Source organism: Myxocyprinus asiaticus, chromosome 28 (genome assembly GCF_019703515.2).
Source record: "Myxocyprinus asiaticus isolate MX2 ecotype Aquarium Trade chromosome 28, UBuf_Myxa_2, whole genome shotgun sequence".
Lineage (NCBI taxonomy): Eukaryota > Metazoa > Chordata > Actinopteri > Cypriniformes > Catostomidae > Myxocyprinus > Myxocyprinus asiaticus.
In genome coordinates, this window is record NC_059371.1 from 21558145 (window position 1) to 21630233 (window position 72089).

Genomic DNA, 72089 nt, shown 5'->3' on the forward strand with positions numbered 1-72089 from the left:
TTTTCTGCGCGTTTGGAAGATGGCACGCTACACAGGTGAGGAAGCTCTACAGATGGTCCTGGATAGTGATGAAGAGTTCGTATTTTCCTCAGAAGAAGAGCGGGAATCCGACGAGGAACGTTTGCATTTTGAAGAGCGACTTGATCCAGCCGAGGATACAATTTCGGATGAGTAAGTCATTTAGTTTTACTTACATTAGTTGACATGCTATTTTATATAAACATGTACATATTTTACTAGTTGGACTATTTCCAGGCTTGCCAGCCAGGATTCAGAGTATTGACATTTGAAATATGTCCTAATAGGCAAGTTTTAGTTACATTTAAATGTTGTTTCGGCTAAAGCAGGTATTTAAATTGTATGCTGTATGATATAAATATGATATGTAATATGATATAAAAATAATATGAATGTTTAGATTATATTTTAACTAGTGTTTGTGCTGCCTCATTATCATCAACGAAGCTTGTGCTTGCAAATATCTGTTCGTGTGTAAATGTGTAAAATGTGCTGTAAATATGCCCATATTAGAAAATCAGCATATTAGAATGATTTCTGAAGGATCATGTGACACTGAAGACTGCAGTAATGATGCTGAAAATTCAGCTTTGATCACAGGAATAAATTGCATTTTACAATATATTCAAACAGAAAACAGTTATTTTAAATTGTACAAATATTTCACAATATCACTGTTTTTGCTGTATTTTGGATCAAATAAATGCAGACTTGATGAGCAGAAGAGACGTCTTTTAAAAACATAAAAATTTTAAATGGTAGTGTAGGTCTAAAGTTTTTAAGTAAAGTCTTTATGTAAAGAAAATGTATAGTCAGATTACTTCTTTTAACTTAAACTACAAACAATACATTCAATCATTACATCTCCTCACATTCATTCTCTCTCAGGGGAGGGGTCTTTGTCTCCTCAGGTGTGAATCACATCAATATTCATGATCATTCACGCCTCCTCGCATATGGCCTTTCTAACACTAAAAGTGTCTTACAAAAGTTAAATGACTATATTGTTTTGTATGAATGAGTGATCAGGATTGTTTTCACATAATTTTTGTAGCAAAAACTCTAGGCTACAAAATCCAGTTCTCAAAAGTCTTGTGAACAAATATTTAGTATGTTATATGGCCTTACTTCAGTGTAAAATTTTTGTTTTTTCAAATACCACACATAAATGTTATTTTCTCAAAAATACAAACGTACATATATGTTGTTCACATATTATTGTAGCCCAGTTTGTGTTGAATACAGTGTTATCAGACTTTAGCCATTAATATGTTTTTAAGCAACTGAAAAAAGCACAAATATCAAGGCATGTCAAAACTTCTCCAGGGCCCAAAACACCCTCAGACCCCAGAGGGTTAAGAAATTAATTGTAATTTTAAAATATATGTATAAAATCATGAGCACTCACATAAGATGAAGACTCCAGTCATATAAGTACCCTATACAAACTGTCTAAATCTACATGGAGAGTGTCCCCCTTAAGGGGGATGCCATGTTGAAATCACATGACCAGCCGAATACTACTCACTTAATCTCAGTAACCGCCCTATTTTGTACACTTTTACATGATAAAAGTAATCATGGCTGACTGTGAATAGTTTATACAATGACATCGGCTCTTGCGTTTGAATGATGCTGCATCCACGCTATTAGGTGTCAGTGTAAGTCCAAGACAACATGCATAAAAATGAGTGAGTGCGACTTTAAATGATTGGGCCAATATATGCCCTTACCCTAATGTACGGATCCCTCTTGACATTGGCAAATATGCATTTAGAGTGGGGCAAAGCTGTAGCTGTGCCTCGGTAAACATTTGATAATTCATACAGTATAAGAGACTCAAGTCTATACCAGTTTAACCACAGTCAGGATACAAGAGTGACTTCTCCATTATCTCAGCATGATACCAGGTTTGCTTTCAATTTGTAAGAAGAGGAACCATTCAGAAAATAGCTGAGAAAAGGGCACAAACACATTGTTTTTCAGTGTGTTGACTGGTTATGTGAGCTGAGAGAAGAGGATGTAGCAATGTTGTTTATATATTCTTATTGTATCACTGACCCTGAGGCAGTATCAGTTGACAAGCCGGTCTTATGACCTGCTCATAACAGCAACTTATTGAGAGGGAAACATGGATCCTCAGTCAGTTTTGAAGCATGTACGTTCTGACGAATGTGTATTCTGGCATGAATACAAATGCAATTTAATGTTACACTGGCAGACTGGAACAGAACAATCTCTTGGTCAGCTGTAGTAATTATAAGGGCTTGTCAAACTGACAGGTGTTTGATGCCTTTTAGAAAACATATTTCTCCAAAGTGATTTGCAGAACACTAATTGCATTCACAGTTAGGCATGGGGCCCATTTAGAAAGGGCATACATGTAGTTCTGTAATTCATATGAAGCCATTATTTGGCAATATACAGTACTGTAGAGTTCAATATTGGCCACCTTTCTCTACAGCATTAAAAAGCCCATAACTGATCAACCAGCAAATATTTAATTGTATATGATCACTTGTGTAAAATCACACTACATGGAACCTGCAGATCTGAACTGATTTAATTTCAAGGGTGATCTTTCTTATCACTAATATTTTCTTCTCTTCCTCTTTGTTGCCTCATGCTATTTTCCATATTCATCTGCTGACCTTTAGATTTTCTAGTTTAAAGCTGCTTTTTGTGTAAGCCGAATAATAATTGCCAACCTTTACTCTAATGATCATCACTTGGATATGTTAGACTCCTGTACTGGTGTCTGCAATTACTGCATACTGTATCACTATAGAGGACAAGCACCTAAAAACAGCTCTGTAAACCATTACAGTCCTGACTGTGCGGTCTCATACTTCACCACAAACCACACTGGAGCATTCAGCCCTCATCCTGCTCAAATAAACAACTGAGGATCTCTGTTTAAGTTGATGAGGTACAATCAATTTGATTAATGAGTTGCTGAAGGAGAAATGGGAATGAGAGAATCTGCAGCACTGCACTGCAGAAGGGAACGGATACTAGTTGGACAGAGACCCCTACTGTCCATGCAGTCAGTCCACATAACTGCATGGTGTCCCAAGCAGATGTTGCATTGCATTGTATTGTATTGTATTTATTGTTATTTCCTATTCTGTGATTTATGCCTTCTATAAAACCTCACATTTTACTTAATACAAAACTATTCAATCCAGTCATCTTTTCCAGATGTATAATTAGTTTAGAGTTAATAGTTTATACTCAATGCAAGGGTAAGCTTATCACGGACCCTGCGCTTTTTAAAAATTCAAACATATCTGACAGTGATAGTGATTTGTCAAAACACCACAAGAATAAAACAGCCATGTTTAGGATGTTTTCTTTTTTATTTAAACGTGTATGTAAAGTGTAATGTAAATGGTAACACTTTGCAATAAGTTTCAACATATACCGTACTTTAATGCATTAGGTATCATGAACTAAAAAAGAACTACTTTTTTTACTGCATCCATTAATATTGGCTTAATGCTTATTTATAAATATACTATTGTTCATTGTTAGTTGATAATGCATTAACTAATGTTAACTTATACAACTTTTAAATTGTTAAAATATTTAAATATGTATTAGTATATGTAGCAATTATTAACCAAGATTAATAAATGCTGTAAATGTATTGTCTGTTGTTATTTCATGTTAACTATTGTGTTTACTAATGTAAATGAATATATATTTATTGAAAATTAAAATTATGATATAAAGGTTCTCATTCAATGGGTAAACATTTTCATCATGATTTTAAGGACAGTGTTATACATATGCAGTCAATGCAATGACAAATGAAGCTTCTGAAATTCATGTTGACATTTAGTGCAGAAGAACAGTGAAGGTTAATCTGTTTGTTGTTGGTGGTGGTGTTGTTTGTTTCTTTGTTTTTTATTTATTTATTATTTTTGAGAACCTATGCTTATAAAAAAAAAAAATTACCACAATCTTTTAGCACACTGAATTCGGTATATAGAAATTTTTGGTGTTTCTTCAGATTTATTTAATCAACTAGTTGCAGAGCTGAGAACAAACAATAACAGTATATTTGAAAATTGCTGTTTAGAGTTTGAGGATGACTATATAGGATATTCAGAGTATTACTGAAAGAATTTTTCCTTGACTACATTTTTTTTTTCTTTCCTTTATTACATGACATTGAGTAATTATTCAATTTACTCCAGAATTTGATCTGTATGGGCATTGATAAGTCAAGGGATTCTTATATTCTTATTATTTTTAGCACAGTGTAGCTAAGATGATTACAATTAATTTCATAACTCGAACCAGCAATAAAAAGGGTCCTAATTAAAAAATATGCAAATTTGCAGGTTGTGGATGAAGTCCTCAATGGAGTATGAAGGTATCCTAGAGGACAACGATTGGTTGGTAGTCTGAAATCAGAGCTGAAAACATCTATTTATTTGGCATAATTTAAAACTAATTAACTAAAAAAAAAAATGTCAATCTCATCTGACTTAGGATCTTTCATATCAGTTTGTAATTTACTTGTTTTATTTACATTGTAATAAGTGAGTTGCATATTTCAAATAAAGACAGCAGTTTCCTAATATAATAACCACTAGAACAAATACTTTTCACCTATAAGGGGCGCAAACGTTCTGCAAATTAACGTCCAAATCAAAGTCATAGTTCTCAACCATGGGGGTGGGGCCTAAGCAAAGGTTGCAAACCATTATTCACAGGAGAGGACAATTCATGCATCCTAAAGAAAACTGCCATTATGTAATCCTAGTATCTCCTCGTTTACTACTTATAAAATAAAAAGTTTATTTTCCATTTCAAAACAGATCAGTACTTTTTTAATACATCTTCCTGAATTCTAAAGAAGGCACACCTGCAATATCTTATCATAATGATCAAATAATACATATGTACTATTGCCTCATGCAATGTAACTGCAGTCTGCAATGTTTCTCTGCCAGCATTTCCTCCAAACTGGAGTATTTTTTTTTTATATCCATGAAAGAACCAGAGTACACATGATGAGCAGAACCTTCATCTGAGAAGATGTGTATTACTGTGTACTTTCTCCCTTGCTGCATGTTTGCACACACATACAGTACAGTATATACTGAGATATAGATCTTAGAACAATAGACACACAGGGCTTAGTAAATAAGAGATCTAGAATAAACAGCAAATGGCACTGAGAGTCAGGTATTGGTTGTATTTCCTCTTTTGAATAAACATTTTGTTTGATTTGAATATCACAAGCAAAGTCAAATAAGGCATTTACAAACAAAAACAAGGAAAAAGATACACCTAGGTATACTTAGGTCCATACAGGTAAATTCACTCTGCAAAATTCAATGGAAATACAAGTATCATTTTAGAATGTTTAGTTACCAGTATGTCCAGTCCTAACTAACATGATACATGTATATGCCCATAGTTCTCTTTGATTATTATAATGTAGCTTTAACTTTTTGTTAATAACAGATTGTGGCTTTGTACCAAACAAACTGTAACCTTGGTTGTCAGGGTTGGCTCCAATGTCCAAAGTGCAATATAAAGAATAGACAGCTGGTCCTTTCCACTGAAGTTGTTTCTAACCAAGTATTACTGAGGATTTAACAGTAAGGAGGTAGAAATGAAAATGGAAAAATGTGAGAGGAAGGGGGTGAGTACTTTCTGAGTATTTTCTGATACTAAATAGAGCATTTGTTTGTTTGTTTTTTTACCTAACTTAATCAACAAACAGTATTTTTCACCTTTGGCCACTTTCAATATATTGTAGTTGCCTCCATATATATGACCACACATAACATTATCCTTTGTCTGTGAACAATTTAATAAGCATTTACATATTTTCAAATGTTATTCAATCATGTTAATTTGCAGAGGTTGACGCTGGTCCTGGCATTAGCTTCTTTGATCTCTGCATTTGGTTCGTCTTTTCAGTATGGCTACAATGTGGCTGTGATCAACTCACCTGGCACTGTACTGACGCTATTCTATTCTTACAAATGTTAAGTGTTGTCATGAAACCTTCTTTGTACAATTTTAAACATTCACTTCTGATAAAATTTACTCTGATATTTTGGTAACAGGCTATGCAAAAGTTCTACATTCAAAAATATGAGGATCGTTATGTTTCAATGACAGACAATGTCCTGGTCCTCTTGAGGTCCATAACGGTGTCCATGTACCCACTGGCTGGGTTTTTTGGCTCTCTCATGGTGTCCCCATTGGTGAACAAATTAGGAAGGTAATTTCTCCAGAAATTAGTGTTCTACTGTGTGCACAAATCACACCAATCTTCTATTACATCCAAATCATCATGCACCCTTTTTCCTCATATAGTTCTTTACCTGAGATCTTTTGCCAACAGAAAAGGCACACTACTCTTCAACAACATCTTCTCTGTTGTCCCTGCTATAATGATGGGTATGAGTGAAGTCGTGAAGTCATTCGATATCATCATTGTTGCATGCTTTTTGGTGGGCATCTGTGCAGGTTGATACAAATTTTTCACCCATCAGTATGGATCAGTTAATTAAACCCTCTAAGACCACATACACACTACAAAGTTCTGTATGCCGGTTTCTTTCCATAAAGAAATTCTAAGTGGTGTCATTTTTGTTATAGAAGTGTAAAGCATGACAGTATGCTTTTATAAAAACAGACCAACTGTATTTGGCAGATTCTCTTCTAGGCCTGTCCTCTAATGTGGTGCCTATGTATCTGGGAGAGCTCTCACCCAAGAATTTTAGGGGGGCCATTGGAAAAGTGCCCCAGCTCTTCATTACCATTGGCATTCTAACCGCCCAGGTTTTCGGCATTTGCAATATCCTGGGCAACAAAGAAGGTACCACACAACATAGATGAATCTTTAAAGAATCAATCCAGAGTATGTGAGTGGAGTGGAGCAGCAACAATTTCCCCTCTGCGCTCAAATCATTCTTTAATCACTCCGCTCCAGCTCCACTCCGGGTTGTCCATTTCCTGCTCCTCGCTTGCTCCGTGCTCCTGGATTAGAGACACCCTGCTCCATGTTCGCTCCATGGCAAAATAAGTGCCTAACTATCTCTCCACTGTAAAGTTATTTCAGTATGCTTTTAAATATCACAACCCTCCATGCAGAAGATGTATTAAATGAAAATAAATACACAATACTAGAAGGAGCTTCAGTTAATGTTCACATCAACCATCAGAATGGGGAAAAAATGTGATCTCAGTGATTTGGACCGTGGCATGATTGTTGGTGCCAGATGGGCTGGTTTGACACGTCTTATAGGATTTCACAACAAACCTTTGATCATGGCAATCACCTCCCTATTCATGTTCTCCTTCGCCGTCCCATTAATTTTCAATATATGCCAACTGATGTAGGAATAAAGAGACATGACACGAGCATGTAGTTAACTCAAGCTTATCGCAAGCTTACCTCAATAATAGGGAGCGTGAACAGAATAACCTTCGCACAGGAGGTTGAATATTAACAAGTGATGCTAGATTTTAAATTTGTATTTTTTTTTTATCACATTCTTTATGGTTATATCAGAAATTACATCTTTCCTTCATGCCAATAGTGTTTAACACTGCTTAACATGTGGTGAATTACTGCATTAAGGGCCGTTAACAGGTGTTGTGCTCGTGATGGAGCATTAGTGGAGCGCTTTCGAAACTAGAGAATACAATGGCGCTCCGATTTTTAAAAAACCCGCTCCTTGCTCCAGGCAAAATCATGCTGCTCCACTCCTCGCTCCACTTCCACTCTGCTCCGCTCACATACTCTGAATCAATCGTGCAGACTGTCTGTTTTTAAAGGTGCACTCAGTAATTTTTTGTTTATGTTGCAGCAAATTTTCAGTAATCGATGCCATTGTAGATATACCAATTTCACAGTCAGCCATTATTAATTGATATTTTGAGTGTGAAAGTGTCAGATAATAGGGAATTACTGAGATAAAATCAGTTTTATTCAGTTGTTCATGTGATCTAAACATGGCGGCACCATGACAAATTAATTCAGTACTCACTTTGATGGTCTAGAGCAGTGCTACTCAACACGCTCTTTTGCAGCCCGCATTATGATATCATCATCAGAAATATATTTATCAGTAGCCTATCAAATCTGTATGAATTATGAGGGGTCCATTTTCATGAGGATTTACGCTAGTCCTCTACATTGCTGAATCATGTTAAGCGTAATAATAATGACTGATGTTATGAGAGCGGCGGTCGGTCTGCGCACGTTTATACACAGTACAAGTAAAATTTAATGTAAACTTAAACAAAAAGACACAAAACACAAACGCACACACGGCAGCTGCGTGTGGCTCTCTCTCTCCCCAACGCTGCCCTTATCCCTCTCCTCAGTTTGATTAGCCCGATTGGGGGCCAGGCGTGCATAGACATGGCCCAGCCCTGCCCTCCTCCCTGTCACAGTGATTTTTAACACTCATGGTGTTTGTTAATTGACAATCACAGTGACAACAGAACTGATCTATATCAGAAAATCAAACTGTTACACCCCTTATGTTTCAGATAATTACTAAAAGGGAGTGTTGACCCAAAAAGGAAAATTCTCTCATCATTGCCTCACCCTCACACCATCTCAGATGTGTATGACTTTCTTTCTTCTGCAGAACACAAATAAAGAGTTTTAGAAGAATATCTCAGCTCTTTTGGTCCATACAATGTAAGTGAATGGTTGCCAGAAATTTGAGGCAACAAAAAGCACATAAAGAAATCATAAAAATAATCCATAAGACTCCAGTGGTTAAATCTGTCTTCAGAAGTGATATAATAGGTGTGGATGAGAAACAGATCAATATTTAAGTCCTTTTTTTACAACCCCAATTCCGAAAAAGTTGGGACAGTATGAAAAATGCTAATAAAAAAAGGAGTGATTTGTAAATTATATTCACTCTTTGCTATATTGAAACCACTACAACTACACATTATATGATGTTTTACCTTGTGAATTTCATTGTTTGTTTTTTATTGTACAGTGATTTCAAATCAGATGATTGCAACACACTCCAAAAAAGTTGGGACAGTTGAATGTTTACCACTGTGAAACATCACCATTCTTCTAATAACACTTATTAAGCATTTGGGCACTGAAGACACAAGTTTGTTAAGTTTAAAAAATGGAATTGTCTTAGAACTTCCTAAACTGTCGGATGAGCAAAAAAATTCTCTTGATTCTGAGATAACCTTGGAGGAGCTTGGCGAGGTAATTAAGGCCTTGCCTACAGGCAAGGCTCCAGGGCCAGATGGCTTTGCCGCTGAATTTGTAGAACTTATGCTACAGAATTGGCTCCACTCTTGCTAGAAGTTTGTACAGAATCATTCAAGAATGAAAAACTTCTACCAACCATGACATAAGCCCGGATCAGCCTGATTCTTAAGAAGGACAAAGATCTTTTAGTTATCATCCAATTTCCCTTATCCAAGCTAGATGTTAAAATATTGTCAAAAATTTTGGCTAACCGATTAAGTAAAGTTATGACATCTCTTATACATATAGATCAGGTGGGGTTTATTCGGGGCCGAAGCTCTTCTGATAACATTAGGCATTTCATCAATATCATGTGGTTAGTGTCAAATGATCAGACTCCGGTCGCTGCCATCTCACCTGATGCTGAAAAGGACTTTGATATGGTAGAATGGGATTATCTTTTTACGATTTTGGAAATGTACGGGTTCGGGAATACTTGTATTGGATGGATTAAGTTATTTTATAGACACCTGGTGTAATGTTTAATGTGTGTGTTCATGTCACACCCCATGCCTCAAGACCCCCCCCCCCCAGCTCCCTACAGAACTTTGGAACTATGTTATGTTATGTGTTTGTTCATGTTTTGAGTACTAGTGGGGGGGGATATGTAATGTTTAGTGTGTGTGTTCATGTATATCATGTCTTTTATTTTGTATTCTAGTTCCTGTTTCATGTCATGTGTTCCCTAGTCATGTGATTGTAACTTTGCTGGATAGTTCATGCCATGTCAAGTCTAGTTTATGTCAAGTCAAGTCAAGTTTATGTTTTGTTCACGTGTGGATTTATGGGTTTTTGGATTTCACTACTGTAAATAAACTGCACCTGGATTCCTATGTCATCGTCTCTTCGTCTTCATCAGCGCCAGCAGCACGTTATACCTGGTAGCGGCGGTACAAACAAATGGATTAATTTCAGATTATTTTACTCTGGATACAGGCACTCGGCAGGGTTGCCCTCTTTCCCCATTATTGTTCTGTCTTGCCCCGGAACCATTAGCAGCCACGATAAGAAAGGAGGATGATTCTCCAGGGGTGATGGCGGGAGGTGTGGCGCATAGGCTTTTGCTTTACGCATCAGATGATATTTCATTATTCGTCTCCGACCCCACTAGATCTATGCCTTGCCTCCACAAAATTATGTATTATATAAGTTCTCAGGATACAGAGTTAGTTGGTCTAAATCCGAAGCTTTAATGACTGCGTACTGCCTGGTAACAGCTTTTTAGCCAGGCACCTTCCAGTGGCCCAAACAGGGCATTAAGTATTTGGGTATTTTATTCCCAGCTAATTTGTGTGATTTAGTTAGAGTTAATTTTGGCCCTTTAATAAAAAGGTTTAAGCAATGTGGGCAGGTGGGTTCATTACATTTATCTATGATTGGGAAGGTTAATATTGATCATAATTTGTCTTCAGAAAAAAGAAAGTCATACACATCTGGGATGGCATGAAGGTGAGTAAATGATAAAATAATTTTCATTTTTAGGTGAACTATCCTGTTAATTAACATATATATACACAGTGCATCCGGAAAGTATTCACAACGCTTCACTTTTTCTACATTTTGTTATGTTACAGCCTTATTCCAAAATGGATTAAATTCATTATTTTCCTCAATTCTACAAACAATACCCCATAATGACAATGTGAAAGAAGTTTGTTTGAAATCGTTGCAAATTTATTAAAAAAAAAAACACACACATGTACATAAGTATTCACAGCCTTTGCTCAATACTTTGTTGAAGCACCTTTGGCACCAATTACAGCCTCAAGTCTTTTTGAGTATGATGCTACAAGCTTGACACACCTATTTTGGGGCAGTTTCTCCCATTCATCTTTGCAGGACCTCTCAAGCTCCATCAGGTTGGATGGGGAGCGTCGGTGCACAGCCATTTTCAGATCTCTCCAGAGATGTTCAATCGGGTTCAGGTCTGGGCTCTGGCTGGGCCACTCAAGGACATTCACAGAGTTGTCCCGTAGCCACTCCTTTGTTATCTTGGCTGTGTGCTTAGAGTCGTTGTCCTGTTGGAAGATGAACCTTCACCCCAGTCTGAGGTCCTGAGCTCTGTACATTGCTGCATTCATCTTTCCCTCGATCCTGACTAGTCTCCCAGTTCCTGCCGCTGAAAAACATCCTCACAGCATGATGCTGCCACCACCATGCTTCACTGTAGGGATGGTATTGGCCAGGTGATGAGTGGTGCCTGGTTTCCTCCAGACATTATGCTTGCCATTCAGGCCAAAGAGTTCAATCTTTGTTTCTCATGGTCTGAGAGTCCTTCAGGTGCCTTTTGGCAAACTCCAGGCGGGCTGTCATGTGCCTTTTACTGAGGAGTGGCTTCCGTCTGGCCACTCTACCATACAGGCCTGATTGGTGGAGTGCTGCAGAGATGGTTGTTCTTCTGGAAGGTTCTCCTCTCTCCACAGAGAAATGCTGGAGCTCTGTCAGAGTGACCATCGGGTTCTTGGTCACCTCCCTGACTAAGGCCCTTCTCCCCGATAGCTCAGTTTGGCCAGGTGGCCAGCTCTAGGAAGAGTCCTGGTGGTTCCCAACTTATTCCATTTATGGATGATGGAGGCCACTGTGCTCATTGAGACCTTCAATGCTGCAGAAATTTTTCTGTACCCTTCCCTAGATCTGTGCCTTGATACAATCCTGTCTCGGAGGTCTACAGACAATTCCATGGACTTCATGGCTTGGTTTGTGCTCTGACATGCATTGTTAACTGTGGGACCTTATATAGACAGGTGTGTGCCTTTCCAAATCATGTCCAGTCAACTGAATTTACCACAGGTGGACTCCAATCAAGTTGTAGAAACATCTCAAGGATGATCAGTGGAAACAGGATGCACCTGAGCTCAATTTTGAGTGTCATGGCAAAGACTGTGAATACTTATGTACATGTGATTTTTTTCGTTTTTTATTTTTAATAAATTTGCAAAGATTTCAAACAAACTTCTTTCATGTTGTCATTATGGGGTATTGTTTGTAGAATTTTGAGGAAAATAGTGAATTTAATCCATTTTGGAATAAGGCTGTAACATAACAAAATGTGGAAAAAGTGAAGCGCTGTGAATACTTTCCGGATGCACTGTATAATTATAAAAATTAAGAGTGTGGCCCTTAAGGGTACAGGGATCCAGCTTTGTGACCCTGGACCTTTCCGAAGTTGAGTAGCTCTGGTCTAGAGACTAGACTATATTGAAAATACTTTTTAAAGAAATGCTGTACTATTGCTATACTATTCCCATCTGTATACAGTTTTCTAATAAAGGGGAGTTTCTGATAGCTGATGGAGAATAGTGCTTCTGCAGCTCGTGGTGATGTGTATTATTGTTCTCTCTTCAGGCTGGGCCATCATGCTGGGTCTCACAGGGATCCCTGCTGTCATCGAACTGCTGCTTCTACCCTTCTTCCCAGAGAGCCCATGCTACATGCTCATACAGAAAGGGGATGAAAAATCTGCCAGGAAAGGTACAGATAGAGTTATTTTGGTGTTCCATGTCAGAGAACTCAGAAAAATTGAGGTACACAGTAGATGCGCACCAGCTAACAATTTTGAACTTTTTTCCTAATGTTCCCATTAGGTATTGAAAATGTTATTTGAAAGTTCTGGGAATTTTTTTTCTTGGTTTTAGGAACTTTGTGGAAAACATTTGAAAACTGTAGAATTTTTTTACAATGTAGTAATGTTTAAAGAACTTTATGTCATGCTAATGTTTTGAGAACGTTTATCAGTGACAGAAAAATGGAAAGAATGTTCTATTAAAGTTACTGCAAGAACATTTGCTCATAACTTTGAGAGAACGTTTTTTACAATACAAGTGTCTTCTCTTTTAACAGCTGAGTTGTTATAAAATTTGAATTTGAAACATTTGGATTTGCTTTGCCAAAATGATTGTTGGTGCCAGATGGGCTGGTTTGAGTATTTCTGTAACTGCTGATCTCCTGGGATTTTCACACACAACAGTCTCTAGAATTTACTCAGAATGGTGCCAAAAACAAAAAACATCCAGTGAGGGGTAGTTATGTGGAAGGAAATGTCTTGTTGTTAAGAGAGGTCAACAGAGAATGGCCAGACTGGTTCGAACTGACAAAATCTACAGTAACTCGTATAACTGCTCTGTACAATTGTGATGAGAAGAATATCACCTCAGAATGCTATTCTGAGATGCGGGATGGTGCTGTTTTGGTGGCATGAGGGGGACCTACACAATATTAGGAAGGTGGTTTTAATGTTGTGGCTGATCAGTGTGTATATATATATACACTATATTGCCAAAAGTATTCGCTCACCCATCCAAATAATTGAATTCAGGTGTTCCAATCACTTCCATGGCCACAGGTGTATAAAATGAAGCACCTAGGCATGCAGACTGCTTCTACAAACATTTGTGAAAGAATGGGCCGCTCTCAGGAGCTCAGTGAATTCCAGCGTGGTACTGTGATAGGATGCCACCTGTGCAACAAGTCCAGTCATGAAATTTTCTCGCTACTAAATATTCCACAGTCAACTGTCAGTGGTATTATAACAAAGTGGAAGCGATTGGGAATGACAGGCCACGTAAAATGACAGCGCGGGGTCAGCGGATGCTGAGGCGCATAGTGCGCAGAGGTCGCCAACTTTCTGCAGAGTCAATCGCTACAGACCTCCAAAGTTCATGTGGCCTTCAGATTAGCTCAAGAACAGTGCATAGAGAGCTTCATGGAATGGGTTTCCATGGCCGAGCAGCTGCATCCAAGCCATACATCACCAAGTGCAATGCAAAGCGTCGGATGCAGTGGTGTAAAGCACGCCGCCACTGGACTCTAGAGCAGTGGAGACACGTTCTCTGGAGTGACGAATCACGCTTCTCCATCTGGCAATCTGATGGACGAGTCTGGGTTTGGCGGTTGCCAGGAGAACGGTACTTGTCTGACTGCATTGTGCCAACTGTGAAATTTGGTGGAGGGGGGATTATGGTGTGGGGTTGTTTTCCAGGAGCTGGGCTTGGCCCCTTAGTTCCAGTGAAAGGAACACTGAATGCTTCAGCATACCAAGAGATTTTGGACAATTCCATGCTCCCAACTTTGTGGGAACAGTTTGGGGATGGCCCCTTCCTGTTCCAACATGACTGCGCACCAGTGCACAAAGCAAGGTCCATAAAGACATGGATGAGCGAGTTTGGTGTGGAAGAATTTGACTGGCCTGCACAGAGTCCTGACCTCAACCCGATAGAGCACCTTTGGGATGAATTAGAGCGAAGACTGCGAGCCAGGCCTTCTCGTCCAACATCAGTGTCTGACCTCACAAATGCGCTTCTGGAAGAATGGTCAAAAATTCCCATAAACACACTCCAAAACCTTGTGGAAAGCCTTCCCAGAAGAGTTGAAGCTGTTATAGCTGCAAAGGGTGGCCCGACGTCATATTAAACCCTATGGATTAAGAATGGGATGTCACTTAAGTTCATATGCGTCTAAAGGGAGATGAGCGAATACTTTTGGCAATATAGTGTATATATATATATATATATATATATATATATATATATATATATATATATATATATATACACACTACCGGTCAAAAGTTTTGAAACACTTACTCATTTTTTATTATAATTTTATTTTCTTTTTTTTTTTTTTCTTCATATTTTAGAATAATAGTAAAGTCATCAAAACTATGGAATAACAAATGGAACTATGGGAATTATGTTGTGACTAAACAAAATCCAAAATAAATCAAAACTGTGTTATATTTTAGCATCTTCAAAGGAGTCACTTTGCCTAGAATTTGCAGACATGCAGATTTTCTCAACCAACTTCTTGATGTATCAACCTGGGATGCTTTTTAAACAGTATTGAAGGAGTTCCCATCTATGTTGGGCACTTATTGGCTGCTTTTCTTTATTATTTGGTCCAAGTCATCAATTTCAAAAACTTTTTTTTTATTACATTTTAGTTTTATAATGAAATAAATTAATATGGTGGCACAATTATATATTTGTCTACAAAACTAATTTCAAACATTTAAGCATATGCCTGAGAAACATGAGAATCATGAGAAACATTTCAGTGTTTCAAAAGTTTTGACCAGTATATAGTGTATATATATATATAATTATTATTATTATTTAGTGTACATGCTAACATTACACTTTGTGTTATATTACCTTTGCATTAATTTTAAAACCACTGGTAAGATGAGGCTTCAAATACCGTTGCTGATGGAGTGACAGTAAATTTGGCATATTTCTCTCTTCTGACTGGCTTTAATCCACTGGGATGGGAATTCTGACTAACCACTAGGCTCCACCATGATGATTCTGAGGGCCGTTTTCTGGCCCATTTAGCCCCTTAATCACTTGACTGTCTGGACTCCCAGCTGAGTTAATGCCTTGAAACACTGAAAATACCCATCTGGCTTGCTTGAAATTATCACTGGCTATGGGTGGGGCGGGAACACAATGAATGCGTGTAACCAGAAATAATAAAACAGAAACTGCAGCCGCTGCCACGAAACACTGCTTGCTGTTCATGTTTGCCTGTGTGTTCATGTTTCATAAGGAGGCGGAGTTCTTGCTCTTATTTCCACAAGCTTCAGGTTGATTGGTTGTGAAAATGGGGCGTGGCAGTGAAGCGTTGAGAAAAGTCAAAGGCAGTCGTTAAGTGTGACACCTTCCCTCCCAATTCAAGTTGTTCTGAGTCTGCTAGTGTAGAGCCAGCTTAATGAGTTTTTAAATCCAGAAATATGACTAGGATCCATAATAAATAAAGATAAATATTCAGAATAACATCTTATAACATTCATCATACCAACGCATCCACAATTTATATTGTAAATACATTAATGGTAGCCTACTACAGGCCTATGTATATTATTAAAGGCCAGGCTTTGCAGCTCTCTATGCTAATGTAACTCTTATATCAAACAATATGTAACATGTGGTTTCTGCTCCATCTTTCTATCCATGTCATTTGATGGTTCTACCTAGAATCCTTTGCAAAAGGGTTCTTTGTTTCAGACAGTTCAATTCACATATGAACGCACTGAGGGGTTTTTCGTGATGCTTTCTCGCTCTGTTGTGCTGTGTTTCAGCACTTCAGCAGCTACGCAGCACGAAGGATGTGGAAGAGGAGCTGTTTGAAATGCATGTTGAGGACCAATCGAGCTGAGGGTTGTCTCTCCGTGCTCAACCTCCTCACCTTCCACTCATTGCGCTGGCAGCTGCTGTCTGTAATCATCATGAACATGGGCCAGCAACTGTCAGGCGTCAATGCTGTATGTACCACCACACAATTTTCACAACTGATTATTATTTTGTAAGTGTGGTGTCACGTTAGGTTTCAGTTATGTTTTGTTTGACAAAATCTAACCTTTAACCCCATCTTCAGATTTATTACTATGCAGACAGCATCTACAGCTCAGCAGGAGTGAGGAAAGATCACATTCATTATGTGACAGTCGGAACAAGAGCTGTGAATGTCTTCATGACAGTAGCAGCTGTAAGGAACTAACTTTCTAATTCCAACTTTTTGTTTTCTTTTTTGTATTAGATATGCTCCTCATTGTTTGACATTCCCTTTCCCTGCTGAAAAGACTAGCTAGACCAGCATGAATTTCCAGCAATTCAAAACTTAGCGAAGCTGGTCTTTCCAATGATCCAGCTTCCACCATCTTGGAAGTCTGATGTGGACACCGGCACACCAGCATCCCTTGTTGGGGCCTAGCAACCAAAACACAACATGTGCTGGTCTTTTTCGCAGGGTTGAGTAACTGAATTAACATTATAATTGTGATGAACCTCAGATCCTTCACTAAGAAACCTGATTGCTATGTATATGTTTCTGTAGGTGTTCATAGTGGAGAAATCTGGCAGAAAGTTGCTGCTTTTGATTGGCTTTGGGATCTGCTGTGTTGCCTGAAACTGGATTGGATGCCTTACATCAGCATTGTTTGTGTCATTGTTTACGTCATTGGATATGCTATTGGCCCAAGTGAGTTCACTGCAATCCCATTTAGACCTAACCAACAGGGATACAGGCAGCTTGCTGCATTTCAATGAATTCACTCCTTCCTTCTTATACAGTTTTATTCCTCTGTGGGGAGTGGCAACAGATTTATACTGCTGTTCAGGGACTTTACATTAACACCCTAGAGTGAACACAAGAAAAGTGGTTGTGTTTTAAAGTGAATATAAAGCAGATTGTAAAAAGCACCAGAGTGCTTCAAGCAATCTTGTATGCTGTAAAAATGTTTCTCATGATTATGTTATAAAAACATCTTTGTTTTTATCCATTTAAATTGTAACAATAATTTCTGACATTTCTTCTCAATTTTTATGACTTTTTAGAGCTTCATCTCATTTAGTAGTTTAATTCAAAATGGTCGAAAAAGTATAGTAAACTTATCACTGCAGGTTGTTAGTTTGTCACAACTTTTAAAAATGTAAGGCCATAATTAATTTTAGTGAATTGAAATGTTTTCTGTATATCTCGCTGTATAAAAGGTAAAGGTGTCTGATGGTAGGATTCTTGGTTTGACAGCGTTTGTTGCCTCTCTTCGCAGGTTCTATTCCTTATGTTATTACAACAGAGATGTTCCGGCAGTCTTCTCGACCACCAGCCTTCATGGTGGCCGGCTCGGTTCACTGGCTTTCAAACTTCACAGCTGGCCTGGTCAGAGTTTAAATGAAGTATTGGTTGAAATGGTTGAAATTTCAGATGATTTCAAAGATCTTCCCATGAATGCAACTCCTACAATTGGTAGTTTGGTTCTAAGCTATTACGGATGAATTTTTGTGAACTAAAATTCAATAAAATAGAAATAAAAATAGAAAATAATTGTCAAACATACAGTATAGTATCTAAGCACATATCTGAACACAGTCTGGGACATTGTTTAGATCAGTTTTGTAATTTCTCTAAAAAACATGTAAAATAACTTCAGTTTTTTTCTCAGGAGAATTTAATCTCCATTTAATCTCATTGCTGTCTAGGAGAAACAGTAGAGCTATTGAAGAGATCTCAATTGTAATTTGTCTTTCCTATGGGATCAAAGTGGGCTTGAAGGAGTAAATAAGAAAAAAAAATGTGCCTTCATGGTTTTCGTTTGTGTGTCTGTATGCAGAGAGGCCTGGGTGAATACAGCTTCATAATTTTCACTTGCATCTGTCTTGCCACACTTATCTACATCTGGGTGGTCATACCAGAAACTAAAAACAAGACCTTTCTGGAAATCAGCAAGCTTTTTGCTCAGAGAAACAAGGTGGAGATTGTAGTGGAGGCCGGGGACTCTGAGATCAAAAACAATGGAGTGGAAAGCAGTGGACAGGAAATTAAGAGCACATTTCTCTGATGGCTGACTGGGTAACAACAAATGAACTTAAGTTGTAGCATTTGTTTAAGAATATATTGTTTTCATGACATTATGTATTTTGTATGTACATAAATACAGATAATTACAAATTATAAATATGTAAATACAGAATGTTTTATGTATTATGTTTTAATAAAACACAATATTAAGAATAAAAATATAATTGAAGTTTATTGAAATGTTTCAGATATGACTTACATTATTCAACCAGGTAAAATACATTGAAATGCTTATATTCAAGATCCAAAATAAACTTTTTGCAACACCTGCTACCACCCAAAAAATATCTCTTATCAACCATGAGATTTTTACATTATATTTTAAATTATATACATATGAAAATGGATATATTGTCCTTATATTCCTTATGTTATTAAAAAAAAAACATTGAGCTCATTGTATCATTTTCATCATCATATACGAAGTGAACTTAATGCAAGACACAATTTTTACTTGTATTTGATGCTTGCCAAGTGTTCATTTTGGACTTTTCTTCTATCTAAAATACAGAGTGAATTAAAAAAAATCGCATTTAATCCCCTGGGACAGTATACAGTACAAGTTTTCAAAGCTAATATTGCTGATTTTGACATATGTTAAAATATTTCCGAGCCTGACTGCAGGCAGTGGTGCTCTCTCTCAGTGGCAAACCTGTTCAGCCAGAAGCTGAACTCCTCCATACAGTCTAAGCTGTGTGATGCCCCAGCTCAAGACATTTCCTTTTGCTTTTCCATTACCACACGACATTTGGTCCCCAATCTCCTCCGCAGTCAGCACGTAATCCCACACATTCACATCTGTCATTTGGCCCACAAATGCATCTGTAGCCGAGATTCCTAAAAAGCCATCCTGGTCCTTCCCTAGAATAAAGGTTCCTCCAGATGCAATGGTATACCCTGCACGAATATTCCGTTCTTCGCCGACCAGTCCATTCACCCACAGCTCAGCCCCTCCAGTATGAGAGGACCAGGTAAAGCAGTAGTTTGTCCAGTCTTGGGATTGACGGTCAAAAGGCAAATTCACAAACTCATTGCCGACCCAGACACCCACTTCAAAGCCCAAAGTGATCATGAGCTCTTTGTCATTGTGTGAGGTGGAGTAGGACAGCACGGTGAGGTCATGCATTGGCGGTGTATGGACATTCATGCAGGCTGTGAAGGACTGCAGGTTCATTGGATGAGTTAAGCTCACCAAGGCGTAACTCTCCAGATTCTTTTCAGTGAAGTACAGGACCAGTGGCGACAGAGATTGTGGACCTCGGGAAGGAAAAGTAACCATGCAAAATTTAAATCCTACATATTTACACTTGTTTTCCAACAACTGAACTATATTTGATGAATGTCTACTTCAACTCATTCTAAAATTATACTTTTCAAAAATACTCACCCATACTTGTAGATGGTGGTCCTTGAAAAAAATACACCAAATACATGTCAAAGCTTTTTATTTTAGAGACAGTTTAAGAATGTATATTGAGAATGTGTTACTTAAAGGTGATATGTGTAATAGTTTCTGTTAAAATACTTCTCCAATTCCATCTTAATATGGATAGAAAACTATAAATAGTTTTAATGTTGATTTCCTTGAAAAGTGTAAACCTTTCATGGCACTATCAACATTGCTCTTTTAGTTTGAGAATCCCAACCAGATCAACACAGCAACATTGGCTCATCCAATGCTGCAGGGACGTGCACAGACATTTTGAGGGGCAGGGGCTCTAAACCTTTTTGAGGGGCAGTCGCTATAAAATTGGATACAATCTCCATCTGACAATTTATTTTTTTAAACCACGTGTTGCATTTAAATGCTTAACTAAATCAATGACACTTTTATCAATGGAGTAGGTAGGCCTGTTAATGTATGAAATATTATGCATAATAATTAGATTATGTTGTATTCAAATTGTTTTTCCAAAATATGCCAAAGACAAAAAATATAAATGGTTGGAAAATGTACACGTTAGGAAAATTGACCCCCCAAAAACACACCTGAGTTTGCATATCATCATGGGAACATTTACTGAAATAGTAATTGAAACAAATCAAATCTGTCATCTATACAGGCAGATAAATCTGATCTTTAAACAAGCAGGCCCACAGAATTACACATTTCAAGTTGTGTTTTTGTTAAGAATAAATAATGATAGTAAAAAAAGTCGCAGTACACAATCGCCTACCTTTCCGAGTGTATTCTCCCAATATTCCACAATATGCATAATATATAGCAATTGGGGAAGAAAAGAACAACAATTAACTTATTCTCCTTACATAGTCGAGCACAATTGTGAGCAATGCAGCAGATATCCAAACTAAACTTTCTTAATTTAAAATGCACATTTGTTTCCTCAGTCATGTGTCCCGCGTCTGTTGAGAGAGTGAATGTGTAATCTGAGGTGGCCTCTGTAACACATTGGGTATTATTATAGTCATTTTAATTTATTATTAAATTCCATAATCAATGCATCAAAGTTTCAGTATAATATGCTGATGCATTTTTACACCCCTAAATACTATTATTAAGCATTAAAAAGTAATTTCATTTGGGTGTGCCATCTTTCATTTTTGGTGGCATTTGAGGGGCACCTCAGCAAAATGGCAGGGGCTCGAGCCCTAGAGCCATCCCCTCTGCACGTGCCTGCAATGCTGTAAGTTTGGGTTAAGACTATCAGTTTTTCCAACCAATGGCTGACGTGGAGAGTGTTCAACAAAACTTTGTTATTTTTGCAATTCTGTTTGCTAACGCTTGTGCCTCAGAAATTACACACTTCACCTTTAAGGATACTCAGAGGGCATTTCTAATGGAAATTATACCTGAAAGCACTTTTTTGTCCAGCGACATAATAAGGCTCTCAATCTTTTTAAGCTTAGACTCAATCTCCTCTTGGCGGCACATTCCTGCAAACCATCGAAAAGAGAGGGAGAAAATTCTCAGGTACTGCAGACCTGTCAATTAGCGCTTTTTGTCACTGCTGGAAATGAAAAGCACTGGCCTAACCTCCTTTGCCCAGACGTGGGAGGAAAGAAGACTCCACCACTCTGTCATTCAGAGGCTGGGCCATGCGGTAGTCATTCCACAGGGTCTTATTTTCATGGTCCATTAATGTGCTCTCCAATTTCCTGATCTGAAGGTCATCGCATTAAAAGTTAAAGGAACAGCAAAAAAGATTGAAAACAATTTCTTGTGAACTTTCTGAGGTGGCAAAAGGGGCACACCTGATTGTGAGAGAGGGTGATGGGGGTATCAAACACTGTCCACAGAATGCTCTCGTGGCATGGCGGTGTGGTGAGAGAGCCTTGATATCTGAAAAAGTGGTTGAGGTTCTCTGGTAGCATGGAGCGTACATTCAAGTTAGAGATATTCATGGACTGACCTGTGAAGCGTGATAGAGAAAAATATGGAAAACATAGACAAGACCCAGCCATGAGTCTTATAGTATAAAACAGTGTTTCTTAACTGGTTTTACTTCAAGACCCAGATTTTACATTGGCCATCAAGTGGCAAACCAACATTGTGGTCGGCACAAACCATATTTATTCTTGTTATCAGTGAATCTGCACCAAATTTAAAGAAATATTCTGAGTTCAATACAAGTTTAGCTCAATCAACAGCATTTGTATCATAATGCTGATGACCACAAAAAAAAAAAGAAGCAAAAATAGCGGTTACATTAAGGTGCTTTACAATGGAAGTGAAAGGGGGTCAGTCTATTAACATTACAATACACATTGTTTTGAAAGTATAGCCACAATATGTAAACATTATACACTTTAACATGATTTTAGTGTAATAAAATCATTTACTAAACATATCTGTGTAAAGTTTTATCCAATATAACTTTTTTTTTACCATGACAACGTAAATCCTATATGCCATTTTATCACACTAAAATCCTATTGAACCGATTTTATCACACAAGTCAAATTAACATGTACAGTATAATGTTTACATCTTGTGGCTATTGTCATTGTCCTGCCTCTTTGGTCTTGTTTTATTCTTGTTTTGGCAGGATTGTGAAAGTTCCCTCCACCCATCTCTCAGGTTGTCTCATGTGCTGTTGCTTTTCTCTCTTCCTCGTGTTTCTCTCAGGTGCTGCTCAGCGCAATAATTCTGATATAATATATTTGAAAAGTTCATCCCAGATGTTTTGCATTACCTGCATACTTGACCTTTGCCAGGTTTGCAATGAAATCACTGTAGTACGTGTTCTCAAAATGCCCATCCTAAAGAAAGGATCCATACAAATCCATACATTACTACAGGCAATGTCTATACACATTATTTTCAGTATATTCTCTGTACAATTCTATTGAGTTGAAAATGGTAGATGTATTTACTTGATTTAGTTCATAAACTTCCATGTTATTAGTAGCTATTAAACCACAATGATGTATAGTCAATTGAGCCATTGACATGAATACATTGTTGGAAATAAAACCTCACACAGCGGTTTCATGAACACATTTTTGATCACTATTAAAAGCCCAGCTATTACCCAAGCAATTGCAGAGCCAGAGATTTGCTACTGTACTACATATTGCAGCAGAGCAGAATGCCTGTGGGTGTGTTGCCAAAGCAATGACCTCCCCCAGTACAATGGCAATGGGAGCTTATGACCTGCGCACTATCTTGTCGGAACAGAATGTCAGCTAGTAACCCATTTAGTTCAGAGAATGCAGATGTCTAACTTCATTCATGCTACAGCTGTGCTCAAAAATTTGCATATCCTGGCAGATATTTTGAAATTTTTGCATTGATTTTGAAAATATGACTGATCATGCAAGAAAAAAACTATTTTATTTAAGGATAGTGATCATATGAAACCATTTATTATCACATAGTTGTTTGGCTCCTTTTTAAATCATAATGATAACAGAAATCACCCAAATGGCCCTGATCAAAAGTTTACATACCCTTGAATGTTTGGCCTTGTTACAGACACACAAGGTGACACACACTGGTTTAAATGGCAATTAAAGGTTAATTTCCCACACCTGTGGCTTTTTAAATTGCAATTAATGTGTGTATAAATAGTCAATGAGTTTGTTAGCTCTCACGTGGATGCACTGAGCAGGCTAGATACTGAGCCATGGGGAGCACAAAAGAACTGTCAAAAGACCTGCGTAACAAGGTAATGGAACTTAATAAAGATGGAAAAGGATATAAAAAGATATCCAAAGCCTTGAAAATGCCAGTCAGTACTGTTCAGTCACTTATTAAGAAGTGGAAAATTAGGGGATCTCTTGATACCAAGCTAAGGTCAGGTAGACCAAGAAAGATTTCAGCCACAACTGCCAGAAGAACTGTTCGGGATACAAAGAAAAACCCACAGGTAACCTCAGGAGAAATACAGGCTGCTCTGGAAAAAGACAGTGTGGTTGTTTCAAGGAGCACAATACGACGATACTTGAACAAAAATGAGCTGCATGGTCGAGTTGCCAGAAAGAAGCCTTTATTGCGCCAATGCCACAAAAAAGCCCGGTTACAATATGCCCGACAACACCTTGACACGCCTCACAGCTTCTGGCACACTGTAATTTGGAGTGACGAGACCAAAATAGAGCTTTATGGTTACAACCATAAGCGCTATGTTTGGAGAGGGTTCAACAAGGCCTATAGTAAAAAGAATACCATCCCCACTGTGAAGCATGGTGGTGGCTCACTGATGTTTTGGGGGTGTGTGAGCTCTAAAGGCATGGGGAATCTTCTGAAATTTGATGGCAAGATGAATGCAGCATGTTATCAGAAAATACTGGCAGACAATTTGCATTCTTCTGCACGAAAGCTGAACATGGGACGCTCTTGGACTTTCCAGCACAACAATGACCCTAAGCACAAGGCCAAGTTGACCTTCCAGTGGTTACAGCAGAAAAAGGTGAAGGTTCTGGAGTGGCCATCACAGCCTCCTGACCTTAATATCATCGAGCCACTCTGGGGAGATCTCAAACGTGCGGTTCATGCAAGACGACCAAAGACTTTGCATGACCTGGAGGCATTTTGCCAAGATGAATGGGCAGCTATACCACCTGCAAGAATTTGGGTTCTCATAGACAACTATTACAAAAGACTGCATGCTGTCATTGATGCTAAAGGGGGCAATACACAGTATTAAGAACTAAGGGTATGCAGACATTTGAACAGGGGTCATTTCTTTTTTTTTCTTTGTTGCCATGTTTTGTTTTATGATTGAGCCATTCTGTTATAACCTACAGCTGAATATGAATCCCATAAGAAATAAAAGAAATGTGTTTTGCCTGCTTTGTTTTCTTTAAAAATGGTACTTATACTCTATTACCAATTCTCTAAGGGTATACAAACTTTTGAGCACAACTGTATGTGCTTCAGGCAATGTGGGGTCATTTGATACCTTGCCCAGCTCCTAAAGAGCTGATAGTGATAAAAAAAATTTTTTTAAAAGCCCCAGCATTGACAGACAATTTATGTTTTGTATTTTATGTTTTTTCTTACCTGTATTTCAATAGTTATTCATCTACCTATATTCATTTCACTTAATCCCATAAAATGGCAGCATTGCACCAAAAAAAGCTTGAAAATAATTTTTAAAACAAAATCTGTCACCCTCATGTTGTACCAAACCTATACTTTCTTTCTTCTTTGGAACACAAAAGATGTTACACCCTGTCTACACTGTATGCAAGCGGCATGCCAAAAGCAATAGAACCCATTACAATCAATGATGCTGTCTTCACTGGAAGCCTCCATTATGGCACTCTGCATCGCGCCAACAGGAAATGGGTGTCACGTTCCATTGTGTTCTGCACACACTGGCGCTACTCCTGCCAACAACACAAATAAATGGTTTTGAACGTTCGTGTCGACATGTCCAGTGTAGACAGCCTCAAGCCGTTGTAGATAGGGTGTTAGGCATAATTTTAGCCTCAGTCACCATTCACTTTGATTGCATCTTTTTTTCACACAGTGAAAGTGAATGGTGAGTGGAGGTAACATTCTTCCTAACATCTCTTTTTGTGTTCCACAGAAGCAAAAACAAACAAACAAAAAAAACAGCATGAGGGTGAGTGAATGATGACAAATTTTCATTTTGGGGCAAACTACCCATTTAAAAGATTTTTTATTAATTTTTCTCAAAAGAAACACAAAATCAAAATGTTATTCCACTTTCAAACCGGACCAGAAATGTAACTACAGACTTCAACTTGATGTTTACAGCAAATTCAAAAATATTCCATCTTACCTCATAAAAAAAGGCTAAAACTGCTAGGCCATCTGGTTTATCTTTGGCCTCTTTGAAGCTGCTGTACTTATCAGAGTTGTAGTGAACGATATGGAGCTATGACACAGAAGTCAAACAGGAAAGTGTTAAATACATCGCACTGCAAATTTTGAAATGTAAGGTTTTAAACATACCTTAGATCTAACATCCTCTGCATTGTTTAATTGAAGCTTTCTCAACACTCTTGAGTGCAACTCATCTTTCTGCAACCTCAAATGCTGGAATTCTATTTATAATACAGTTAGAAGTGCATTTTTGTCTAAAATAGAATGTGACATATGAAGATTTCAGGCATGTGTCCAGCAGCACTCGAATGGATAAGCCGTCAGCCCTACAGCCACTGAAGAATATAATGCTTTAAAAAATACACTTATGCATTTAAAACTAGGATGTCTCTCTGTGTTTATTATGCATTAATCAGATGATTTATATCTGTGGTGGGGTCACAATGAATTATGTAATAGTAATCTACTTCAGCCATGTAGCGGATGCCATCCACTGTGTGCTCTGATCCACTGGCCTCAAGGTCCCAGCCTCCCCAGTGCAGATGCATTTGGACAGCAGTATAGTGATCTGGAAATCCCTTGGTAATCATCATAGTGTGAGGCAACTGAATTTCCACTGTCAAAAACAAGATTGTGGATCATATTTATGGAAGGAAAACTAATCTAACCTGTAAAGATCACATAGATTGAATTAAATAGTGGGAGGAAATCATGCATTATAAATTAAAAAAAAACAGACACTATAAGGATACTCTATTTAAACAAAAATAGAAATCGATATGGTTACAACTATAACCCAGGTTCTTTGAAAGAAGAATGACACACTGTAATAGCTGCTTATGTTATGGGAAGCTCTGCCCAGGAGTGACGATCTCTGAAGCCCTTTAGAATCCCACCAATTTATTGGCAGATGGTGCTTGACGCTCCACCCTCGATGCATTTGTCACCGCAAGCACATAAGGTGGAACACAGTGCCATTTCATCAGGATTTTCGACTTAAGGGAATAGAGGGCACCTCTGAACTTAACAGTGAGAAAGTAGTGTGCCAGCATATGCAACGTCTTGTTCCCTTCTTTCAGGGAACCAGGGTTACAGTCATAAACATACCATTCCCTTTCAGGTCAGTCAGTTTGATGCTGCATCAGTTGATGACGCTATGGGAATCATATACCATCACGCTGTGCTATTGATCCACACGTACTGGCAATGCCTACTGGCCAGTAGGGTATTAAAATGGCATTGACAGATTCTCCCCTTCATATTAAAAGGTAGGAAGGAAAAAATAATAAAATCCAACCATTTAAGAGAGAATGGCAGTGACACTAGCCAATCCAGGTAGTGAAGCACCACTAAATTATAGTCATAGACACCTTCATTTGAACCAGAGCGACAAGATCAGGAATGCTTGTTTTGCCACTGAGGAGTCTGTCCACTGAGACAACAGCGGCAAAGCGCCACAGAACCCAGCAAGATGTTCTTGTATGCTTCCAACTGCTCTTTAGCTGCATGGAACCGCTCTTTGAAAGCATTCATAGCTTCTCAGAAAAGGCCATGTTGTGACACCGGGGCATCAAGCAATGCAGCTTTGTCTTTGTCGCATATCTCTGTCAGATTGAGCCAGAGATGATGCTCCAAGGACACCAGGCTACCCACTGACTTGCCAATTACTTGGGCAGTGATTTTGGTAGTCCAGAACACCAGATCAATGATGGGACGCAGCTCCTTGAATAACTCGATGTCTGGGCTGTTCTCATCCAAATCCTTGAGCAGGTCAGTCTGGTCCTGCAAGACTACCATGGTGTGCTCAACGGGCGAATCGCTCAATGGAGACAGAGATGCACTCAAGGCTTGCGCCGGATACAAATCCTCCTCAAGCTCTTCACGCTCTATATCCCTACCTCACACACCTCCCTCGTGTGATCCCTCGGGAGCCACAGAAGGAGTATGGTGGGATGGATGGGGATCGGCATCGTCCTTCAGTAAGAAAGAGAGCCGAGAACAAAGAATTTAAGGGTCCAAACATACTTCATGCAAGTACGCAAACGTAGACGTGAGCGCTTCGCCAACGCATGGCCAGTGCATGGTTCCATTGTACATACATTACATGCGCTCTTGCATTGCTCTGGCAGTTACAAATCTCGGACCACAAGGGGACGAAATAGTTTTTTAGGCACCACGAAACCGGATGTGGTGGAGTCAACATGTCAACAGTTGAGGAGTGTGTGCTTTTTTATTTGCTGAGAAGACAACAGAAAAATATGTTTGTATAATCTAACTTGTTCGGCAAGACTCTCCTAAAATTGCTGCTCCGCCATGACAGTTGTTAATTGAATAAAGAAAATCCGGGTTCACGTGACACCATGCGAGGATCGGACGTGTGAACGGCAAGCTCTGCGCACTTTGCTAATTTTAATACTTTTTATGACATAAACCGGTGAGATTCGATACACACTGTTCCATAACTGTTCTAAGAGGACAACATGTCAAAGAATTCCAAATCCTCGGGCTCTGGAGACATTAAAAGACACTTACGTGCTCAAGCTGACACCCCTGAGCAGGCCGCGGGCCCGGGAGTCGATTTGGACAGAGAGATTCGGGAAATGCGGCGAGAGATGTTGAACATGTCGGCAATGCTTACAAAGGTCGTTGCTGACTTGGAGGATCTTGCTGTGATACGTTGATCGATCACTGCCATGGAGGCGAAATTCACTGATATGGTTACAAGGACCAACAGATCGATTATCTGGAGTCATCAGAGAGGGAATTTTCTGCTAATCCACTAGAAACCAAGGTGGACTTGGAGCGTGTCTGGGAGCAGTTGGAGGACATGGAAAACCGTAGCTGGCGGAATAACGTCCGTATCGTCGGAATTCCTGAGGGCGAAGAAGGACAGGATATGCTGAAATTCCTAGATGGGCTTCGGCGATCCGTGGAAGGAGACAGGCCCCGATCAATTCTGGCCAAATTTCTGAGATCATCCGATAAAGATCTTGTGTTACGTGAGGCGAGGAGTAAAGGAAGGCTTTCTTGGAAGAACCACAGCATTTTCTTGTTCCCAGACTTTGCGAACTCAACAAGAGAGAAACGTGATCGATTCAAGGAATGTAAGAAACTTGCATCAATGGAAGGTCGCTTTTGCACTGATATTCCCAGCCAAATTGAGAAAAGGTGCTAAGGATGGCCGTAAAACATTCACATGCCCACAACAAGCGATGTCCTTCATAAAGTCAATGGAGTGAGTGAGTCACCTTGTGGTACTCACGTTGCAGCCGAGTGGACCGTCTCACTGAACATTTGCTTGACTGTTTGAAGATTGTGTCCGCTCTTTTTGTGCTTAGTCCGCCTATCGGCTGGAGTTTATTTTGTGGAGTATGTCTGGTTAAGTCATTGGAGTAAGTCATTTGCTTGCACTCATGTTGCAGCTGAGTGGACCGGCTCACTGAACATTCGTTTGACTGCCTGAAGAATCTGCACGCTCTTTTTGTGCTGATTTCGCCTAGTGGCTGGAATTTATTTTGTAGAATAATACACCTTCAGGACAGTTTTATGGATGAAGTTACACACTCTTTGTGTTTATTCTGCCTATTGGCTGGAGTTTGTTTTATAGATTATCTTTTGCTGTGTAATTCTGTCTCACAAGATTTGTATAGAGACACTGGACTTGAGCAAAGTTGTCACAGGGGCTCTCGTAGGCGTGCATGGACTGTTTGAGTTTGGAGGGAGGGACGGCAGTTGGCGCTGTTGTGCACGGGATTAATGCGCACGTTTTTCTTTTTTCTGTTTTTTCTGTTCTAGGGGATATTTGGGGTTTGACTATTGCACTAATGTTGGAATGTTGTCTTTATAATCCTGTTTTTGACACACAATCTATTTTTTATTACATGTTAAAATGTCAGATGTTAATATGAATGGATTGTCTCTCTCCACGTGGAATGTGAATGGGTTGGGGCACCCCATGAATAAAGAAAGGTTATTTCTTTTCTTAAGTGTAAGAAATATGATATAGTGTTTCTTCAAGAAATGCTCCTTTCCCTGCAGGAAGCTGAAAAATTTGGAAAGGTATGGGGTGGGCTTTTTTTTTTTTATAGTGCTGGCTAGAGTAAGAGCAGGGGAGTCATTACACTGATAAGTAAACTTCTACAGTTCAAATGTCTCAAACAGAGTAAAGATAAATTAGGAAGAGTCATTATTGTTTTAGCTGAAATTCAGGGACAAAGTCTTATTTTGGCGAACATTTATGCACCTAACGTAGATGATCAGGACTTTTTTATAGATCATGAAGGGATGTTGCAAGCCACTGGCACCCCTCATGATATAATACTGGGAGGAGACTTTAATCTTTTGATGGACTCAATCCTTGATCATAGTGAAGCAAAAGTGTGCAAGCCTCTTAGAGCAACAGTGACGCTTCACAGGATGTGTAAAAATCTTGGTCTTACAGATATTTGGAGACTTTTGAACCCATCTGGTAAGGACTATATATGTTTTTCTTCAGTCCATAAGATTTACTCTAGAATAGATTTTTTTATATATATATAGAAGTCCCTCATTTCATCTGTTGTTGATTGCTCAGCTGGAAACATTTTAGTCTCAGATCACGCCCTGTTGTGTTTAGAGGTGTTGCAACATACGGAGAAAAATAAATCATATAGTTGGTGCTTTAATGTATCCCTTTTGCAAAATCCTGAATTCCAACAAATGCTAAAGGCTGAAATCAATGTCTATATGGAGACCAACTGATCCTCAGTATCCTCTGTGGGCGTGGCTTGGGAGGCACTTAAGGCGGTTCTTAGGGGCCGGATCATATAGTATGCCTCATTTACCAAAACATTGCTATTCAGGGCAAGACAGTCATACTTTGAGTCAGGGGACAAAGCAGGGAAGCTTCTGGCTAGATATATAAAACTGAGAGAGTCTTTTTCTACCATTCCCTCAGTGAAATCTGCTGGTGGTGAAATATTTACCTTGGCAATTGATATTAATAATGCTTTTAAAGAATTCTAGTCTAACTAGTCTATAGTTCCACGTCTTCGTCTACTGATGAAGATATTAGAAACTTTGTGAAACCATTAGAACTTCCTAAACTGACGACTGAGCAAAAACATTATCTTGATTCTGAGATAACCTTGGAGGAACTTGATGAGGTAATTAAGGCCTTGCCAACAGAGAAGGCTCCGGGGCCAGACGGCTTTGCCGCTGAATTTTTTAGATCGTATGCTACAGAACTGGCTCCACTTTTGCTAGAAGTTTATATGGAATCATTAAAGAATGGAAAGCTTCCGCCAACCATGACACAAGCCCGGATCAGTCTGATTCTTAAAAAGGACAAAGATCCAAGCAAGTATAAGAGTTACCGTCCAATTTCCCTGATCCAGCAGGATGTTAAAATATTGTCAAAAATTTTGGCTAAACGATTAAGTAAAGTTATGACATCTCTTATACATATAGATCAGGTGGGGTTTATTTGGGGCCATAGCTCTTCTGAATATTAGGCATCTCATCAATATCATGTGGTCAGTGGCGAATGATAAGACTCCGGTCGCTGCCATCTCACTTGACGCTGAAAAGACGTTTGATATGGTAGAATGGGATTATCTTTTTAAGATTTTGGAAATGTACGGGTTTGGGAATACTTTCATTGGTTGGATTAAGTTACTTTATAGACACCCGGTAGTGGCGGTACAAACAAATGGATTAATTTCAGATTATTTTACTCTGGATACATTATTGTTCTGTCTTGCCCTGGAACCATTAGCAGCCTTGATAAGAAAGGAGGATGACTTTCAAGTGGGCTTCATTACATTTATCTATAATTGGGAAGGTTAATGTTATTAAAATGAATTGTATTTCAAAATCCAACTACCTGTTACAATCTCTCACTATAGATGTCCCCCTCTCTTATTTCAAGGAATTTGATAGCATAGCGAAGTTCTTCATTTGGAATGGTAAATGTCCCAGATTACATTTCAGTAAATTGCACAGGCCGATTGACAAAGGTGGGCTAGGCCTACCCAAGATTTTGTTTTATTATTATGCATTCGGTCTCAGATATTTGGCTCATTGGTCACTTCCACCTGAGAGAGCCCCTCCCTGGTTTTGTATTGAACAGGAAGTTCTAGCCCCTATTTTGCCATTGCAAAGCCTTTCTATTAAACTAACCGGAGAAGTTAAGTTATACCCCGTTATCTTGCATTTGCACGTGGTATTGACAAAAGCATCCAGAGTGTTTAATTTGGACATTTATTTAAATGTTGCTTCGAGCAAATGGCTAAAACCAAAGTTATGTATTAATAAGTCCCCTTTTTACTGGACAGAGTGGATTGTGAGGGAGGTTAATACACTCGGTGACCTATATGAGAGTGGAGTGTTGAGATCCTTTGAAAATTTGGTCCAACATTTTGGGATTCCCAGGTCTCAATTCTTTAGGTATTTACAGCTGCGCCATCTGCTTTGTAATATTTTTGGGAGTAGTATACATCCCCCTAAAGCGGCAGATACTCCGGATGTGGTGATCACTGTGTGGCATGGGGGGGGCGTGGTCATGTGTCGGTCTGCGGGAGAGCGGTAAGGATCGTCACCTGGGTTATGATTACTCTAACACCTGTCTCTGATTATAGTGATGGTGGAGGGAGACCTGAAAAGGCACGCCAGGGCGCCAGAGTGGGAAGACAGCACCAGGGATGCACAAGAGACACAAACAACACAGCCATCCCTTTTTGAGTTGGCTATAAGCCGTGACATTGTGTACAAAATAAAGAGACTGACCTTAACTGTTCACTGTCTCCTGACTCCTCCATTGCCCATGAACATTTCACACACTGCTTTTGGAAAAGGCCATGAGGCATCAGTGTATTACTCCCTGCTAATTCAGAGTCTGGGGGATGGAGCTTTAACTTCTCTCAAGAGATTATGGGAGAAAGATTTAAACTTGATATTGGAGGAGGGAGTGTGGGCTGGGATTCTAAAAAATGTCAAGTCTACATCTAGAGATGCAAGGGTGCGCCTTATGCAATTCAAGATTTTACATCGATTCTATTGGACCCCCTCTAGATTGTATAGGGTTGGTCTGAAAGACACACCCACCTGCTGGCGATGCCAATCAGAAGATGGGGACACAACTCCTGTTTTTTGGTGGTGTGTTAAGATCCAAGAATTCTGGTTGAGGGTTCAGAGTTTTATGTGTGACGTATTTAGCACTCAAATTTCATTTTTTCCCCAGACTCTGTATTTTAGGCGATGGGGCAGTCATTAGTATAGGGGATAAATACATAAGAAATTGGGTCCTAGCCAGTGTCATGATCGGTAGACAGATCATTCTGAGGGGATGGAAGTCGGCTGGTGTGCCCTCATTTCGGGAGTGGTGCACGGAGATGGGTAGGGTGGCGGCATTTGAGGAGATGTCAGATAGAAGGCTAGGCAACCTGGGGGTGTTTAATTTGAAGTGGGGCAGCAATCTGACATTTTTGACCTATCTGACAGGGAGGGGCAGTGGAGAGGGATTTATAGTTTAATTGTGTGTGATTATATATATATATATATATATATATATATATATATATATATATATATATATATATATATATATATATATCTTTTTGTGTGTGTGTGTGTGTGTGTGTGTGTGTGTGTGTGTGTGTGTGTGTGTGTGTGTGTAATTTGGCTTTGACCACAGGGATGTTTGTTGGGGGTCAGGGTTGGGTTGGGGATTCAAATCAAATCAAAATCAAATCACTTTATTGTCACTCAACCATACACATAAGTGCAACAGTGGGCGAAAGTCTTGGGTGCAGTTCTGAGCAACATAGCAGTCAGGGGAAGGGGGAAGGGGAATAATGGGGGATAAAAGTTGATTCTGTGCATATATGTTTTGCTTTTCAGTTTCAATTGTTAGAATTAATAAAAAGTGTTAATCGAAAAAAGAAAATCCGCTGTACCGCCCCTTGCAACAACGCCGAGTATACATCGCATACTTGCGTTAGGTTATGAATTGAGCTCGCAACGCATTTCGCAACGCAACGACGCGTGAAATCGAGCTTGTGTAGCAAGATACGTCTGCGTTCACGTACTTACGAAGAGTATGTTTGGGTCTTAAATTTCAGTTTCATGCACTGGCAGTAAAGCAGATTTGCTGGTGCAGTATCAGTGGTGAGGTGAAGTCTCGTCCATTCGTCAGAATACAACTGGGAAGTAGAAAACAATCCACTCGCTGTGAAAGTGTGTAGTATCAACGACGAAGCGATGATTCGATGTATTCTGAGTACGAGATACGATATTGTGACCATGAAGGACAAAATTTTGATTGGCGATGTGTTTTGCAATATATGGTCGCGATGATACGCATCGCGGACGAAGCGTCAAGCACCATCTACCAATAAATTTGTGTGACTCTAATAAGCTTCAGAGATTGTCATTCCTGGCTGGAGCTTCCCATAGCATCATCAGCTGACGTCGAAGTGACCGACTTGAAAGGGAATATATATATATATATATATATATGTATATGTGTATATATATATATATATATATATATATATATATATATATATATATATACATATATATATATATATATATATATATATATATATATATATATATATATATATATATATATATATATATATATATATATATATATATATATAATTTTTTTTTTTTTTTTTTTTTTTTTTGCCTGTTTATGAAAACATTTATTGCCAGCTTTTGACACGAGATGGCGACAAAGATCAGAGTAGTACAAATAACAGACCCCACATTGCAGGTGGTCCCCAGTTCTCAGTCTTAACGTTAATTTAAGGTTCTCATCTGTTTTGGAATTTTTTTTTTTTTTTTTTTTTTTACTATAAACAACGTTATTTAGGTTATGCTTAAAATAGACACAAGTAAAAATTGTTACTTGTGTCTATTTTAAGCATATTCTAAATAACTTTTGCATAGATAAAGGGTGTAAATCTCCCGTTAATACAATCATTTTACGACATAAGAACGCATACCTGAATGTCCATTGTTTATCATGAGAAAGCTCCCTTGGATCTCATCATAACCTGTCAACTCGAGCAGTTGCATTCGCGGATTGTAACGCACTTTGCGTCTCTGAATGTCAATGGGAGACTGTTGGTTCCCACCGCACTCTTTAAACTTTTCTGCCCAGTGCTTCTGATCCAGGTCTCCCTCTGTATGAAACCATGAGACATTTCAGCAGAGCGTGCGACACATTTCTCACATACACATCAACCAAAATATGATCATATCAAGGCTTTTTATATGAGTCGAGCAAACTGGCTTAGCTCACAAGATAAGAAAGAGAACATGTAAAAATACTGATAGAAACCTGAGCTGAAGCCTATACGCTGTACAAAAAAAAATGTAACTATTTAATGTAAAGCTACAGTAAGTGTTTGTAATGTAAAACTAGTTGTAAAGTTTAGCTGTATTCATTGTTTAGTAATGTAAAATGAACTGTTTATTACATTTAAACGTAGCTATATGCTATTTGCTAGCGCAGCGGGAACCATAAGATTGATTGTGTGTACTGTATATATATTTGTGATTGCTTTTCTCTTTCTTTTCTTTTTTATTATTTGTTCTCTATAATTTCAAAATAGAAGCACTTGCCTGAGTATGTCCACTTTGCTCCATCTATTCCAGCCAATGCAACATCCACCAAACCCGCGTATAACAGCACTGCAAACAGCTCCATACTCAAACTTGAGCAGTAACCTCACTGTGTTGATGTGTGCTCTGAAGTCTCCGCGTGCCTCTTTCACAGGGTTGTAAAGAGGTGCTGAATGTAACACCGACTGCAACAGCTTACACCCAGAATGCCAAAGGCGTGTATTAACATGGTAATTTAGAGAAGGCTTTGACGTATTGGCAAACTAATGTTTGAGGAAGTTATTCTGTGTTTTACCGACAGTATAGCCAAGTTTGCAGGTAGTTTTTCCCTTTCCCTTTATTTGCCCAAAGTGATCTTCAGACCACTCTTTGTTAAATTGTTTCTTTTTATGATAAGATGGTAAACAAAAAGGTAGCAGTACTGTCTGTCTCTCTGTTTGTATATATATATATATATATATATACAGTGTTGGGAGATTTACTTCTGAAATGTATTCTACTACAGATTACAGAATACATGCTGTAAAATGTAATTTGTAACGTATTTCATTAGATTACTCAAAGTCAGTAACATATTTTAAATACTTTGGTTTACTTCTTCAGCACTGGTAGATTTTTTCACTTGTTTTGACTATAAAAACTTTGCCAGTACAGTAAGACAAAATACACATGTTAAAAATGCATTATCTGAAAAACCTAAATATCTTATGCAGTGTTGTTTCTAAAACAAGATAAATCAAACTGATCTTGTTTTAAGGATTTTTAGATATTTTTACAGAAAAACAATACAAAAATTATTATCAAGAATATAATTTTTGCCCTAATATCAAAGGACTTACTAGAAAAAAAGAAATTATGATCCAACGTGAATTTTCTTGATAAAAAATATGATTGTGCCTGGTAACATGTGCATGTAAAATGGCTAGAAATAGCATTTTAGCTTATCGTAAAGCTGACAATTTACACAAGGTTTATTTCTATTTCTTCTGCTCCAAACTTACTTCAAACGTACTTCTCTGTCTGCTCGTATGAATGTAACACACCATAAGAAAGTGTTTCACTGCTGTTCAAATGCACTTTGGATCGCATCATTTATGTGTATAAATGTTTTCCATCTGAAAGGACTAAATATTAAATGAAAAAAATGACAATAAAATGCAAAGTAATCTCTTCAGTAATCAAAATACTTTTTGAATGTAACTGTATTCTAATTTGTAGATTTAAATTGTAACTGTAGTGGAATACAGTTACTTATATAATACGTATTCCTGTTACTTGTATTTCGTTACTCCCCAACCCTGTATATATATATACACACACACACACACACACACATGCATACATACTTTATATTCAGATAGATATACATACAGTATATATATGTATGAATTTATTTATGTACTCAAATGTAACTCTTAATTAGGATTAAAAACTGCCATTTTTTTGTATTTTAAAATAAATGTTGCATTTATGTAGTCTAGTAGTCTATGTGACTTTATATCTGTGAAAAGCAAATAAACATATATTTAAAATGTGTCTTTTACATATATAACCTTACTCTTATATCAGTTTTCTATAGGGGTTGTGAATTACATTAATAATGTGTGTATGTGTTTTATTAGATATCCCATACTATTGCATTAAAAAAAAAAATAACAGGACAGTCTCCATGGTACACACATGAATAATATTAATGAATACAGCATAAGTAATAATAGGTAGATACATGCTGTGTCAATAATTACATGTAAAAATTGTTTTTGGTCTGTATTCCACTGTAATTACTTAATTACGCAGTATGGACACTGTGGTGTAAAGCTTGAGCATTATGTTATCAGACAAGTTTTACAAGTTTAGGCACTAATCAGCTGATTTTGATATTTCTTGATTGTTAAATTAAATATGATCCCAGCACTATACATTGAAAAACAAGGGCAGGGCTGCTTTATATTTTCCAGAGAAAAGAAAACTTGGTGCATGGTAACTACTAGCAAACAGAATCACCAACACACTCTCACGGCACTCATACTTGTTTTGTCAAGTTGCCGGATAAATCAAACAACTAAGTAATTTGTCCTGCTTGGCTAAATGAAGCATAAAGATGTTGTACTCCTGAGTAAAGATGTTTAACAGCCCTAGACACAAACAGTTGTGTGACAGTTGTCAAGACATGTTTTGACAAGTTGTTCAAGGGAAGCGCAAATTTGAGAGAAACTGGAGAACAACATCTAGAGCAATGACAAAAGCAAAAGCAATGGCAAACACTAGGCTATTGAGTACCAGTGCCTTGAAAATGTATTGTAAATCTTACAATGAAGTTTTGTTCTCATTAATATTTTTATTTAAAATCACTGAACTGTTATTTTAATGTATCCTTGTTTTATAATAAATAAAAACTGAAAGGTGTAAAATGCTGTTTACACATACTGTGTGGGGGTTAATCAAGTTTTTTCTGATTAACACTTTTTATTTATTCACAACATTGACAAAGAAAAGCAAAACATACATTCACAGAATCAACATTTAACCCCCACTATTACCCCTCCCAATCCCCAACCCCACCCTGACCCTCAACAAACATCCCTGCGGTCACACGAGTATACACACACAAAAAAAAAAAAAAAAAAAAAGAGAGAGAGAGAGAGAAAAAAATACAATAAATTGTATATATATATATATATATATATAAAATAAATGACACACTTTTAAAACTTGTAATGAGGCAGGTGAGGATGGAGGATCTAAATGCAGCTTTTAATGTAAACAAAAGATGAACAAGGTAACTGAATAAAATGAAAACAACACAGAGGGAACCAGGTACAGAACATGACAATACATGTGAAGACTGACAAAGAAACCAGGGGAAACAAGGGCTTAAATACACAAAGGCAAACAAGGGGATGAGGAACACCTGGGGAAAACAATCAGGGGAAAACCAATCATGAAAGAAAACTACAAAGGACTACAAAACAAACAGGAACGGGGAACCAAATAAGAATTTCAACATAAAAGTCAAGGCAAAAAACACGGAATACATGACAGAGCCCCCCTTTAAGGAGCGGATTCCAGACACTATACAAAAAAAACAAATTGTCCAATAGGGTGTGGGGGGAAGGGGAAAACAGGTGGTTCAGGGGGGCACAAGGGGCAAACAGGCAGTTCAAGGGGGCACAAGGGGTAAGGGGAGCAGAAGAACAAGGCAAAGTCAAGGAGGCTTGAGACCAAGGCGGAGCCAGAGGGATGGAGAGCCAGGGCAGCACTGCAGGCTCGGAGCACCAACCTGGAGCCAGAGGTTCAGAGGGCTGAGGTTGAGCTGGGGGCTCGGAAGACCGAGGCAGAGCCGGTGGAAGTGAGGACTAAGGAGACCAGAGCAGATCAGGCAGACGGCCAGGAGACCAAGGAGACCAGAGCAGATTAGGCAGGTAGCCAGGAGATCAAGGAGACCAGAGCAGATCAGGCGGATGACCAGGAGACCAAGGAGACCAGAGCAGATTAGGCAGGTGGCCAGGAGATCAAGGAGACCAGAGCAGATCAGGCGGATGACCAGGAGACCAAGGAGACCAGAGCAGATCAGGCGGACGGCCAGGAGACCAAGGAGACCAGAGCAGATCAGGCGGATGGCCAGGAGACCAAGGAGACCAGAGCAGATCAGGCGGATAGCCAGGAGACCAAGGAGACCAGAGCAGATCAGGCAGATGGCCAGGAGACCAAGGAGATGACCTCAAGGTGGGGACAGGTCAGGAGTCCTGGTAGGTGACCGCAGGGCCGAGACAGGATCAGGAGGTCTAGGAGGTAGCCACAGGGCCGAGACAGGGTCAGGAGGCCTGGGAGGTGGCCGCAGGGCTGAGACAGGGTCAGGAGGCCTGGGAGGTCAGCCACAGGACAGGGACTGGGTCAGGCGGTGGAGCCGCTGTAAGAGGAGTCTCTGGTAAGGCAGATGGAACTGCTCTGGACGAGTGGGCGGAGCCACTGGAGGAGGAGTTTCTGGGGGAGTGGGCGGAGCCTCTGGAGGAGGAGTTTCTGGGGGAGCGGGCGGAGCCACTGGAGGAATAGTCTCTGGGGGAGTGGGCGGAGCCGCTGGAGGAATAATCTCTGGGGAAGTGGGTGGAGCTGTGGAAGACTCTGTGGGCGGAGACGTGGAAGACTCTGTGGGCGGAGATGTGGAAGACTCTGTGGGTGGAGCCAGGAGTGGCTCGACGAAGGCAAGCGGAGCCAGGAGAGGCTCGACGAAGGCAAGCAGAGCCAGGAGAGGCTCGAGGGGCAAAGCCATGGGAGGCTCGAGGGGCAAAGCCATGGCAGGCTCGAGGGGTGAAGCTGTGAAAGGCGGAGCTTTGGGAGGCTCAAAGGGCAAAGCTGTGGAAGGCGGAGCCGTGGGAGGCTCGAGACAAAGAGTCCTGGAACATAACAATAGGGCTTAAATACACAAGGGCAAACAAGGGAACGAGAAACACCTGGGGAAAACAATCAGGGGAAAACCAATCATGAAAGAAAACTACAAAGGACTACCAAACAAACAGGAAACAGGAACAGGGAACTAAACAAGAATTTCAACATAAATGTCAAGGCAAAAAACAGGGAAAAACAGGGAATACATGACAAAACTATACTTCTCTCATATACCTCCCCGAGAGCTCTCCAAGAAGGCCAAATAGCTGCCCCATTCCCAATCAAATTAATCTACGTTTCCCAGCCTTCTACATGACATTTCCTCGAATGCCGTCACCCTCCCCATCTCTGTGCACCACTCTTGAAATGAGGCCACTCCAGCCGACTTCCATCCCCTTAGAACAATCTGACTGCCGATCATAACACTGGCTAGGACCCAATTTTGTATGTGTTTATCCCCTATATTAATGACCACCCCATCGCCTAAAATACAGAGTCTGGGGCAAAATGAAATTTGAGTGTCCAAAACGTCACACATAAAACTCTGAACCCTCAACCAAAATTCTTGGATCTTAACACACCACCAAAAAACATGGGTTGTGTCCCCATTTTCTGATTGGCATCGCCAGCAGGCAGGTGTGTCTTTCAGACCAAGCCTATACAATAAATCTTTCTCCCATAATATCTTGAGAGAAGTTGAAGCTCCGTCCCCAAGACTCTGAATTAGTAGGGAGTAATACACTGATGACTCATGACCTTTTCCAAAAGCAGTAATCACCACTCCCAGAGTATCTGCTGCCTTAGGGGGGTGTATGCTACTCCCAAAAATAGTACAGAGCAGCTGTAAATACCTAAAGAACTGAGATCTGGGAATCCCAAAATGCTGAACCATATTTTCAAAGGATCTCAACACTCCACTCTCATATAGGTCACCGAGCATATTCACCTCCCTCTCAATCCACTCTGTCCAGCAGAAAGGGGACTTACAGTATTAATACATAATTTTGGGTTCAGCCATATGCTCAAGGCATAATGTCTGAATGTCCGAATTAAACACTCTGGACACTTTTCTCCATACCGAGTGCAAATGCGAGATAACGGGGTGTAACTTAACTTCTCTGATTAGTTTGATAGAAAGGCTTTGCAATGGCGAAATAGGGGCAAGAAATTCCTGTTCAGTACTAAACCAGGGAGGGGCTCTCTCAGGTGGAAGCGACCATTGAGTCAAATGTCTGAGACCAAATGCGTAATAATAAAACTAAATCTTGGGTAGGCCTAGCCCACCTTTGTCAATCGGCCTATGCAACTTACTGAAATGTAATCTGGGACATTTGCCATTCCAAATGAAGGACTTCACTATGCTATCAAATTGCTTGAAATAAGAGAGGGGGACATCTATTGGGAGAGATTGTAGCAGGTAGTTGAATTTTGGAATACAATTCATTTTGATAACATTAACCTTCCCAATCATAGTTAAATGTAATGAAGCCCACCTGCCCACATCACTCGAAAACCTTTTTATTAAAGGGTCAAAATTAATCACACAAATTTGCTGGGAATAAAATACCCAAATACTTAATGCCCAGTTTGGGCCACTGGAAGGCGCCTGGCTGAAAAGCCATAACCGGGCAGTACGCTGTCAGCGCCAAAGCTTCAGATTTAGAACAATTAACTCGGTATCCTGAGAACTTAGAAAAGGAATTAATAATTCTGTGGAGGCAAGGTTTACTGTAGATCTAGTGGGGTCGGAAACGAATAATAAAATATCATCTGCATAAAGCAAAAACACAGCTCACCTCCAGCCATCACCCCTGGAAAATCATCCTCCTTTCTTATCGCAGTTGGTAATGGTTCCAAGGCAAGACAGAACAATAATGGGGAAAGAGGGCAATCCTGCCGGGTGCCCCTATCCAGAATAAAATAATCTGAAATTAATCCATTTGTTTGTACCGCCGCTACCGGGTGTCTATAAAGTAACTTAATCCATCCAATAAAAGTATTCCTGAACCCGTACATTTCCAAAATCTTAAAAAGATAATCCCATTCTACCATATCAAATGCCTTTTTGGCATTAAGTGAGATGGCAGCAACCGGAGTCTGATCATTCACCACTGACCACATGATATTGATTAAACGCCTAATGTTATCAGAAGAGCTACAGCCTTGAATAAACCCCACCTGATCTATATGTATAAGAGATGTCATAACTTTACTTAATCGGTTAGCCAAAATTTCTGACAATATTTTATCGTCTAACTGGATCAGGGAAACTGGACGGTAACTCTTACACTCACTTGGATCTTCGTCCTTTTAAAGAATCAGACTGATCCGGGCTTGTGTCATGGTTGGCGGAAGCTTTCCATTCTTTAATGATTCTGTATATACTTTTAGAAAAAGTGAAGCCAGTTCTGTAGCATAAGATCTAAAAAAATTCAGCGGCAAAGCTGTCTGGCCCTGGAGCCTTTTCTGTAGGCAAGGCCTTATTTACCTCGCCAAGCTCCTCCAAGGTTATCTCAGAATCAAGAAAATTTATTTCTCAATCGTCAGTTTAGGAAGTTCTAATGGTTCAACAAAGTTTCTAATATCTATATCAGTAGATGAAAACATGGAACTAAAGAGATCAAGATAGAATTCTTTAAAAGCATTATTAATATCAATGGCCAAGGTAAATATTTCACCACCAGCAGATTTCACTGAGGGAATGGTAAAAAAAGACTCTCTCTGTTTTATATATCTAGCCAGAAGCTTCTCTGCTTTTCCCCCAACTCAAAGTATGACTGTCTTGCCCTGAATAGCCAAAACTCCACCTTCCGCGAAAAAATAGTATTATTTCTGTATTTCAATCGGGTCAATTCTCTGAGGTCATTAGATGACATTCGGCGCTTCAGCTCTGTCTCGGCACTTTTAATATTCCCTTTCAATTCCACAAGTTCTTGTGCTTTGGTTTTATTTTTTTATTTTTTTTCCCTCTTTTTTTTCCCCAGTTTGGAATGCCCAATTCCCAATGTGCTCTAAGCCCTCGTGATGGCATAGTAACTCACCTCAATCCAGATGGCGGAGGACGAATCTCAGTTACCTCCGCATTTGAGACCATCAACCCACGCATCCTATCACGTGGCTTGTTGAGCACGTTACCACGGAGAAATAGTGCATGTGGAGGCTTCACGCTATTCTCTGCGGCATTCATGCACAACTCACCACGTGCCCCACCGAGAGTGAAACACATTATAGCGACCACGAGGAGCTAACCCCATGTGACTCTACCCTCCTTAGCAACCAGGCCAATTTAGCTGGAGTCACTCAGTATGCCCTGGATTCAAACTCGTGACTTCAGGAGTGGTAGTCAGCGTCAGTTTACTTGCTGAGCTACCCAGGCCCCGTGCTTTGGATTTTTTGGTGAATGAGGCATACTGTATGATCCAACTCCTAAGAACCGCCTTAAGTGCCTCCCAAGCAATGCTCACAGAGGATACTGAGGACCAGTTGGTCTCCATATAGACAGTGATTTCAGCCTTTAGCATTGTTGGAATTCAGGATTTTGCAAACAGGATACATTAAAGCGCCAACCATTATGTTTATTTTTCTCCGTATGTGGCAACACCTCTAAACACACCAGGGCATGATCTGAGACTAAAATGTTTCCAATTGAGCAATCAACAACAGATGAAATGAGGGACTTAGATATAAAAAAAAGAATCTATTCTAGAATAAATCTTATGGACTGAAGAAAAAATGTATAGACCCTACCAGATGGGTTCAGAAGTCTCCAAATACCTGTAAGACCAAGATTTTTACACATTCTGTGAAGCGTCACTGTTGCTCTATGGGGTTTGCACACTTTTGCTTCACTATGATCAAGGACTGAGTCCATAAAAAGATTAAAGTCTCCTCCCAATATTATATCATGAGGGGTGCCAGCGGCTTGCAACATCCCTTCAAGATCTATAAAAAAGCCCTGATCATCAACGTTAGGTGCATAAATATTCGCCAAAATAAGACTTTGTCAATGAATTTCATCTAAAACAGTAATGACTCTTCCTAATTTATCTTTACTCTGTTTGAGACATTTGAATTGTAGATGTTTACTTATCAGTGTAATGACTCCCCTGCTCTTACTCGAGCCAGCACTATAAAAAAAACCAAATTTTTCAGCTTCCTGTGGGGAAAGGTGCGTTTCTTGAAGAAACACTATATCATATTTCTTATGCTTAAGAAGATAAATAACCTTCCTTCTTTTTATGGGTGGCCCAACCCATTCACATTCCACGTGGAGAGAGACAATCCAATCATATTAACATTTTACATTTTGACATGTAATAAAAAATAGATTGTGTGTCAAAAACAGGATTATAAAGACCACATTCCAACATTAGTGCAACAGTCAAACACCGAACATTCCCCAGAACCAAACAAACAGAAAAAAGAAAAACAGCGCCAACTGCCGTCCATCCCTCCAAATTCAAACAGTCCATGTAGGCATATGAGAACCCCCGCGACAGCTTTGCCGTCGGATTACTCAAGTTCGGTGTTTCTATACAAATTCTGTGATAAAGAATTACACAGCAAAAGATAATCTATAAAACAAACTCCAGCCAATAGCCAGAATAAACACAAAGAGCATGTAGCTTCATCCATAAAACTGTCCTAAAGGTGTATTATTCTACAAAATAAACTCCAGCCACTAGGCGGAAGCAGCACAAAAAGAGCATGCAGACTCTTCAGACAGTCAAGCGAATGTTCAGTGAGCCAGTCCATTCGGCTGCAACATGATTGCAAGCAAATGACTTTCTCAGTCCAATGACTTAGTCAGAAATACTCCACAAAATAAACTCCAGCCGATAGGCAGGCTAAGCACAAAGAGTGTGTAGATTCATCCACAAAACCGTCTCAAAGGTGTGTTTCTCTACAAAATAAACTCCAACCACTAGGCGGAACCAGCACAAAAAGAGCGCGCAGAACCTTCAAACAGTCAAGCAAACGTGAGTACCACAAGGTGACTTACTTACTCCATTGACTTTATGAAGGACATCACTTGCTGTGGGCATGTGAATGTTTTATGGCCATCCTTAGCATCTATTCTCAATTTGGCCGGAAATATCAGTGCAAAAGCGACTTCCGTTGATGTAAAATTTTCTTGCATTCCTTGAATTGATCACGTTTTATCCCGTCGAGTTCGCAAAGTATGGGAACAAGAAAATGCTGTGGTCCTTCCAAGAAAGCCTTCCCCCACTCCTCGCCTCACGCAACACAAGATTTTCATTGGATGATCTCAGAAACCTGGCCAGAATCGATCGGGGCCTGTCACTTCCGCGAATCGCCGAACTGGAACCCCGTGAGCTTGCTCGACCCCCAGCCCATGGCCTGCCATGTAGAGCAGACTTGGAAAGAGCCTATCCAGGAATTTCAGCATATCCTGTAATTCTTCGCCCTCAGGAATTCCAACGATACGTACATTATTCCACCGGCTACGGTTTTCCATGTCCTCCAACTTCTCCCAGACATGTTCCAAATCCACCTTGGTTGTCAGCGGACCAGCAGACAATTCCCTCTCTGATGACTCCAGACAATCAATCCACCTCTCGACATCCCCCACTCCTGTAACCATATCAGTGAACTATGCCTCCATGGCAGTGATTGAAAGATGCATCACAGCAAGATCCTCCAAGTCAGCAACGACCCCCATCAGCATTGCCGACATGCTCAACATCTCTCGCCGCACTCCGTGCACCTCTCCGACCAAATCGACTCCTTGGCCCGCGGCCTACTCAGGGGTGTCAGCATGAGCATGTAAGTGTCTTTTAATGTCTCCAGAGCCTGAGGATTTTGAACTCTTTGACATATTGTCCTCCTATAACAGTTATGGAACAGAGTGTATTGAATCTCACTAGTTTATGTCATAATAAGTATTAAAACTAGCAAAGTGCGCAGAGCTCACTGTTAACACATTTGATGCTCACACGGCGTCATGTGACTCAGAAGCTGTGAAGTTTAAAGATTTAAACAATTGCATTATTAAGGCCACATTTGTCTTAAAATTAGAAAATCAGACTGTGAATTTTTAATGAACCTCCAGATTTTCTGAATAAAGTAAAACCCCCACATTGGTATCATTATTCAGGTTTTGAATCTGAAAGACAACTGTGTATTTCTGCATTGCAACGATGATGGAAATAAATTTTAGGAAATAAATAAATTAGCAAAAAGGGTACAAATAAAATATCCTAGTGTTGGGATGTCCCAACTCAGTTGCTTTATTTATCAGATATGGTGTCTACATTAAACAAACAAAGGCTCTGTCTAAAGAAGGTCATGTTTGTGAAGGACACTGGTAAGAAAAGTCAGAGAGGTCAACTATTACTTTGAAGGCTTTACAGAGTTCAGTAGCTGATAATGAAGGAAAGATGCTCCAGTCAACCATATCAAGGGCACTGCATAGCACTGTCCATTACTTTAAAAAGAACTACAGTACTGTGCAAAAGTTTTAGGCACTTGTGAAAAATGTTGCATAGTGAGGATGTCTTCAAATGTAATGCCATAAATAGTTTTCATTTATCAATTAACATCATACAAAGTCCAGTAAACATAAAAAAGCTAAATCAATATTTGGTGTGGCCACCTTTGCCTTAAAAACAGCCCCAATTCTCCTAGGTACACCTGGACACAGTTTTTCTTGGAATTGTTGTAGAATTCACCACAGTTCTTCTATCTATTTAGGCTGTCTCAGTGGCTTCTGTCTCTTCATGTAATCCCAGACTGACTCGATGTTCAGTGGGGGACTCTGTGGGGGCAATGCCATCTCTTGCAGAGCAACCTGTTCTTCTATTCTAATCATTTCTATTTACAAAATTAATGTTTGGGAGTCTAAAAAGTATTTTTCCTATCGACACACTATAGCTGAATATATAAATAACCATCTTAAGACAAATGTTTTTGTGAAACATCTTAAGTGCCTAAAACGTTTGCACAGTAATGTATGTGAAAACAAGAAGAAAAAAAAGCATATATATATATATATACACTGTATATATAAGATTTTTAATTCATTAAAATTAGACAATTGTTTAAGGGTCTGAATACTTATGTCAATGTCTACTCAATCAAAATATTCAGCCATATAGTAGGCTATTATTATAATCCTGTAGTAGATCACCAGGAAAATTTATGCCAGCTCTTCAAAGTACACTGCATGTCCAAGGACTTGTTGAAGTAAAATGTTATGATGCCGTCCGATGAGCAGCCAGAAGATGGCGCAATAGTAATCTATCTCAATGTCATTCACTGAAAGAGACCATTGTCGACGCAAGAAATTGCACAGCAAAACTTGGTCCATTGAGTGCTTTTTGAATGGGGAGATGACATTGAGACGACTTATATAGCCTGTTCTATATATCCGTGTGACAATGGTAAATAAAAACGCTTTCCCGCTGTGCCCATCTTCACAGATGGTAGGATACAAAGTAATAATTTAAACGACTCATTTAAAATAATAATAATAATAATAATAATAATAATAATAATAATAATAATAAGGGTTTTTCTGGTTGACAAAGATAAGTGTATTAACTTGGAAGAAACCAACAAACACGCATTAATTATTAATTAAATTATAGAATCATTTAAAAAATATTATCTATTTTATCTATCTATAAATCTACTGTCATTATAATTGTTTATGGTAGTGCAGTCATCGTCATCATTATTATCATTAGTAATATATAATTTATATAATTTAATATATCATTTAAAACTAGTGTTAATGGAACGAACTACATTTCATAAATCATAATGTAAACTCTGTTAAAAAAAAAAAAAAAACCGTGATTGATGTGAAAGCATCACTATGACGCATCACTGGTAGTAGGTGATGCTCAGCACGTACTCCACACTGCACCAGTATCTACTATAAAACATACCAAAAAGCATGAAACTACTGAGTCCATCGCAGTTCCAACACGACATCCACTATTACTGTACCTAATAACTGCCAATGCATTTATTCTAAAGCCTTGAGATAATATAAATAAAAGCATTTAATGAATGAATTAAAATTTCCGCATCCTTTTTGAAGGCGGGGTCGTGATGCTTGAAAACGTGCGCTTCGCCATGCAATCTCAGTTTCGTTCCGCGTGAGGTGCGTCTGACCAATCACAGCTCGAGAATCCCTCTCGCGCTTCCAGCTTCCTAGTGTCCTACACTTAACAGTGCGCGAGAACAGAAGCTTTCTGCCTTCTCTGCTCTGCACAACGGGCAGGACTCGACTTCCCTTGCACTGGTTAAGCCAGATAAGGTAAGGTGAACACAGGCCATTTGCATTTTAACAGCTTTTACATTTGAACAATGAGACACATTCATAATAAAACCCTGAAAATAAGAGTTGTCGCATGTGTGTCATGTATTAAGTCAGCTGTCGTGATGTTCGACGTGTTATGCAATACTGAAGGTGATGTTGCGCGGCGATGTGCTCTTGAATCTCGGGAGTATTTAGTTACTATTCGAATCTAAATTTCACATCGCAACATCTATGTCGCTGTATGTCATGATGATGCGAGTTATTTTTAAAGAGGGAGGGAGCTGTTTTCGGTGACCTAAAGGGGTGTCATATTACGTGATTGAGAGCACGTTCATTTAAAAGAGCAAAAGCATGTTAGATATATAATATATATATATATACAAAAGTTATTCATTCATGGATCCGTTCAGCTGTGTTTATTTATTTATTTATTTATTTATTTATTTATTTATTTTGCAAAGCAACGCAAGTCTGGGTTTTGCACCGAATATTTTACAGGCCTGAAACTAGAGACTTAAATGTGCATTTCCGTTGCAAATACACATATTTAAGATAAAATAATTTATTCCACTTAAACACATTTGACTGGCAGAGTCAAAAGAGTGACAGGGAACATTATTATTATTATTATTATTATTATTATTATTATCTCCACACCGTTTGTATGGTCATTATGGATATTCAGTGTCATGACTCTGAGGCTACATTGATTTATTTTTATTGTTACTGGATTAAAAATGAGAGTAACGCATTCCCACTCCAGACTGGGTGTTGGGTCACTTGTTACTGTCTGTCTCAGTTAACCCAGCCCACTGTTTTGTGGCCAGTGGGTAGTTTCCAGAGACATTTAAGGCTACAGGATTTTCCATTGGTCCAAATGAAGTGGATGATTTTTTTTTTTCCGTAATGGTTTTAAAAGTAAGCACACCATCTTGACATGGCAGGATATGGTGATGATGAGGAAATTATCTTGTGATCTCTAGTGGTAAAAGTTTTCTCGTGACAGTTTAGTTACACACTGAAAATATGGACTTGTTTTATTTTAAGATGTTAGTTTTATCAGTCTACACAAGTAAAAGAGATATCATTTGTCTGGTTGCACAGTTTGTTGAGAAAATAAATAATTTTATAGAGTGTAAGGTAGTTGTCATTCATTTGACAACTGAACATTAGGCCTGCAACTAACGATTATTTTTATAATCGATTAATCTAACGATTATTAGAACGATTTTGACTATTCAGCGATTTATTGTAACGATTAATCACTAGCTCTTAACCGATTATTCAGCTTGTGCCCCGACTTAAAAGGTTGTATTAAACCTGCTTACTAACAATAAAAGAGGACAAAATCATCCTTTAAAAATACCTCTAAATGACATTCACTGAATTAAAGGGAAAAAAAATACCTTTTATTAAGTTTAATTTCGTAAAGAAATTCGCTGCAAATAAATCCTATTATCTAGTGTTTTTGTCTTGTTTTCCATTTAAAATTGTCTAAAAATCCTTAAAACAAGATACATTTACTTGAGAAGCAACATATAAGATATTCAAACTTGCTTTAAGATAATGTATCTTAAATAAACTCAGCAAAAAAAGAAATGTCCCTTTTTCAGGACACTGTATTTTAAAGATAATTTTGTAAAAATCCAAATAACTTAACAGATCTTTATTGTAAAGGGTTTAAACAATGTTTGCTATGCTTAAGACTAAGACTGCACCACAGGAAGGACAGCTGATCGTCCTCGCAGTGGCAGACCACGTGTAACAACACCTGCACAGGATCGGTACATCCGAATATCACACCTGCGGGACAGGTACAGGATGGCAACAACAACTGCCATCAGTGCTCAGACTGTCCGCAATAGGCTGAAAGAGGCTGGACTGAGGGCTTGTAGGCCTGTTGTAAGGCAGGTCCTTACCAGACATCACTGGCAACTATGTCACCTATGGGCATAAAGCCACCTTCACTGGACAAGACAGGACTGGCAAAAAGTGCTCTTCACTGATGAGTTGCGGTTTTGTCTCACCAGGGGTGATGGTCGGACTCACGTTTATCGTCGAAGGAATGAGCGTTACACCGAGGCCTATACTCTGGAGCGGCATCGATTTGGAGGTGGAGTGTCTGTCATGGTCTAGGGCGGTGTGTCACAGCATCATCGGACTGAGCTTGTTGTCATTGCAGGCAATCTCAATGCTATGCTTTACAGGGAAGACATCCTCCTCCCCAGTGGCGGACTGGCCATTGGGAGAACCAGGACTTTTCCCAGTGGGCCAGCCACGAAATGGGGCCGCGTTATGCAGAATGCGCCCCAAAATTGCGCCGTGATATGCAGAAAAGGACAGCACTTACCCCCCCAACCTGCTCAACAACTTTTGGGCCAGTTTCTATGTAAAATCCCAGACCAAATTTTCTTCCCAGTCCACCCCTGCTCCTCCCTCGTGTGGTACCCTTCCTGCAGGCTCATCCTGACATGACCCTCCAGCATGACAATGCCACCAGCCATACTGCTCGTTCTGTGTCCAAATTCCAATTTGGAATGCCCAGTTTGCTGAAAATAAAAGCAGTTGAAAGTGAGAGGACGAGTTTATAAGTGTATTTTGTATATAAGTGTATTTTTTCACTTGGTTATACTTCTGCGAGTGCAGTAAAGACTAAATATACTTATATTCAAGATCTGTTCTCTAAAAGCAAGTCTAAATATCTTATATGCTGCTTCTCAGGTGAATGCATCTTTTTTTTAAAGGATTTTTCGATATTGTAAAATATTTATATTTTTAATATTATATTCAACATTCTCAGATAAAACTTTCTTCTGCAGTATAGCTGCTAAAGAAAATGTATGTTGTTTTAAAGTAGTTTTAGATATTTTGGAAAACAAGCTAACACAAATCAAAAATGTATTTTGTTGCAGTGTATAATGGGGCGAAGACTACCCTCTCTCACCTTTGTTCACTTCAATCCATCTTTAACTCACAAAAAAAAAAAAAAAAACTCTCTCTTATTAATAAATCTGCGTATTGCCAACTTTCTTAACGATAAAAAATGCACAGTGACACATATATTATGATTCAATAAGTCATGAGCCATCACGTTATAATCTAGCTGCATTAAGCGTGCGCGCTTGAGGGACGAGCGTCCCCGTGTCAGAGTGTGCCTCAGTCGGGTGCAGTTTCAATCTCTCCCCCTTAGATCCGGACACTTCTCATAGAAGAGGCGCTGACCGCACAGAGAAATGCCAGTTTCGGAGTTTGTAGTTATTTACATGATCTGCTTCCGTATTAGTGGAGTGGCAGCTCCAGCTCCACAATGAGAGTGCTTCTGTATTTACTTATTTTGTATTTTTGCATTATAATTCCCTCATACATTGCGATCTACTGTTTGGAAAGTTTAGAGTGCATCTGGACTGTGAGCTGTGTAATTCTTCCTCTCCTCAGTCAGGCACGAACTGCAGTGCTGCTCTCGCACGACATCATTAGTTTCATATGGTCTCATTTTACGTTAAATGAGATCAAACGACTATTCAACAACGAAAAGTTTTGTCGACAATTTTTTATTGTTGACATTGACGATAATGTCGACTAATCGTTTCAGCCCTACTGAACAATGACCACGATGAATAATGACCTGGATCAATGAAAAGCTGAACTGCTGAAGAGTAGCTGAGTGTAGGTGCATGTTACCAAATGTCCAGTACAGCTTGATTTTTAGGTGAACAGGTGCTGACAGGTGCTGAAGAGGGAAATAGTCATCTGCTAGTCATAAAAAGAGTTTGTTTGCTCAACTCCCGTTAGCCATTGCTTGAACTGTTAAAATGGTGTGGATTACTTGGTTTGAACTTGTAAGTAATTAAAAAAGGTGAAACTCTTAGTCTTGGAAAGAAATAGTGCTGATGCAACATGATGAAAGAGTGGAGTACCTTCCTCATCTTTGACTCATATTGGAGTAGTTGAGTCATTTCTTTGTGGGGAAATCACCACCATAAGACCTTCATTGGAATTTTTCATTAAGTTTACATCATTCCCCACAAATCTTGTTCCGTATTTCCTAATATCAAAACTAGCTGTGGCCAGAAATACGATTTTTAAACGGACATTTATGCGACTGAAGCATAATTTGGTAATTGGTTATTGTATTAATTCAAATCTCAATATTAGACTGATCTCACATTAAAATCGGAAACAGTATGTTGACTTTTGTTTAGCCTAGCTAACATCTGTCTGTGCTTACCGAAATGGAAACACTGCCCCCAGTGGCCAAAGCAGTCAGTGTTGGGCACATGTGAGCTCCACTTTCCAGGTGAAATGTCCACAGAGGGGCTCCAAAACCAAGTTGTGAAGCAAGTTGTTTTCAGCTTTACAGTCTGTAATACAGTGAAGAGAAATGCATATTTTATAAACCAGGGCTAGTCAACTGGTGGCCCGCCAGTTATCTTTGTCTGGCCGTCCAACTGAATTTTGATCAAATTGTCTCGCCATCTGAAATACCAGAGCGCTCTCTGTGCAAAACTCAGCGTTCATATGCACAAGCCTCAGCAATCAGCGTTGAGTTTAACAACACTCATTGGCGCATGCAACAGCATTCAGCCGTCATAAGTTGTCCATACCGGAGTGCAATTTTAAGCTTATCTGGCGATAGTTTTGTTACACTGCTTCACTATACATGGATTGCACCATTTAGGTGAGCATTTGATAGCGTTTTTTTTTTCAATCAAATGTATTTATTTACAGTATATTGTTTAGTTTTGTGGGGTGCGGTCAAATCTACAGATGTAAAAAATTATCACCGCAGTTGTTACAGAAATGTTGTCAGCACATATGCTATCTTAGGCAACGAAAGAGAAATCGATTATGAAAACTGAACGTTCAAAGAAATGTGTTGAAAATTTGCTTTTATTCACTTTTCTTGAAGTGTCAAATGGCAGGGTCTGTTGGGCTTGTAAATATACTGATTATATTTGGTTCTATACATCTGTGAGTCAGCCATCTCAAACACGAACAGCATCAACATCAACTCAACAAAAGTTTGTTCTTTTGCCAATGGTTACCTGCGCAAAAATCTGGCACCTGCACTGCTATTGTGTGCAAATTCACAATATTTGCAGGATATTTTCTCACTAAATAGGATGATACTTTATAGAGAAAATGGAAGAATAGACATTTTATCTCTCTTTTTTTTTTCCAAAAAGAAAATTGCATTTAAATGCATTTTTAAGTAAACAAGAAATTTTTACATGACCATTATTTTCATATGTGGGTTGATATTGTGAAAGGGCTTTAGCAGATCTAAATGTTTCTCCTCAATTTTCATAATTTGTAAATAATATCCCTAAAAAGTTAAAATGATTATTGTTCTTTTTTCCAAAGTAAAGTTGATAAAAAATTATTTGTTAGTTACGAGTATAAGTCATGTTTGTTCTTCAGCCAGATCTTATGAAGGAATTTATGGCCAGACCGTAAACAATTATAATTCGATATACAGTATACCCTGTGACTATTTTAATATGTATAAATGCAAAGTATTAAGGTTTTTTTATTTTTTTAAATAACATGTTACTTGCTATGAAGAAGTGCTAGCTAAGATAAATATGGAAAAATGTCATCTGGATAATCTGGCCCCCTCAAGAAAGTAGTTGAAGAGCCCTGTTATAAACTGTACCCCCCAACCCAAACCTCAAAACTAAACCTAATCATCAGTGGAATAAAATTTGATGTTAGTGGGGGAAAATGCAACCTCTGAATAACGCTCGTCACTTCCTGATTTCAATACAGGAACTCTGGTCCCCTGCACTGTTGACACAATGGGCTTCCGGTCTAGCAACAGAATAGGGAAAATACAATGGAGCCCATGCAAAAATGTCTGATAGAAGGTGATGCTTGTCAGCGAGTTGCATAATGTGGCCAATGCTAGAGTACCAGAACTCTCAGAAACAACATGCTGACTTCCTGTGTGATCATGTTGCCCAAGACAAACTAAAAACTTTAAATTAAATCATCTTAACCCAATTTACAACCTATCATGAATAAAGCATTCTTGTGTTTGTCCAGTAGCAGCATTTTCTTGATCATATGTATATTTTTTCCCCTTGAGAACATATTATACCAGACAATGAGTGTGTTTACATGTATACTAAACTTGCCAAGATGTCATAATTTTCAAAACGATGTGTATCCGTGTTCAAAACCGATTATACCGGTAATACCGTTAGTTGGACACTCGGTGCTATAGTGTAATCTTCATTGCTCAATGGCTTACACAATAATACAAGGCAGCTTGATTTCAAACTTTAAATTTTATTTATTTTTACTAAATGAAAATGAAACTGAAAAAATAAAGTGCAATCAGATTAAATTGTGTGTTGTACAACAAACCTCACTTCATTCAGATGCAGTGCTTGTTGCGCAAATGCACAAATATTTTTTGCCACGTTTGCCAGCAGCGGGTAATGTGGCTCATTGGCTTTCCACGGGAGATGTCCCTTTATTATGGGAATCATCCATTCGTTCATTCTGATAAAGGTCTTGGTGCCAAAAGCTAAAACAACGCAAGATGCAGCAAGCAGAATGCAGGTGTATCGAGACGCGTTTTGAACTTATTTTTAACTGACAAGCTGTCAGCTGTCAAATAGGTCCAATTAGAACATAATTACATTGAAAAACAGCACCGACAGACGCAAATATGCGTTCGATGTGAACGGCCCCAACATTTCCCAAAAGAACAAATCAAAGGAGCAAGTAGGCTATTTTTTCCATTAAGGGTTTTCTACCCCGCAATGAATATGCCTTTTTCTTTTTTAAAGCTCAACGAAAAGCGCTTGTGAGTGTGTGTGAGTTGCTAAAATACGGCTCGCACAGTTGTTGCCGTCAACTAAAAGTAACGTCTTCTGTAAGTGTAATGTAAACCCTCTCAATGTAATATTCCTGTTATTTTGTGGCTGTTGATCCACTTAGCTTATCATGTACTTTTTGTTCTTTTCTACACAGAAACTGCAACATGTCTATCCTGAAGATTCACGCTCGTGAGATTTTTGACTCCCGTGGAAACCCTACTGTGGAGGTTGACCTGTACACCAAGAAAGGTATACAATGCTCAAAACAATGTTAAAAGTATGTAAAGATTTGACTTGCTGATTACTTTTCATTACATTATGAAATTTAAACACAATTAAGAATCAAATAATGTTATATGTACAGTACATTGAATAGTTAAATGTTCATGAACTTTTTGTGACGTACATCAAGATTTTAGGTTAAATTTTATCCATTCATCCATTTTGAAACATGTGACCATCTGCCAGCAATTACGAAAATGGCACCGTTTTAGAGAATGTCCAGGTTGACTGTCTCTTTAAATGTTGTGTAGAAAAGGCCGTAACAGGCTCAACATCAATACAGAGTGACAGGAATTGACATTGTATGTGGTGTTATTGGGGCGTACAGCCTGAATACTGTGGCAGTTTCACATGGGTGAGCTTTTGAGCTCCTCTCTGCCTATTCAGGCCCTCGCGTTGGTGTCCAATAGCTCGGAGTCGACGTATCAGGTGGTAGGTGGTTATAAATAGCCATCGTAATGTATACCACTTGGATTGCATTGCTACAGTTGGGTGCTTTGCACAGGAACAGAGAAAGTAACTATATGGATGGTACATACAGTATGTAGACCTTTTTTGCTTCTCTGTGCCTTATATAAATTGTTAATGTTGATAAAAGCTGATTAAATGATTAATCTTCATTTCATAATCTGCCATAAAGGAACACCTTGGTAACCTTGATTTTAGAACCCTTTTTGTATTTTCTTACACACTAGTCTAAAACAAGGTGATAGTTTGGCCTCTAACACACATCTAGAATTTTAATTAAGTTCAGTGAATGACCATTTTGAAAGATAATGGCTGGCAACAGAGCAAGTATGTAGAAAGTCTCTGCTGCCAGAATGTACAAAACAGAGGGAGGGAGCTGGCATACTATGCCAGGTTACTGGCTACTTGGCCCTCTTTTAAATGAGCGATGAAGGTTGTCTATTTTATAGTGACAAATGTGTAGAGTCTGCTGACATTCCTGTACTCTTCCCCTTTGCCTCAGACTGGAAGTATAAAAACAAATGGAGACAAATCATCAAGATCTAATGCGTCTGTGTTTATTTAAGTGCAGCCTAATGGATGTGTTTTGATAAAATAGTGTGGGGTGGTGCTGAAATAAAGCAACACAAAGTGTAGCTCAGTGTTGCATTATTGGCCCATAATTATTGGATTGGCAAAGATCTTGATATGATAATGACTGGATTGGTGTATTAACACTTCATGTGTTGATACAGTAAATCATGTGTTGATACTCTACCTTTGCTGATGTGTTTAAAAATAGTGAAGAAACGGGGCCTGGGTAGCTCAGCAAGTATTGATGCTGTTTACCACCCCTGGAGTTGTGAGTTTGAATCCAGGGTGTGCTGAGTGACTCCAGCCAGGTCTCCTAAGCAACCAAATTGACCCAGTTGCTAGGGAGGGTAGATTCACATGGGGTAACCTCCTCGTGGTCGCAATTAGTGGTTCTCGCTCTAAATGGGGCGTGTGGTAAGTTGTGCGTGGATCGCGGAGAGTAGCATGAGCCTCCGCATGCGGAGTCTTCGCGGTGTCATGCACGGCGAGCCACGTGATAAGATGCGCAGCTTGACTGTCTCAGAAGCGGAGGCAACTGAGACTTGTCCTCCGCCACCCGGATTGAGGTGAGTAACCGTGCCACCACGAGGACCTACTAAGTAGTGGGAATTGGGCATTCCAAATTGGGAGAAAAGGGGGATACATTTTTATTTATTTTTTAATAGTGAAGAAATAACTGCTTGGTGGATATGATTGGTTCAGTACACAGTCAATGTGTCTCTGGTTTAAAGCTTTAAATCTATTTTAATTTGCACACTCTTGCAGTGATTTATATTCACCCAGCCGAGCTGATTGAATATGCATGTGCAGATTTGCCACACTTGGTGTTGAAATGTGCCAACATGTAGTGCACATGTGCCAACCTCAAGTTATATGGGCTGTCCCTTTCTCTCAGCCTGTTACATCACAACAGATAACCCCTCTACATCACTTATTACACAAAGCTTAGGTTAGGTGATATAGGAAAACCCCTGTTTGTCCATTCTTGAATCCTTCAGTCAATGAAAAAGTTTCACTACATATTGCACTTTGCAATAGACATGGGATCAGCTCTCAGAGAGTGTGGGCATTATGATTCTGTGGTGTAATCTCTGTACCATTTCTAACATGGTAGATTTGCCATGACATCATTATTTGTTGTTGGGAATTCTGGGAAGTGATTCATTTTATAGCATATACTAGGGTGTTTTTTTTTTTTGTTGTTGTTGTTTTTTTTTAGTATCAGGAAACTTGTGAATGATTATACATATTTATTGTTCTGCAGGTCTCTTCAGAGCTGCAGTGCCCAGTGGTGCTTCTACCGGTATTTATGAAGCCCTTGAACTCCGCGACAATGACAAGACACGTTTTTTGGGCAAAGGTTTGTATTTCAAATTTTTAGGTTGTATATTTTGTATTTCAATGTGAAACCATTCCTTTATTATATCCTGTCTTTATTTTTTCTTATTTTTATTTTTTTAATGCTCTTGCAAAGCGACCTAGATACAGTTTGCATAGTTTGTTTTTCAATCTCTATACTGCATTCTATATGTAGAATGTTTGGCTTTTGTTGTTGTAAATAAGCAACCTTGAGTATATTAAAGGTGCTATATAAATAAAACTCAATTTATGGGATTTTTATTTATATTGGGAACATTATTTCTTGGCAAAACAACTAAAGTTTTTTTTTTTTAAATGCATAAGATCTAAAAAAAATATGTCTGTGCATAACAGCTTTGTAATCGTGCTTGATTTGTAAATGATTTGTAATATTCATATGTATTTATACATGCAAACTGTATGTGTATGATATGTATATTTTTATGATATGTATCATAAGAACCATCCATTTCATTTCTTCAAAAATTCAGAATACATTAAATAAAAACCATCTTCATTTCTTTTTCAATACCCTATCCATTAATACTAGTGTTTTTATCTTTTCCTCCTTTGTCTTTTCTGACTCGCCCATATTTTCTCCTCTGTCAGGGGTGAAAAGAGCTGTTAAATATGTAAATGAGTTCTTGGCCCCTGCTTTGTGTAATCAGGTAAATTAGTATGTGTATTAACTGAAGTGAGGAACCTAACCCTTTTGATAAAGCACAGAAGCATGAGCCTTTGGGTTTGCTTTGATGACTAACCATGGCAGGTATTTATAGATGATCACAGATGTTCTCTTAAACATCTCATTGATAATACAGCACTTACCTTCTCTGTGATCATCTAGTAATGTCTGCTCTGCATGTTCTTCCTTTCCTTGGTCTTGGTCAGTGATGGTCTGCTTGTTCCCTTTAGGTGTCTCAAAAGCTGTTGAGCATATCAATAAAACAATTGCACCTGCTCTTGTTAGCCAGGTAGGAATATATGTTCTTTTACTAACTTGATAATGTGTGGTGTTATTGAGCTCTGGTCATCCGTAATATGCAAGAGAAATACTGAAAGTTTAGTTTCTTAGTTTGATTGAGAGAATCAGATCAGTTTGGGAGCATCAATTGGAATGGTAAGTCATATTGATGGAAATTATTTAATGTCTTGCTGTGAATTTATTAATACTAAATTTTAACTAATGTTTGAGGAGAAGAAAACATTAGCATTTAGTTATTTTAAAGACAGTTATTGAAATGAACACCGCCCCCTAATCTCACAATGCTGTGAATGTCATAACGTTGCATTTGTTTTATGCCAAATGAAATTCGTGTGAACATCATCCTACATGAAAATGTTTGATATTGCCAGTAATACATCTCTTGTGCTTAAACAGAGTGTGTCAGTCTTGGAGCAGGAGAAGATCGATAAGCTGATGCTTGATATGGATGGCACAGACAACAAGTGTAAGCATATTAATGTGATACGTAGTTGCATTATAGTTACAATTCATTTAGGTGCCATAACAGAAAATGTAATTTATCATGGTTTCATTGGTTTGTATTCACATGAAATATGTATCCAATATTTTAATGAATGTCCTTCTTGGAATCCGCAGCAAAGTTTGGTGCTAATGCCATCCTGGGCGTTTCCCTGGCTGTTTGCAAGGCTGGTGCTTCAGAAAAAGATGTCCCTCTCTACCGCCACATTGCTGACCTTGCTGGCAACCCAGAAGTCATCCTCCCAGTCCCTGTGCGTTCTCTTTCCTTTCTTAAAGTGCTCAAAATAGTAAATTATCCATCTTTTCTGCTGTACAGTATACTGTTTCGATGCCAGATTTAACAAGCATGTAAAATTCTAGATTGCTTAGTGTGAATACAAATTTAAAAAACAAATTAAAGAATATACAGGTGCATCTCAATAAATTAGAATGTCGTGGAAAAGTTCATTTATTTCAGTAATTCAACTCAAATTGTGAAACTCGTGTATTAAATAAATTCAGTGCACACAGACTGAAGTAGTTTAAGTCTTTGGTTCTTTTAATTGTGATGATTTTGGCTCACATTTAACAAAAACCCACCAATTCACTATCTCAAAAAATTAGAATATGGTGACATGCCAATCAGCTAATCAACTCAAAACACCTGCAAAGGTTTCCTGAGCCTTCAAAATGGTCTCTCAGTTTGGTTCACTAGGCTACACAATCATGGGGAAGACTGCTGATCTGACAGTTGTCCAGAAGACAATCATTGACACCCTTCACAAGGAGGGTAAGCCACAAACGTTCATTGCCAAAGAAGCTGGCTGTTCACAGAGTGCTGTATCCAAGCATGTTAACAGAAAGTTGAGTGGAAGGAAGAAGTGTGGAAGAAAAAGATGCACAACCAACCGAGAGAACCGCAGCCGTATGAGGATTGTCAAGCAAAATCGATTCAAGAATTTGGGTGAACTTCACAAGGAATGGACTGAGGCTGGGGCATGTCAAGGAATTTGGCTACAGTTGTCGTATTCCTCTTGTTAAGCCACTCCTGAACCACAGACAATGTTAGAGGCGTCTTACCTGGGCTAAGGAGAAGAAAAACTGGACTGTTGCCCAGTGGTCCAAAGTCCTCTTTTCAGATGAGAGCAAGTTTTGTATTTCATTTGGAAACCAAGGTCCTAGAGTCTGGAGGAAGGGTGGAGAAGCTCATAGCCCAAGTTGCTTGAAGTCCAGTGTTAAGTTTCCACAGTCTGTGATGATTTGGGGTGCAATGTCATCTGCTGGTGTTGGTCCATTGTGTTTTTTGAAAACCAAAGTCACTGCACCCGTTTACCAAGAAATTTTGGAGCACTTCATGCTTCCTTCTGCTGACCAGCTTTTTAAAGATGCTGATTTCATTTTCCAGCAGGATTTGGCTCCTGCCCACACTGCCAAAAGCACCAAAAGTTGGTTAAATGACCATGGTGTTGGTGTGCTTGACTGGCCAGCAAACTCACCAGACCTGAACCCCATAGAGAATCTATGGGGTATTGTCAAGAGGAAAATGAGAAACAAGAGACCAAAAAATGCAGATGAGCTGAAGGCCACTGTCAAAGAAACCTGGGCTTCCATACCACCTCAGCAGTGCCACAAACTGATCACCTCCATGCCACACCGAATTGAGGCAGTAATTAAAGCAAAAGGAGCCCCTACCAAGTATTGAGTACATATACAGTAAATGAACATACTTTCCAGAAGGCCAACAATTCACTAAAAATGTTTTTTTTATTGGTCTTATGATGTATTCTAATTTTTTGAGATAGTGAATTGGTGGGTTTTTGTTAAATGTGAGCAAAATCATCACAATTAAAAGAACCAAAGACTTAAACTACTTCAGTCTGTGTGCATTGAATTTATTTAATACACGAGTTTCACAATTTGAGTTGAATTACTGAAATAAATGAACTTTTCCACGACATTCTAATTTATTGAGATGCACCTGTACAGTAGATTCTTTTTTTCGACCATCATATTGGATATCAGCAGGCCCAGAAGAAACTGCGTCCACAGAACTCCGCTGAGAAAACTACAGGTTTCCGCAGAATTGGAATGGCCAACATTCACAGAGTTCTGCACATCCTTGCTCCTTGCTTGTTAAATAAACATTTTGGCAAATTTCATTATGCTATCAGGTTCCATTCAAGGGATAGTTCACCCAAAAATGAAAATTCTCTCATCATGTACTCACCCTCATGCCATCCCAGATGTGTATGACTTTCTTTCTTCTGCAGAACACAAATGATGATTTTTAGAAGAATATTTCCGCTCTATAGGTCTATACAATGCAAGTGAATGGGTGCCAAAATTTTGATGCTCCAAAAAGCATATAAAGGCATCATAAAAGTAATCCATACAACTCCAGTGTTTTAATCCATATTTTCTGAAGTTATATGATAGGTGTGGGTAAGAAACTTCAATATTTAAGTTGATTTTTGCTTGAAATATTTATCCCTGCCCAGCAGGGGGCGGTATGTATGGAGAATATGAATCACCATAAACAGAAGAAGAAAAAGGTGAAAGTGATCTGTTTCTCACCCACACATATCATATAGATACTGAAGATATTGATTTAACCACTGGAGTCTTATGGATTACTTTTATGCTGACTTGTGTGATTTTTAGAGCTTCAAAATGTTGGCACCCATTCACTCGCATTGTATGGACCTACAGAGCTGAGATACTCTTCTAAAAATCTTCATTGGAGTTCAGTCAAAAAGTCATATACATCTGGGATGGCATAAGGGTGAGTAAATGGTGATGGGTGAACTATCCCTTTAAGAATGTAGTGCTCTCAGCTCCATTCTGCAAATTCTTCCCCAAAATCAGCACAGAAAATATGCAAAAAGTCAGCAGATTCCATCTGGTCCTGGTTATTAGTCATAACATAAAATAAATATCAGCTATATTGGGCAAAATGCTTTTATCTGTGCATCTCTATTAGTCCTGTTTGGATGAAATGACCCATATACTATAAAAAACATTATTTATGGATGCAAACTCTGTTTTCAAAAGGCCTTCAATGTTATCAATGGCGGTTCCCACGCTGGCAACAAGTTGGCCATGCAGGAGTTCATGATCCTGCCTGTTGGTGCCAGCAGCTTCAAAGAGGCCATGCGCATTGGTGCCGAGGTCTATCACAACCTGAAGAATGTCATCAAGGAGAAATACGGCAAAGATGCCACCAATGTGGGTGATGAAGGTGGCTTCGCCCCCAACATCCTTGAGAACAAAGAAGGTGGGAGAGCCAGGAGTTTCATGATAACAGGAAGAAGGAATGTAGACTCTAGATCTAGACTGCCACATGTTTTAGGACACTTTAAGAATGTAAATACAACAGTACTGTGAGATGATTTAAAAGCTTCTGTACTTCCACATAGATCTTTTTTTTTGTTATTAACAGTTTTTATTGATTCTATACATAAATCATACAAACATGACATAAAATACGGAATCAATTATATACATTAAACCCCTGATTTTTACACATCCTTTGAAGTGTCAGTGTTGCTCTAGGGGGCTTACACACTTTGCGTCACTATGATCAAGGACTGAGTCCATCAATAGATTAAAGTCTCCTCCCAATATTATAACATGAGGGGTGCCAGTGACTTGAACATCCCTTCGAGATCTATAAAAAAGCCCTGATCATCGACTTTAGGTACTTAAATATTAGCCAAAATAAGACTTTGCCCCTCAATTTCTGCTAAAACAATAATGACTCTTCCTAATTTATCTTTACTCTGTTTGAGATATTTGAATTGTAAATGTTTACTTATCAATGTAATAACTCCCCTGCTCTTACTTGAGCCAGCACTAAAGAAAACATGTCCACCCCATATCTTCCCAAATTTTTCAGCTTCCTGCGGGGAAAGATGCGTTTCTTGAAGAAACACTATATCATATTTCTTAGGTTTAAGAAAAGGAATAACCTTCCTTCTTTTATTGGAGTGCCCCAACCCATTCACATTCCACGTGGAGAGAGACAATCCACTCATATTAACATTTGACATTTTGACATATTAGAAAAATAGATTGTTTAACAAAAATAAAGTTATAATGACCACATTCCAACATTAGAGCAACAGTCAAATCCCAAACTTCCCCTAGAACCAAACAAACAGAAAAAAGAAAAACGTGTGCATTAACCCCGCACACGACAGCGCTAACCAGCGTCCATCCCTCTAAACTCTAAACAGTCCATGTACAGACTGTTTTTTTTTTTTTTGTTTTTTTTTTACAATTTTGCCGTCACAGCAAAGTGCACAGAGCTCGCCGTTCACACGTCCGACCCTCATGTGGCGCCCACGAGACTCCTTCCACATAGATCTTTAACGCCACACAAAAAGTAACATCATTGGGAATTACAGGTAAATGATCTGTTTAATCAGAGAGATGACATACAATTACTACCTATTTACCCTTTTACATCCCAGAAAGCTATCAACCTTAGATAAGAACAGATAACACTTTAGATGAATGCGATTAATGCCACAGTCCCCTTATCTTGATTATAGACTGATTAAATAGATTACCTAGTTTTCAAATATGACTGTGACAAGGAGTAGGGCGGGGCCGGGCCGTGACTATGCATGCCCGGCCCCCGATCGGGCTAATCAGCTGAGGAGAGGGATAAGTGCAACGAGATGCGGCAGTTCGGGAGAGAGAGAGAGAGAGCTACAGGCAGCTGCCCTGTATGCGTTTATGTTTGGGTGCCTTTGTGTTTAAGTTTATTAAAAACATTACTTTGATGCTTCATCTGGTTCCTGCCTCCTCCTTTCCATTGGACCCTGTTACAATGACCATTTGAATAACAAAATCTTTGAGTTATTGTGAGTCATTACCTAAAGTAACTCAAGTGTGAAATCAGACCCAAGAGACTTTATTCCTTGTTCATTACTTCAACTAAGTAATTTTTTTTCTCTTAAACAACTGATGCTTTTCACATGAAGATCTGGTGCATTGGTATAAATGAAATTGATTGGGAGCTGATTTTGTAAGTTGTGCAGCTGTGGCCCACTCCATTGGGAATTCTGGGAATGCTCAAAGGCAAAGCCTCTGAGCTGCCTACAACTCATTAGCTGACACGCTGTCCTAACATCTGCTAATTTAAGAGAAAAAAAATGTATTCTATGTAAGTCTAATGGGATCACTTGTGCTATGGACATCTAAATATTTATCCTCTTCTCTACCCTTATTATTTGTTATTTCAGTGTTGATTTGTCTGCAAAACATCAGACAGGAATCAAGACTTTCATCTAAAAGCTGCTCGAGGTTAAAAGCATATGTATAACAAACGTACTATGCATTACGTTATGGAAAATATCCTCAAAATGCAAGTCTAAATTAAGTGGAGATCAGTGCCTCATCCTGTCACTATTATAGTGTAAGCCATGGAAATATTCATGATTTGTTATGAATACTCATAGTTGTATTTCTTTTTCAGCTCTCGAGCTGCTGAAGAATGCCATTAGCAAAGCTGGCTACACTGACAAGATTGTGATTGGTATGGATGTGGCTGCCTCTGAGTTCTACAAGGGTGGCAAATACGACCTGGACTTCAAGTCACCCGATGACCCCAGCCGTTACATCACCCCTGACCAGCTGGCTGACCTCTATAAGAGCTTTGTCAAGGATTATCCTGGTCAGTTTCTGTCAGTGATCTTTCGTGCTACAATGTGCGTGTACTATACATTGATCTTCAGCTGTCCAGTGACAACTGCATAGATGCTGTCACACCAGATGTGCACTAAGTAGACAATAAGAAACTGTTTCCTAGATACTTAGGATACTGTGTTTGTAAATAAACTGTAGTGTATATTGCAACTTTTAAAGTATAAAGTACTTTTATTGCAAGAGATGTTGTAGCTCCAGTTTGTTCATTATAGCACTTACAGATGATCTCACGTTAACTCAAGCCAAAATCAGTAAACCTTCTTCTTATGTTTCTCAGTGGTCTCCATTGAGGATCCATTTGACCAGGATGACTGGGAGGCTTGGACCAACTTCACTGCCAGCACTAACATCCAGGTGGTGGGTGATGACCTCACTGTGACCAACCCCAAGCGCATTGCTAAAGCCGTGTCTGATAAGGCCTGCAACTGCCTGCTTCTCAAGGTCAACCAGATCGGATCCGTCACCGAGTCCCTGCAGGCGTGAGTATTTCTAATAGATATGCATATATGAACCAACTTTGTAAAAAGTTTATTTACAGTGTATATAGTAAATACGGTTTATATTAATTAGAGGGGAACAACAAGTTTTGTTTGTAATGTGGTATTCTTTTTCTATTTGTATTAATTTAGCTGTAAGATGGCCCAGTCCAACGGCTGGGGTGTGATGGTCAGCCACCGCTCTGGGGAGACAGAGGACACCTTCATTGCTGACCTTGTGGTTGGACTCTGCACTGGCCAGGTAAAAGACTTCCTATGAAACAGCAATATTTTTCTCTTTGTTTTGTGAATTTTTCTTTCACATAAATGGAAGCATAGAACATCAAAACGAATATTGTTGTTTTTTTAGATCAAGACTGGTGCTCCCTGCCGGTCTGAGCGCCTGGCCAAGTACAATCAGCTGCTGAGGTGAGCTGACCTTTGGTTGCATTTATACATTTAATATACTCTTCATTTTGCTGTTTGCACACTTCTGGGCTCGTATTCACGAAGATATTTATCTTACCACTAGGAGTTCTCCAAAGAGTTCCTAGTTCAGAGTTTTTGATATATATATATATATATATATATATATATATAATATATATATATACACTCACCGTGCACTTTATTAGGAAATCTTCTGCTGTTGTAGCCCATCCACCTCAAGGTTCGACGAGTTCTACATTCTGAGATATTATTCTGCTCACTACAATTGTACAGAGGGGTTGTCTGAGTTACCATAGCCTTTCTGTCAGCTCGAACCAGTCTGGCCATTCTCCATTGACCTCTCTCATCAACAAGGCGTTTCCATCTGCAGAACTGCCGCTCACTGGATGTTTTTTTCTGAGTAACAGAAGACAGTCTTGTGTCATCCAGAAGGGGTTTATTTTGTGATAATGACCGGCTGACTGTACATTTATTATGAGAACCACTGGGATAATGTACAGTCAGCCAGTCATTATCACAAAATAAACCCCTTCTGGATGACACAAAACTGTCGGTGTATTTAGTGATAATTATCCCTTACATAGTTTTAAAGCTTCATTAGAGATGCAGAATTTTTGTTATGTATAGATTCTTCTTGCCGATCTTTACAAACACTTAACAAGAAGCATAGACTGCAATTATAAAGTTGTTTAAACAAAATGAATTTTCAAGATTTTGACATTTGTTTGACATCTGCAGGATTGAGGAGGAGCTTGGTGACAAGGCTCGTTTCGCTGGCCAGAACTTCAGGAGGCCCATTTGAAGCAGCAGCCTTCCATTGGTTTTAGTGTGTTCATCGTGCGTAATCTCCCACACATAAAGCCGCGCAAAGTCAGCTCCCGTAGAATGGAAATAAGTCGGAAAAGCAGTGAATTCAAAGGTCCAGCTTTGTAGTCTATGACACGGAACACTGCTCTCCATGACAACACTGCCACCTCCATCTATGCTTTGGTATCCAAATAGTACAAGTCCTTTAATTGTCTCTGTGTTGTGTGAGAGATCTTTGTTTAGCTTTTTGTGAGTTGTTGTGATTCTGGTGCTCCACTGAGTATTTTTAGAAAAGAGCTAAGTTGTTCACTGTGCTGCAATGTCCAGCACTGAGAATGTGTATTGTATTGCTTTTGAGAAGTACTAGTTCTATATGCGTGGCATAACAAATAAATGATCCCTATTAAAATTGAAGAGTGTGAGTGAACATTATTTTGAGTATTAAGTAAGCTTTACATAAATATTTTAAATGCTTTATTGTCTGTCTTAATTATTATGAAACTAAGCCCATGAGATTTGACTTTAAATGCATTTAAAGAATCAGTTCAAACAAACAGTATAATTTTGTACAAAAAAATCCAAAGCTGTATGACAAAGGGGCCCCAAAGTCATGGAAAATGTGAAATTATCAGGGAGTTTTAACATTTCCAAGGGCTGGAAAAGTCATGAAAATTACTATAATGAAAATACATTTCGCTTGTTATGCTGTCTTCTAAAATGTATCTAGTCAGCTAGATATTGCCCTTTTTTAGTGTTTGTGTACAGTAAAACTTACAAAGTAAAATGTCTGATTTGTGAGCGTATCATTCTTTGAATCTCTTCTTTTCAATGAATCGGTCGAACAAGTTGATTTAAACAAATTGACTTAAAAGATTCATTAAAGCAGTGGTTCTCAAATGTTTTGGGTCAAGCCCCCGTACTCAAGATCATATTGCACAGACAGCATTTTCTAAATGCCAAGCAGTCAAGTAACATTTGGTTCTTCACCCAATAAAACTAAATGCCCTGCTGAGCTAGTTATAAAAGCCTAGGCCTTAGAGAACAGGTTACCAAATTACAGTGCCATCCAGTCTAAACTCTAAGGAACAATCCCTAATTGTTCTTATTGAATGACATCTATTCATGAACCTGAAAGCCCACTTTTGAAAATAAAGTACTTTCTATTTCATTTTATACTGGTTGCCAAATTCAATGAATTTAATATTGTATTGGACTATGTTTTTTTTTTTATTCTAAAATCCATTTTAGGATAGTCCCTAACAATGCTGAAGAGATTCATTTCACTAAGCAGCTTTAAAAGGTTTTAAGTCCATGTCCTCAGTGAGCAAGCAGGAGGAGAAAGTGGTTTAAAAATAAATAAATAAAAACCTTGGAGGAACCAACACAGCTGCTCTCGTTTGCGCCTCCCAGTGGTCATATTGGTTAATGCCTGTCTAGTCTGATTGCAGCTAAGTGAACAGCCAATAGATTTGTGGAGGCGTGCTCTGAATTGCCAGATCCTTTATCCACGTGCGATTAATTATGTCCTGAGGCGATTCCACTCTTTCTGTATATGTTTTGAGAGAGAGAGAGAGAGAGAAAAATGCTCCTTGAATGTATAGCTCTAACCTTGGTTCAACTACCACTTAAACGTTTGTGTTTGTTGCTCCACACTGCCCTCTGGCGTTCTTTTAGTGTAATGCAGAATCTTGGCCATGATGACGCCTCATTTCACTGTTTGCCATTGGAGTCTCTTTTGTGCAAGGATCAAACCAAATATTCAATACTGGGTGCTAATGGTGAAATTTTAAAAATCAGGCATTGAAAAACCCATATTGGTAGACCATTAATCATAATTTCGGGGGGGATGCGGCTCCCTTAATATCTTTGTATCTATACCTCTGTCATATTATGCTCTCAAAATACTGCTGAATCAGCATGTATCTGTTTCTCATTAAAAAAAAAAGTTAACTCATTAGTTAACAACAGACCATTTAAATGATTAATTCACCATTACACAACATGCAGTGCAGAATAAGAATGTAAATTGCAAAGATTGTCCACTTGTCAAAAAGATTAGTAACGAACTAATACCCCCCCCCCCCCCAAAAAACAAAAAAACATTAGTTGTAATTTTAAGAAAGCACAAATTTGAAAATATGCTAATAAACACTAACGAGAATTCCCAGCACCACTTTGGGTTAGTTAATTCACGTTTGTAAAAAAAAAAAAAAAAAACCTGCAAGCTCTGTTTTGATGAAAGCACATCATGGCTTGGTATTTGAATGCATTATCATTATTATGGCTTATAATTTTAATGTGATTACTGTATATTAATTGAATAATTCTCATCCGCATAGTACGTGTGCTTACATATGTATTTCCCTCTTGTGTTCATGTGCCATCACTGTTCCACTGGGAGCATGAATCTGCCCACAATATGATAACAATCAAATCACACTCTGCTTTATTATCTCCTGTAATCCAGGTCCTCGTTATATTTCAGTCCTCAAAGCAACCACAACACACAAACAAATGACTCCATTCAGAGTCATCAGGTCTTTTGTTTGAAAAAATAGGGGATAAGGACATTTGCCAGAATAAAGCTGCCATAAAATCTGTAATGTACATTTTACCTTGACACACAGTATGTAATCAACTACTTATAGCAAAGTTTCAGATGAGCTGCCAAGACAATGTAGCGACATCAGTGGAAATGAGATTCAGGCCATCTGTCTAGTGCTGGCAGGAATGTTGGAGGTATGGTATTCTGTATCAAGAGCAGCCATTGAGCATGCATATCAGAATCAGAATCAGAATGAGCTTTATTGCCAAGTATGCTTACACAAGGAATTTGTCATGGTGACAGAAGCTTCCAGTGCACAAACAATACAGTAACAAGACAGAGATAATCAAAAAATAGAATAAAAATAAAAAGCGAATAGAAAATATAAGTATATATAGAAATACACTATATATACAGTATATATATATATATATATATATATACACACACACACACACACACACACACTAGTGGCCAAATGTTTGTAATAATGTACAGATGTCTTGTTCAAGGCCAAATGAGCAAAACTTGCACAAAACGCCAAAACTGTCAAATCTGCAATCAAAAACACCCCACAGTACTTTACATAGGAAAAGTAGACAAAGGAACAATAACTAGAGAACAACATCCTGATTTTGCCATACAGGCAGTCTCTTCCAACACTTGTAGTCATATTGGGGGGGGAAAAAGAAGGTGTATTAGCGATTGTTCCAGTGAAGTTGAAAGCAAACAAAGGAATCAAAGTATTACAAACATACACTGGCAGCCAAAAGTTTGGAATAATGTACAAATTTTGCTCTTATGGAAAGAAATTGGTACTTTTATTCACTAAAGTGGCATTCAACTGATCACAATGTATAGTCAGGACATTAATAATGTGAAAAATTACTATTACAATTTATTACAATTTATCTGTTGTCCAATGTCTGTTTCTTTGCCCACTCTAACCTTTTCTTTTTCTTTTTCTGTTTCAAAAGTGGCTTTTTCTTTGCAATTCTTCCCATAAGGCCTGCACCCCTGAGTCTTCTCTTTACTGTTGTACATGAAACTGGTGTTGAGCGGGTAGAATTCAATGAAGCTGTCAGCTGAGGACATGTGAGGCGTCTATTTCTCAAACTAGAGACTCTGATGTACTTATCCTCTTGTTTAGTTGTACATCTGGCCTTCCACATCTCTTTCTGTCCTTGTTAGAAGCAGTTGTCCTTTGTCTTTGAAGACTGTAGTGTACACCTTTGTATGAAATAGTCAGTTTTTTTGGCAATTTCAAGCATTGTATAGCCTTCATTCCTCAAAACAATGATTTACTGATGAGTTTCTAGAGTAAGCTGTTTCTTTTTTGCCATTTTTGACCTAATATTGACCTTAAGACATGCCAGTCTATTGCATACTGTGGCAACTCAAAAACAATCACAAAGACAATGTTAAGCTTCATTTAACAAACCAAACAGCTTTCAACTGTGTTTGATATAATGGCAAGTGATTTTCTAGTACCAAATTAGCAATTTAGCATGATTACTCAAGGATAAGGTGTTGGAGTGATGGCTGCTGGAAATGGGGCCTGTCTAGATTTGATCAAAAATGACTTTTTTCAAATAATGATGGTGCTGTTTTTTACATCAGTAATGTCCTGACTATACTTGATGATCAGTTTTGTGATCAGATTGTGATCAGTTGAATGCCACTTTGGTGAATTAAAGTACCAATTTCCTTCTGAAACAGCAAAATCTGTACATTATTCCAAATTTTGGCCACCAGTGTGTGTATGTGTGTATGTATGTATATATATATATATATATATATATATATATATATATATATATATATATATATATATATATATATATATACATACATACATGTGTACAAATACAAATCTGTTATATACAGTGCAAGGGAATGAAATGGCAGAAGAGGTAGGATATGTTGGATAAATATAAATAGACTAAGCTGTGTACTGCAAATAATTATTGCTCAGTGGGGCAGTTTTAACTGTTCATGAGATGGATAGACTTAGGGAAAAACTGTTCTTGTGCCTGACGGTTCTGGTGCTCAGCGCTCTGTAGCACCGGCCAGAAGGCAACAGTTCAAAAAGTTAGTGGGGGTGAGTGGAGTCCAGAGTGATTTTTCCAGCCCTTTTCCTCACTCTGGAAGTGTACAGTTCTTGAAGGGAGGGCAGGGGGCAACCAATAATCCGCTCAGCAGTCCGAACTGTCCTTTGTAGTTTTCTGATGTCCGATTTCATAGCTGAACCAAACCAGACAGTTGATGAAGTGCAGAGGACAGACTTAATGACTGCTGAGTAGAACTATATCAGCAGCGCCTGTGGCAGGTTGCACTTCCTCAGCTGATGAAGGAAGTACAACCTCTGCTGGGCCTTCTTCAAAATGGAGTCAATGTGGGTCTCCCACTTCAGGTCTTGTGAGATGGTAGTGCCCAGGAACCTGAATGACTCCACTGCTGCCACATTGCTGTTTAGAGTGGTGAGGGGGGTCAGTGTTGGGGTGTTCCTCCTAAAGTCCACAATCATCTACACCGTTCTGAGCGTGTTCAGCTCCAGGTTGTTTTGACTGCACCAGACAGCCAGCTGTTCAACCTCTCTTCTGTTTGCAGACTCATCCTCATCCTGGATGAGGCCGATGACAGTAGTTTCGTCTGCAAACTTCAGGAGCTTGACAGAGGGGTCCTTGGCAGTGCAGTCATTTGTGTACAAGGAGAAGAGTAGTGGGGAGAGCACACATCCCTGGGGGGCACCAGTGCTGATCGTACAGGTGCTGTAAGTGAATTTCCCCAGTCTCACTAACTGCTGCCTATCTGTCAGAAAGCTGGTGATCCACTGACAGATAGACGTGGGAACAGAGAGTTGGTGTAATTTATTCTGGAGTATAGCTGGGATGATGGTGTTGAAAGCCGAACTGAAGTCCACAAAAAGGATC

The 72089-nt window shown here is 38.8% G+C and overlaps 2 protein-coding genes and 1 pseudogene across 4 annotated transcripts; 2 read left to right on the forward strand and 1 right to left on the reverse strand.

Annotated features, from left to right (window-relative positions):
* Window positions 1-5576: 5576 nt before the first annotated feature.
* On the forward strand, window positions 5577-18807 carry LOC127419005 (solute carrier family 2, facilitated glucose transporter member 5-like; annotated as a pseudogene).
* An 11-nt stretch (window positions 18808-18818) lies between these two features.
* Window positions 18819-35702, reverse strand: LOC127419001 (carbonic anhydrase 6-like). Its single transcript, XM_051660014.1, has 10 exons — window positions 35517-35702; window positions 34895-35074; window positions 26369-26517; window positions 25858-25953; window positions 22798-22864; window positions 21857-22014; window positions 21639-21765; window positions 21455-21538; window positions 20031-20051; window positions 18819-19900 (listed from the first exon to the last, which is right to left on the reverse strand). Exons 1-10 carry the CDS (start codon window positions 35599-35601, stop codon window positions 19284-19286), a joined length of 1584 nt encoding a protein of 527 aa, XP_051515974.1. The 5' UTR covers window positions 35602-35702; the 3' UTR covers window positions 18819-19283.
* Window positions 35703-48033: 12331 nt separating this feature from the next.
* On the forward strand, window positions 48034-67025 carry LOC127419004 (alpha-enolase-like). 3 transcript variants are annotated; one of them, XM_051660020.1, is made up of 13 exons: window positions 48111-48189; window positions 54990-55075; window positions 55174-55268; window positions 57607-57702; window positions 58617-58675; window positions 59083-59152; window positions 59305-59438; window positions 62218-62440; window positions 64649-64846; window positions 65156-65357; window positions 65508-65616; window positions 65725-65783; window positions 66543-67025. In XM_051660020.1, exons 3-13 carry the CDS (start codon window positions 55184-55186, stop codon window positions 66604-66606), a joined length of 1299 nt encoding a protein of 432 aa, XP_051515980.1. In that variant the 5' UTR covers window positions 48111-48189; window positions 54990-55075; window positions 55174-55183; the 3' UTR covers window positions 66607-67025. The 3 variants fall into 3 exon arrangements, with proteins under 3 accessions (XP_051515979.1, XP_051515978.1, XP_051515980.1); XM_051660019.1 differs by lacking the exons at window positions 54990-55075; window positions 58617-58675 and adding an exon at window positions 58311-58369 and having other exon boundaries at window positions 48034-48189; XM_051660018.1 differs by lacking the exon at window positions 54990-55075 and having other exon boundaries at window positions 48034-48189.
* Window positions 67026-72089: the final 5064 nt, after the last annotated feature.

Coding starts and splice junctions, on each gene's coding strand:
- LOC127419001 (XM_051660014.1), bottom strand. CDS start 35,601: ATGGAGCTGTTTGCAGTGCTGTTATACGCGGGTTTGGTGGATGTTGCA. Junction 25,954..26,368: donor GCATCCGCTACATGGCTGAA/GTAGATTACTAT, acceptor TCTGTGTCATAG/CTCCATATCGTTCACTACAA. Junction 22,015..22,797: donor GGCAAAGGTCAAGTATGCAG/GTAATGCAAAAC, acceptor CACGCTTCACAG/GTCAGTCCATGAATATCTCT.
- LOC127419004 (XM_051660019.1), top strand. CDS start 55,184: ATGTCTATCCTGAAGATTCACGCTCGTGAGATTTTTGACTCCCGTGGA. Junction 62,441..64,648: donor CATCCTTGAGAACAAAGAAG/GTGGGAGAGCCA, acceptor TTTCTTTTTCAG/CTCTCGAGCTGCTGAAGAAT. Junction 65,358..65,507: donor GTCACCGAGTCCCTGCAGGC/GTGAGTATTTCT, acceptor GTATTAATTTAG/CTGTAAGATGGCCCAGTCCA.